Source organism: Gordionus sp. m RMFG-2023, chromosome 1 (genome assembly GCF_954871325.1).
Source record: "Gordionus sp. m RMFG-2023 chromosome 1, tfGorSpeb1-WG-v2, whole genome shotgun sequence".
NCBI lineage: Eukaryota > Metazoa > Nematomorpha > Gordioida > Chordodea > Parachordodidae > Gordionus > Gordionus sp. m RMFG-2023.
This window is the reverse complement of record NC_088775.1, coordinates 76,239,553-76,306,849: the sequence shown is the minus strand read 5'-3', so window position 1 is coordinate 76,306,849 and position 67,297 is coordinate 76,239,553. Positions and strand designations below refer to the sequence as shown.

At 27.5% G+C, this 67,297-nt stretch overlaps 3 protein-coding genes and 2 long non-coding RNA genes across 7 annotated transcripts; 3 read left to right on the top strand and 2 right to left on the bottom strand.

Annotated features, from left to right (window-relative positions):
- Positions 1–8,846: 8,846 nt before the first annotated feature.
- LOC135931987 (uncharacterized) lies at positions 8,847–9,767 on the bottom strand. Of its 2 annotated transcripts, none has more exons than XR_010573241.1 (3): positions 9,701–9,767; positions 9,093–9,657; positions 8,847–9,051 (listed from the first exon to the last, which is right to left on the bottom strand). It is a non-coding gene; the product is annotated as an uncharacterized LOC135931987 (long non-coding RNA). The 2 variants fall into 2 exon arrangements; XR_010573240.1 differs by having other exon boundaries at positions 8,847–9,499; positions 9,547–9,657.
- A 1,777-nt stretch (positions 9,768–11,544) lies between these two features.
- LOC135922454 (uncharacterized) lies at positions 11,545–11,943 on the top strand. Its single transcript, XR_010570910.1, has 3 exons — positions 11,545–11,629; positions 11,669–11,690; positions 11,792–11,943. It is a non-coding gene; the product is annotated as an uncharacterized LOC135922454 (long non-coding RNA).
- A 1,395-nt stretch (positions 11,944–13,338) lies between these two features.
- Positions 13,339–15,774, top strand: LOC135930447 (zinc finger MYM-type protein 1-like). Its single transcript, XM_065467247.1, has 6 exons — positions 13,339–13,388; positions 13,572–13,655; positions 13,696–13,877; positions 13,960–15,060; positions 15,107–15,226; positions 15,729–15,774. Exons 3-6 carry the CDS (start codon positions 13,789–13,791, stop codon positions 15,772–15,774), a joined length of 1,356 nt encoding a protein of 451 aa, XP_065323319.1. The 5' UTR covers positions 13,339–13,388; positions 13,572–13,655; positions 13,696–13,788.
- A 5,410-nt stretch (positions 15,775–21,184) lies between these two features.
- Positions 21,185–31,153, top strand: LOC135924110 (mitochondrial ornithine transporter 1-like). Its single transcript, XM_065459159.1, has 7 exons — positions 21,185–21,348; positions 21,675–21,996; positions 27,588–27,735; positions 27,835–27,905; positions 29,555–29,733; positions 30,083–30,232; positions 30,382–31,153. Exons 1-7 carry the CDS (start codon positions 21,267–21,269, stop codon positions 30,510–30,512), a joined length of 1,083 nt encoding a protein of 360 aa, XP_065315231.1. The 5' UTR covers positions 21,185–21,266; the 3' UTR covers positions 30,513–31,153.
- Positions 31,154–31,618: 465 nt separating this feature from the next.
- LOC135924119 (WW domain binding protein VOPP1-like) lies at positions 31,619–43,539 on the bottom strand. 2 transcript variants are annotated; one of them, XM_065459167.1, is made up of 6 exons: positions 43,390–43,539; positions 39,964–40,010; positions 39,000–39,077; positions 37,792–38,003; positions 32,380–32,466; positions 31,619–31,824 (listed from the first exon to the last, which is right to left on the bottom strand). In XM_065459167.1, exons 1-6 carry the CDS (start codon positions 43,432–43,434, stop codon positions 31,637–31,639), a joined length of 657 nt encoding a protein of 218 aa, XP_065315239.1. In that variant the 5' UTR covers positions 43,435–43,539; the 3' UTR covers positions 31,619–31,636. The 2 variants fall into 2 exon arrangements, with proteins under 2 accessions (XP_065315239.1, XP_065315242.1); XM_065459170.1 differs by lacking the exon at positions 43,390–43,539 and adding an exon at positions 41,620–41,707.
- Positions 43,540–67,297: the final 23,758 nt, after the last annotated feature.

Below are 67,297 nucleotides of genomic sequence, written 5' to 3'. Positions count from 1 at the left end.
GCTAAATTTCAAAATCATATGTAATTTAATACAATAAGGGAGATAAAAATGTGATTCGAATTTTAGTTAAAATTACATTTTTTGAAATAAAATTACTTATACTGGTTATTTAAACATTCCACTAGAAAAAAAGAATCGGATATAAAATAACCAAATAGGAGGTTTGGCAAACTTGGATAAGCAAATTAAATCGCCCGAAAAAAAAATAATTGAATAGCTAGAGTGTTTATTAGCATTTATTTATATGATTATTAAATTCGTGTAAAAAATATTAAATATTTGATAAAAGCGTTCACGAATGACTCCTCTCTCCCAAAACCCTTCAATCTTAATGAAAATCTATACATAAGCCTTATCCTCCCTCCCTCTATGGTAGAAGTTTTTGAATCCCATAAATTAATAAAATCAAATTTCTTGAAATGTCTGATCCGACACGTTTTTAAAATGTAAATGTGTGGCTTCGTTAAATTTTTTATCGGGTTTAGGATAATTTATCAAAATATTTAAACTCATATTTATATTATAATAACTAACTATACGGAAGTAGGTTAATCTAATAAATACGGAATATAGCATAAAATGAAGAAAAAAATAAGGATGGAAGATGTGTTTAAAGTTCTTTGAAAGGAAAATTGTCGATAAAACTTATGTAGTTAGCCTTTAGGATGGCTAGCCCCTGTTTTATGAAAATCCTTCTCGAGAATCACTAGATCTGAGATGTGAGATCCTAAATCTTTGATAAAAGATAAGCGAGCCACAGATGGAGTTATGGTAGTGGATATAATTGAAATCAAATAGACTCAAGAAAAGAACAAAATTATTAGGTAAAATAGATTTATTTAGGCAAGTAGCAAAGCGCTGTTAAAGTTAGGCATAAAATATCTACATTTTAATTTTAACATCTAAATTTTGGAATATATCATGTTGCGCAGGTTAAAGGTGCATATATACACCATCTCCTGTATATCATTTAAACATAGTAGTTTTTATTTTAAAAAATAATAAAAAAAGTTTATATATAGTTCAGACATAGTACTTCAAAAATAAAAGTAAAATATTAAAAAAATATTTTTTATCTCCCTAAGAAGCCCTCAAACATGGCGAATTAACGAGGTCTAAAACGCAAAGTCTTCTAAGTGATCTCACGAGCATATTATAAAATTATTTCGATGAAAACTAGTGTGTATATTTTTTTTATAGATATATCAATATTTATCAATCATGTTTGAACTTTTAAATAATTAAAATTTTAATAGGTAACTACATAAAGTTGACGGGTGCATATATGCATAACCATCTAGCCAAGGGATGCGAACCCGGGAAAATTTTTGCCCAGATTAGCTTCGGGTTATGTTCAGGGAAATAATTTTGAACCCGGGTTTGGTTCCGGGTTTAGCTCGGGTTTAAGAATTTTTGAATTGATAAAAAAATAATTTCTATATTTAAATCATAATTAAAAAACTAGACATAGATTTGGTATAAAAAATAAAAATTTTATTTAGACGAATTTCTTTAAATTAACAATGTCCAATTAATAATTTTTACTTTGACTTGTTAACTCTTATTTTCTTCTAATTAATAATCTTTAAGAATAGTTAAAAATTAAAAATAAATGGCTTAAATGAATTTAATTGTTTTATTAGCACTCCAATAGGAATTTTTGGGAATAAATTAAAAAAAATATTAAATGGTCATGAATTAAGTTGTTTAAAATTTATTAACACTTCACTTAATTGGAAATTTGAAAATATTATAAAATCTCAATTAAATTATTAATATTTGTATTTACAAATTATATCTTATACGATTTTAAACAATAACTAAACACGGTTGAACCCGGGTTCAAATAAAATTCCCAGGTTCGGTTTGGGGGTTTTAAAATTATAAACGGGGTTCAGGTTCGGGTTCAGATTTATTCCATAAACCCGGGTTTTCTTCTCCAGGTTCGGGTTCCGTTCGAATCCCTGCACCTAGCAAGATAAATTTTTTTAAAATTTCAAACATATCAAATTTAACATAAATGAATTATAAGTTTTTATATTATATTTAAAAAACCAGTACCGTCATTGGGGGGGGGGGAAGGTGGGGGTGGAAAATTTTTTTTAGCCGCCTGAGATTAAATCGAATAATATATTGTTCCTTTTATAATTTTTTATCTCGATCTTCAAATTATATGAAATTAATCGCAAATTCGGTTCATAAATATTCAAAAGTATTTAAAATTATTCATAAAAATTTTAAATTATTTGTAACATCTTCCTTGCTGAACCATTTTGCTTTATTTTAAAATTTATTTAATTTTTTTAATTATGCACCTGTGAAAGAGATATAGTTATAATTATACCAAACTCCTCTGCAATTAGTGATGAAGAAGATTTAGACGAAAATGACTTAACAAATGACAGAGTTTTACCTTCAGATACTGCTGGTAAATTGAAGATTCATAATTTAATAGATGACGGCATTCCAGAACCATCTTCTGAGAAGCTTTTCTGTAATTTTTCGCCATTTAAAATGAAAAAAACAGATGAGTTATATTCTACAAGCCCCTTCAATGGGGAAAATGAATATAATAAAACTTGAAGACAATTTGCATGGTAAAAGTCCATCAAATACAATTTCTTTAATTTTTTACGAAGACTTATATTCCCTAATTATAGATCAAAGTAATATTTATGCAAAATAAATGAATAGGCCTGTTATATAAATAACCACCCCAAATTTTAAGAGATTTATTGGAATTCTATTATTTACTGGATATCATTTTTTCCCACAAGAAAGGATGTATTGGTTTAATGATAGTAATATTTCTAATCCAATAATCCGGAATACAATGACCCAATTACTATTTCGAAGTTTGAAATATAATATTCATTTGGCAGACAATACTAAAATAGATATACATGATAGATTTTATAAAGTTAGGTCTTACATTATATATTGAAAAATAAATTTCAACAATTCGGAATTTTTAAATATCATTTATCAAATAAACAGATGATACCATACCGCGAAAGACATTCTAGCAGAATGTTGTTCACAAAAGGAAAACCAATTAGATTCGGATACAATTTTTGGCTATTGGCTTCTTCTGACGGTTACGTATTTTCATTTGTTATAAATCAAGGAAAAAGTGATAATAAATATGAATTTGGATTAGGTGGAAATGTAATCAAAAATTATTAAAGGCATTGCAAAAACCAAATTATCATAAAATATATTTTGATAATTTTTTTACCTTATTTAAACTTTTGTCAGACTTAAAACAAATGGATTTTACAACTGGAACTGTGAGGGATAACAGAATAGAGCATATTCCAGTTGAATATATAAAGGCAGTAGAAAAAAAAAAGAAGAGGATATTATGATGATAGGTTAGATAATTAAACAAAATATTTGTAGTTCGTTAGAATGATAATTCGATGGTGACCGTTGCATCGACATACCATCTCTTTGCTCTCCAATGTTTCAAGGTATTCCAATAGAATATCTTCTAAAATAAAAATTCCTTAACCAAATAGGATCACGTGGAGTTGATCTGTGTGATAATCTCATATCTACATATAGAATAAAAATAAGAGGGAAAAAATGGTGGTGGCCAATATTCACCAATTTTATCGATATAGATTTGGTAAATTCGTGGAAAATCTAGAAATTCGTTCTAGACCACAAGAAGAGTTTGCTTGCATTTAGGCGAGAAGTTACTAACAGAAAATTTAACGGCACGTAAGTCAGTTTGCATTACAGTGAAAACCCTACTGATTTATCTGGACATTATTTATCCAAAATTATAGATGGAAAAAGACATAGATGCAGATATTTCCCATACGCACTCAAGATAAATGTGCCAAACATGTCAAATCCACTTTATATTAAAGTTTCAAGGATTTTTATAATTAATAAAAATTTTCTCGTTTTTATTATGAATTACAAAATAGGAATAAAGATTTCTATTGTAATTTGATCTTATATTATAATACATAATTTTTATCTTTTTTAACCTCTTATTGGTTAACGGTGCAGATATGCACCAGGCTAGATTTTCTATTTGGGATTATTGTTTTTGGTTGATTTTTTTAGAATATTATATTTGAACATTAATCAATAAAATTTGAAAAAATTGAACCTTTTCATCCACTAGAAAAATTTAGACCACGATGGGTTTAAATTTTACAATTAGAATATTACTTTTAATTGTATTCTATTATTCTCGTTATAATTATGATGATAGATTATTTTTATGGGGAATGCTAACTGATGTTTTTGTCATTTTTACTAAATTTTAAAAATCCTTATTTATCTTCATTCCAACCCTGAACCCCTTTCAGGGATTTTTTATAAGCTAGGGTTCAAGGCCCTAACTCATATATTAGAATTTGGGCCATTTTTTTTAAACTAAGTAATTTTTATAAATTTATATATGTTAACGTCTTTTTTCCGGTTATTTTAACAACTTTAAAATCATTTTTTGAGCGCGCTTTTCCAAATTCAAAAAACGAATTTTAACATGTTTGAAATACCTATATTATGAATTGTATATAATTTTGCTGTTAGCCTTTGAATCATTTATAATTTATATAAAAATATATGGAAAATCGAATGTAAATTATATAACTTTAAAAGTTTATGAAAAAACATAAGGTAGGTATTCCAAACATGATGGAAATCAGATTTTAAAAAATGTGCTCAAAAAATAATTTAAAGTTGAAAAAATAACACATTGACGCTAACTTATACATTCCAATTTTTTATTTATTTTTGAACAAATAATATTTTTCAGCAGTATAAGCCACATTTGACAAATACTCAGCTTCGGTCTTATATGCCGGTTATATTCATTTAATAATTAATGAGAAAGAAAGAATTAATATTTGATAAAATTTACAAAATTTGGGTATTAATAATTGTCCATATTTTTTTAGTCACTAGCCATAATAAATTTCAGAAATTTTAATATATTCAATAATAACTTCGAGATGAATTTTAGATTTTTTAAATAAAAATATCCCTCAACCAAGCCAATTCCTGGAACAAAAAAAATATCTTTTCATGTGGTCACTTTATTAAGTGGTAACCAAATAGGTCTACTTAGCCAACTAAATTATTCATTTTAAACCGATTAAATTAATTGATTTAGTCTTTTAACAACACTAGACATTGGTTTAAGGATAAATAGTAATAAAAATCAATCTAAATATGGGTTTTGTATGAATATTGGAAAATATTGGATAGGTGAAAATTTTATTTCTACAAACTAAATTTTTTATATGAAAATATTATAGAGGAAATTTGTTTTTCACTGTTATTCAATTCATTAGAAGCGTAATTAGTGGTCAACCATAATTATGAATGGTACAAATTGATTTAGATGTGCCAGCCTATCCATAGTTATATTTTTAAACTCACCACCTCATTTATTTAAAATTTTATTTAGCATACACAATCTTTAAAAATTATTTGATTGGTTGGTTTGGTTCTTTCCGAAAGACAATTCTAATATTTTTCATAAAAGCTTTTTATTTTCTGGCGATTCTGATAAGATGCCATAATACCGAAATCCTTTTTTAAAAAAAAATACCGACACCATCTTAAGAGTAAGCAGCCCATCGCAAATTTGCCTGTTCTTGTAAATAAGCTAATAAAATTTTTTCCCCACCACACCTTCTCAAAGAATTTATATATAAGGAAGAATTTTAAAGAAAAATTAGTAAAAGTAAATAAATTTTTAAAATAACGACTATAATTCAAATTTATCAAAAAAAAATTTTTAAACTCTTTTATACTCCGGTGAAAAAATGACCTAAGTGCTCGGGTGGGGTCTAATAGACCCTAATTTTAAATATATTTTACCTTCATTTATATTCATAATATTTGGATATTTTCATTTATTATGCTAAGATTAAATTTGATGAAGATATTATAACTTGTGCCAAAATTTTTTAAAAAAAGCTTACTTTTTTAAATTTCAAATATTAAATTTAAAAAAATAATTTATCTATCATATCATTATAATTCAAAATTTTGATCTTTATTCTTCAATATAAAACAAGATTTACACTAATACATTCTAAAATAAAAAAAAATATAGGATATTAAAATATGTTAATTGACATGCAAAACATTTAAAACATAAAGCATTAATATGCTCCAATCATAAAAAAAACCATATTTGGAAAAAATATTTAGTTTTCTTATCATTATTTCTGACACATATAACACCTTCCACTTGAATGGATAATATTCCAATTTTGTTCTTTACCTAATATATTGCAATTAGATTCCTTTAAAAAAGTCACGGCTATCTGAGACTTTCTTTTCATACTTCAAATATGGCCTAATAATATTTGATAATTTTTTATGAATTTACTTATTGTAATGGATTTTTTATGTTTGATATATTATGCAAATTAACTGGCGTTATGTTAAGAAGTGTTTAAAAAATAGTTAGGAGACATCGATTTGACCTTTTCGAATTGAATAACTTTCTCCATTTGATCAACCTTATCCACCCCATCTCTAAGCATATTTAAAATGTTATAATTTCAGGTTTGCTTCAATATTTTTATTATGTTGGGAAGTTGTTAGCATTATGCTATTTTTTCCTTTCTTTAGAACATATGATAATGTTATTTTTCACATTCACCTCAAATATATAAAAAATGATATTATAGAAGACTGGGGTTAAGTAAACTCCGGAGCATGGAAAACCATTTAATCTTATTTTAAAATTAAATAGACTAGAAGGCTTAAATTCTATCCTAGTATAGCTTTTATTAGTGGGCATCTATAGATAAATCTTTTAAAATAATTATCAGAAATTTTATTTAAGAAGTAAAATTTTGAAGTCAAATTCAAAAGATTTTTACATGATAGAATTTTAATTTTTATTAAGTTATATAATCATTTATATATAAATTAAATTTTATAGTAAAGTCTAAACCCTCTTTTATAATTTGGGAAAGTTTTATAAATATTTATTTTGTCTAAATATTATTTCAATCACGATTAATCAATTGGTGTTTTCTAAACCATAGAGGTCAATTATGGCAGTTAAGATGAAAAAGATTTTTTCAAAATAGTGGAAAAGTTTCATGGCTGTATATAATTACTATTTGGAATTTATACTGAGGAATCACAATATCTCCTAAAGATTCCTATTTTTATATGTTCAATATGTCTATTAAATTAACCAAAATTAAGTTTCAATTTTTATATATAATTAGCTTCAATTTAAAAGTATTATATTTTGAACAATAAAATGATTATATAATCATTAATAAATATAAATGCATTTCGATTCTTTATAGCCTAAAAAACTAACGGTTTAGGAAGTCCCTTGCAGTAGTTTGCCTAACCCCGCTATTAGGGCTTGAATCAACTTTTACAAAAAATAAAATTTCAAAAATATGATTATATAAGGCACCTATATAGAGTATAGGGTATTGATTCATATATTGTTCTTATTAATCTAAGAAACAGTTATAGCCGATTTTTCAAAAATCGGTTCGACTAGCCCCAGTCTTCCCAACATTTTATTATATCTACTATCCGAATCTACAAAAATCATAGAAAATGATATAAATAATTTTAAAAATGAGTTAGCTCGCAATGAAATAAAAAAACTCCACCAGAAAAAATAGAGCTCAATCAGTCACAAATGCTCATATTTTAAAAACTACTCAACCAAACTAAATGAAATTTAAAATATATTCTAAGATATATTTAATGAAGCTACTGAAAATTCCAGATGGTTAACCCCAAACTAAATGAAATTTAAAATATAGATTCTAAGATATATTTAATGAAGCTACTGAAAATTCCAGATGGTTAACCGTTTTTATGTATTAAATTCTAACATGGGGACCTATAGACACCACCAGAGTATTGAAGAGTTAATCTTAAGGGTGTACCAATACCACTTTTTGGAGTCCGATTAGATATTAAATTCAGATATATTATCTGATTTTGTAAACGTTTTAATTTTTAATGCAGACATGTACATATGGTTGCAAAAACGTTTCATTTGAGTCGATTTTTAAAAAGGGTTAACTCACTATTTTATTCGGAAAAATATTAGGCACCTAAAGATTTTGCTCATAGATGGAAAGGCTTGGTCATCTATTAAAGAAATCTTGAGGTTTAGGCAAAATTTATTTTAGCTAAAATATTGAAATTTATTTTAACTAAAATATTGAGATAGCCGTTTTTAAAAATCAGCTTAAATGGAGAGATTTTGTATCACTAGATACATCTACTCATCTCATATCTAACAATCTAATTTATACCATAATATAAGTCATTAAAATATATTATAATGATCAGTTATAGTTTATATTCATGAATTTAAAAGTATAGAAAATATTTTTATAGAAAAATCAATTATTTATACAATAACATTAATCCATTTACAAAATACAAATATATTATCAAACTTAAAATAAATTTTTTTTAAAATTAAAATGCCATTTTATTGGATAGGAAAATTTTACAATATTAGCCAAAAACTAATATTTTAAAAATGTTGAAATATCGGCCCAATCCAATAAAAAATACCAGTACATCTCTAGTTAATTTTTATGCCTGGCCCATATTTTAAAATTATATCCTTTATTGACCTGTACCAAGCTGTGTAAGTCTCTAGACTGTACTGTATTAATTACTTTTTTTTAAAAAATTAAAAAGTAAAACTAAGAATAAAGAAATATATAATATAGTTGTTTAAAATATATTGAAAATTGAGTGAATAGCTATATTAAAATGAAATATATAATATAGTTGTTTAAAATATATAGAAAATTGAGTGAATAGCTATATTAAAATGAAATATAATTCATCATTGAGTAAATTTTTTTTTAAATAATATTATTTGGGAATAAATTATGAACATTATTATTTCAAATAAATATACAAAAAAAAGTTATTATTTATACAATAAATAATATTATTAATATCAAAATTATTTTTTAAAAGGCCAATCATAATTTAAAATAGGTTCTAACTCTTCTTTACTCAATATAGATTTTTTCTTTGATCTAGAATATTTCTCGCCAACTATTTTGCAATTATTATAAGTAAAAATATTATTTTCATACATAATTTTGGCCTTTTCAGATTCTCTAATAATATTCAGAACATATTCACTTGGGTCAAAATTTTCAGCATGTTTGGTAACTTTATTTACTTTGTTGTTTGCATTGTCATCTCTTGTCTTTTTTTGTTTCTCAAAAAGATTCATATAATAAACTCTATTTTTCCTAAGTCTCTTGACTCGTTTATGTTTATTCATTTTACTCCTTCGAATTTTCAAAGCACCCCATGGTCTTCGACCCCTAGCAAATATTTCATTGAAAATGGGAGTATGACGTTCATAAATTTTTTTACTCCTTATATCTTCTATAGATATGTAATTTGGAAGTATGGCTGGACATACTATATTTTTTGTTATATTTTCCAAAATATAATTAGATTTAGAAATGGTAAAAAAAATTTCCAATATATTCTGATTTTGAATATGTTTAAATAAAAAATTTGATTTGTAAATGTTACCACATATATGTTTATTATCTAAATAATTAAATTCTGGTAAATATTTGTATGATTGATGTCCTGGATTTGGAAATTTTAAAGATGTATTTTTAGTTAATGTAGCAAGATTTTCTAATATAAAAATTAGGATGTAACTCAAAAAATTTCATTAAACTTGCATCAACCAACAATCTCGAATAAAACTTGAGCATTTGAAAATGAGTGTATGTATGGGAAATAATATCATTAGTTTGTGCTTAAGACTAAATAGGAAGATGCTAATTGTTAATAAATCAAATATTTTGTTTGATAATGTATTGCACCCCATTTTTTTTGAATCACAAAGACCTTTTTTGCTATATAATCTATCTATCACTCCATAGAGTATTTTGTTTCTCTGGAAAAAGAAAAAAAAACCTTTGTTGTGTGGTGTTCGTTGCTGGATAGTCATAAACCGATTACAGACTAGTTTTTGCCTATTCACTGGAATCTTCACCTATTTAAACAATTTGCGGTAAACCCATTTAGCTTTTCCTTATTTTCATGAATAAATTTTAATCTCAATTGATATGATCACATTCTCAATTATTGTTAGTAACTATCAAGGCTTACATTAGATGTTAAACTTAAAATTAGCCACCACCCACCCTTAAAGTAATTAAATTATTTTGGCAGTTCATGGGTATAGGCTTATGTTTTACCATTTCTTTTTGTTTATTAGTGTTATAAATGAGATTTATATTATATATTATCAATGTTATAAATGTCATATATATATATTATCAATGATATAAATGTCATAGATACAAATCAATCATATTAATATATTTCATGAAGTGATTGCCATTCAAATAAACTTAATTAGTATATTGGCGACGTTGTCGATGATTTATTATGAATAAAGAAGACAAAAATAAAGTAATTATGAATAAAGAAGAAAAAAATGATAACATTATGATCAAATTCGATAATTTCGATAATCAAAACAACTTTGCTGATTACATTGAATATATTGATGATATGTTGGAGATAAGAGGTATATTAATAAATAATGAAACCAAAAAAAAAATATTATTTGCGTATATGGGTATTAGTAATTTAGCTGAGATGAGGTCCTTTGTTTATCAAAAAATATTGAAAGATCTTAATTATGAAGAGATTATTGAAGTTGGTAAGAAAGTTTTTAAGCCTATTTCAACATTATTTAGCTCGAGAATTAAATTTATTCGGATAGAAAGAGGGGTTGGTGAATCAGTTGCGGAGTTTGCAGCTCGACTTAAAAAATTGGCTCAAGAATGTAAATTTGAATCTGACCTAGATGGGAGATTGAGGGATCAGATGGTGGCTGGAATCAAAATGAGTGCATTGGAGAAAGATATTCGCACTAGATTTCCAGATGGAATAAATGACTTAGGAGAAATGGTGAGTTTTCAACAGGTTTTAAATATGGCTTTGGCAATGGAAAGGGCTGAGGATGAAGTGACAAATATGATGGTAAAAAAAGTCAATAAACCTAAGGAGCAGATAGAGAATAATCAAGAAAATTTTTCAAATCAAAAGTACTCATATAATAATAATAACAAAGAAAAGGGTAATTTTAGTTATTACAATAATAATAATTTTAAGTTTAGAGATAACAATAAATTTAACAATAATGATATGTATAAGTTTAATAAATGCTCAAAATGTGGAAGAACTCATCCCCCTTTTCAATGTTTTGCATCAAGGGTGAAATGTTATAATCAGCGTCTACATGGCCGGGGGGGGGGGGGGTAGGAGACAAATGCCTCCAAAATATATTAGCATTTTTGGGGGTAGGTATCGATTTTAAGGGGTTGATATTAATTTTTTGGGGGTAGGCATTATTTTTTTGGGGGTAGGTATTGATTTTTGGTGGGTAATTTTTGATTTGAATTATAATCTTTTTTTAATCCATTAATTGATACGATTATGATGGTTATCGTTTGATTTTCTGAAAAATGTCAATTAAAGTAAAGATATTTGTCAATTAATAAATAATATAAATTTTCTTTGTCAACGATTTTCATTTAGCATTTTATCAAGTTAATATTTACACATTTCCTATTTGGTACTTTTCTTAGAGGTTAATATATTTATATTATGTTTTTTAATAAATTTATAGATTTTAGCAGGATAAATTTTAGGTAATTTTTTGAGTCATGCATAAAAACATATATCAGCAAGCAAAGAATAATAAAAAACATAATATGTAAAAAATTATATTATAATAATTATTTCTTTCTAGATGCCAAGTAACAAAACCATATTTAAAGTTAAGTGCAATATTAAAAATTGCAAAACTTCTAAAATAAGAAGTGACAAGATACATGAACATTATAAACATAAACATCCTCATGTCAAGCCAGCTGATATGAAATTTACAAAGGTAGCCATCAAAAGAGATAATAATAATTGGGTATCTTTAAATGTGATATTCCATATAATATCACAAATGGAGTTGAAACCCAGTTGCAAAAAAAGACAATAACATCTTACTTCCAAAAAGTAATATTTTTATTTATTATTGTAACTATAAATTTGTGAATTAATAGAAACTGATTTAAAATTTTACCAGAATAATATTAATATTAAAGTAGTCCGGGTATAGAGAAAATAAATTATATATATTATTATTTAATGTTTTTTAACTGTTTATCACACTATTTTTATATCTATATATACTTTATAAAGTTCAATTTAACAATATGTTTAATAAGTTAATAATAATAATTTAAAACCAAAGTATTAAAAAAACTTATTAAGTTAATATAATGTAGTAAAATAAGGTAATGTTAATTTCTAGGAATTTTTAAATTTAAATCTTTTCATCTTTAATTGAATTAAGACTTCAAATTCTTTTACTTTTTTTAAATATAAATCTTATAAAATATGATTTGGAATCAACTATTTTCAAAATGTTATCTGTGTGAGTTTCATCCCCTTTATTTACATTATGTGTTATATTAGGTATGTTTATTATTTGTTTTATTTAGCTATTAGAATTTCTTTAGATAATATACTTTCATCATGAATTTCACAATTTTATTTATACTTAATATTGTTTTTATTTTTATAGTCATTATAATCTTGTTTTATGATTTCTTCATGTGATCGCAGTTTTATATTAATCTGCATCTATCAGGCCTATGAATCTTTCAAGTATATTTTAAAAATGTTTTTACATGATCTAACAAAGTCATATTGATGTTTATGATTAATGCGTTCAAAATATGTGAATTCCCTTTGTATTCTACATTCACTTGTGCTTTACCTATTACTTGTATCATCTTTCCATTGTAACTTGATAACTTTGTGTTGGACTTCATAATATTTTTAATACCTGTTTTCTCAATCATGTATTCATGTAGAATTAAAACATTTATTAAAAACTTAATTATAATGTAGTTAAAAAAAATTATCATTTGCCTAAAAATTTATTAAAAATATAGTTATCATAAGGAAAGAAATTAAACTCCTCTTTATTTATAGAAAATCTCAGTTATTGAAGATTCACAAATTGTATTATCTCCTCATCCAATCCCCAGTTCCAGTGAGGTGTTTACTTTGTATGATGAGGTATTTAATTTAAATACGAATTATATGATAACTTTTGAAAGAAATAAATTATGATTATGAGGTTAATTAAATATTTCCAACCTTTATTAAAAACTTAATTATAATGTAGTTAAGAATAAAATGACCATTTGACTAAAATTTTATTAAAAATATAGTTTTTCATAAGTAAACAAATTATACTCTTTATAGCAAATCTCCAATATTGAATTGTATTATCTTCTCATCCAATCCCCAGTTCCAGTGAGGCGCTTACTTTGCATAATGAGGTATTTAATTTAAATACGAATTATAAGATAACTTTTGAAGAAAATAAATTAGGACATTTAAATATTTCCAACATTTATTGATTAACTTAATTATAATGTAGCTAAGAATAAAATGACCATTTGGCTGAAATTATATTAAAAATAGATTTTCATAAGTAAACAAATTATACTCTTTATTTATAGCAAATCTCCAATATTGAAGATTCACAAATTGTATTATCTCCTCATCCAATCCCCGGTTCTAGTGAGGCACTTACTTTGCATGAGGCATTATATTTAAATAAAATTTATATAATGACTTTTGAAGGGAATAAATTATGAGGATATTCAAAGTCCAAGTCTTATTCAGCTATACAAAAAAAAGGAACCAAATGACCCTTTTCACTTAATATTATTTAGGATGACAAATATTTTGATAAATTTCATAATTGCTGTAGGCCCTTGTCAGCCATGTACAAATAAATTTCAATATCCTGTTACTAACAAGAGGTTTTAAATAATATTTATTTTTATTAATTTTTACCCATCCATTATTTCTATACCAATATATTTTTTTTTACTTTTTAAACAGGAGCATGAATATAACCTATTATAGAAAGGTTAATATAGATGGTTCCCTCAACCCCAGAAATTGGCTATCTTATAGCACTACTTTAGACAAAGTCTTTTGTCTATATTGTATTATGTTTGGTGGCCCTAAGTCCAATACTTTTTGGACTCAACATGGGGTAAATAATTGGAAAAACATAAAGCGTGACTTAGAGAGACACGAAGCATCTTCTCTTCATAAAGATTGTGAATATGCAAACATGACTTGGCTTGCAAATAAACGCATTCAAGATCATTTGCTATCAAATAAGCTTGATATAATCATGGAAAATCGTAATATAGTTCATAATATTATCAATGCCATTATGTACCTTATAAAATGTAATATAGCCTTTTGGGGTTCTAATTCGAATGAAGGTAATTTTATGTGTCTCATAAAATTAATGGCAAAAACGGTTCCAACTTTACGTGCATACATGGATAACAACGAAAAATTGCGGAGAAAAAAATCAGATAAAATTTCGAGACCTTATATAAATTTACTGTCATATGGCCACGTGAAAAAAATAACTGAAATTATTAAGATAAAAATAACAAAAAGCATTATTCAAACAATTAAAGAGAATCGTGCCTATAGCATCATATTAGATGGAACATATGATGTGTCTAAAAAAGAATGCATAGCTTTGCTTGTACGGTATATAGAAGATGATCTGCATCCACATCCTGTAGAAAGGATCATACATGTTTTTACAACATCAGAAACTACTGGGGAAAATATAAAGAAACATGTTTTTTCTAAGTTTAATGATCTTGGTCTTCCTCTTGATTATTTGGTTGGACAAAGTATGGATGGTGCAGGGAATATGAGAGGAGTATACAAAGGAATGCAGGCTTTAATATTGAAAGAGGCTCCAAAAGCCATCTATATTTGGTGCCATGCACATCGGCTAAATTTAGTAGTTGCTCATGTTTGTGGATGCAAAATTGAAATGAAAAAGGCAATGGGAATATTAGATGAGTTATATAATTTTATGAATGGAGTTAGACGTCAAGGTGTGTTTGTTAAATATCAAATGAGAAAGTCCAAGAAATCTCTTAAAAGAATTAAAAACACAACAAGGTAAATAAAATATTTTTAATGAAACTTGAAACTTATATATTTTCAGAAATTGGTCATCATCCTACAAATCTGTAGAAATCTTCTTAGATGTTTATGAACATATTTTAGCATCATTAGTTGAATTAAAAGATTCTAATGACCCAAGCACCTCTTCCATTGCCGATGGGTTATTATCAAGAATTAAAGATGAAAATTTTATATTAAGTCTTTTTATTTTGAAAGAAATATTGAAATGTACACATGAGGTTTGTATTGAAATGCAGGCAGTTGGTAATGATTTGGCTTTGGTAACCAAATTAATACAACATACAAAAAATAAATTACAAAAACTAAAAGGTTAATATTAGTTATTATTTCTATAAATAATTTTAAAATATAGCTAATGGAGACAATATATTTTTAAAATTACATTCCTTATCTAATAGTTTTTTTGAAAAAGAATAATGTAATAACTGATTTGTATAATATGAAATCAATATTCAAATTGGATCAAACAGAATTCAATAATTATGTTGAACAAAAAAAAACAAGTTGAATAAATTAAAAAAATTTAAATTATTATTTTTTATTATAAATATAGAACGGAAATATTTTTCCCTATTCTAAATGCAATAATTAATCACCTAAATGATCGATTTAATTATGATTGTTTAAATTTTTTATCACAGATATCCATTTTTACTCCCGCTGGAATTATGGATAATGAAAAAATAGAAGGATGGCAAATATCCGAAATTTGTAATACTTATCAATTGGATGTCCAAAACATTGTTGATTATTATAATGATTTTCGCTCTTTATATTTGGAGTCTCAATCAATCATTTTTTGCGAAGATCTTTTAAAAGTTAAAAAGAATGACGCGTTATATATTGATGAAAGTAATTTATTGATATTTTATTTGTAATTGTATATAATTAAAGGTATTGCAAACGATCAAATTACCAAAGAAAATATCAACAGCGAAATCATGACCAAAATAAAAAAATGGATAAAATTTTCTATTATATTACCATACCGACTTTTAAATCAATTAAATTCTTATTCAAATTTAAATTTATTATATAAATATTTATTAACCCTTCCTACAACTTCCTGTTCAGCCGAAAGAGCCATGAGTAAAGTAAAAATTAACAAAACTCGAATGCGGAATAAAATTTCGGACCCATTTTTGGAAAATTTACTGTTAATATCCAGCGAAATTGATGTTTTTGAAAAATTTACAATTGATGATATTATAACACAATTTGCTTTAACATCAATAAGGTTATCCAAATTATTAATAAAATAATTAATGTATCTTTTTCACAGCGAATATATAGGCTTTTAAATAATGTATATTTAATTTAACATTTTATAATTTCAATGCAAAATATACTATAATTCATTTTATTCTAATATTTTATATAATAGCTCTATTTACAATACATGTTTTTAATTATGTGGAATCAAGCTAAATATACCTCTTTAAATTTATTCGTCTTATATTTTTTACAATATTTTAGATCTTTTTCATAGAAATATTAATATGTTATCTCATTTAATTCACTTATATATATTTTATGAAAATAAAGTGAATACCAAATTATGAAAAGATTGCATTATTTAAATAAAAGTTCATTATCACTTACAAATTTTTAAATTTTTTTTCCCTAAATAGGCTTGAAAGATTGTAAATAGAATTATGTTGTAAGGTTATAAATGGTGGCAGATAAGATTTTTTAAATAAAATCACTATACCATCGTAGGTCTGTAAATTTCGCGGCCGAAGGCCGCAGGATTTTTTTTAGGTGGGTATGGGTAGATTTTGGAGGGGTTTGCCTCCATCAAATTTTCTGCCATGTAGACGCTGGTTATAATTGCCAAAAGGTAGGGCATTATGCTAAATATTGCAAGGAACAGAAGTTACATGCTATGCATATAGATGACAATGATTCATCAGATTCAATTAATAATATATCCCAAATTGGTAGAAATAGTGCAAAGATATTTGTTTGGATTAATGGAGTACCTATAGAATTTGACTATGATACGGGGGCACAGGTATCGGTGATTGGGAAACAATATAGGGATGAAATTGGCCGACCCAAACTTGGACCAACCAAACCTTTATCAGTATATGGTAACCAACCGCTAGATGTGCTGGGTGAAACTATGGTGAGGGTTCGTCTTGGAAAGATACGCAGATCACTACCGATTGTGGTGACCGGTTCAAATGACATTCCATTATTTGGACTACCATGGATACTGGCATTTAATATGTTTATTCCACGACAAGTGACTATACGTAGTATCACAAATAAAGAGGTTATGACAACCAATAAACAAATTGCTGGCATGACAACAGAATTTATTAGTGTTTTTGATGACAAGGCTGGACGGGTGAATGATATAGAAGTTAGCATACATTTGAGTGAGGCAGCAAGGCCGAAATCATGGCCAGCTCGTAGAGTATCCATTACGAAAACCAATTGAAATGGAACTCGATAGATTGGTTAAATCAGGAATATTGAAGGCGATTGATCCAACACAAAAACGATTGACATGTGCCACTCCAACGGTAAACGTACGAAAAACAAATGGAGAAATCAGGATTTGTGCGGATTTTAAGGTGACATTAAACCCATATATTTTGTACGATTATCATATTATACCAACGGTGGATGATCTTTTAACCAAATTAAAAGATGGATTGAAATTTACGGTAATAGATTTGAAAGATGCATATTTACAATTACCAATAAAAGAAATCAAAAGAATACTTAACCATATCGACCCACATTGGTTATTTCCAATATCAATGTATGCCTTTCGGTCTTTCTAGTGCGCCGACCATATTTCAAAGATATATGGACAATTTATTACAAGACTGCCAAATGACTGGAGTATATCTTGACGATATTATCATAACGGGGAAAAATGATGTAGAACATTTGAATAACGTAAAAAAAGTACTAATGAAACTAAAACAGGTGGGTATGAAGGCAAAATGGGCCAAAATACGTTTTTTAAATGAATCAGTTTCTTTTTTGGGTTTCGTAATAGACAAATATGGAATATATTCAGCGAAAGAAAAAATAGATGCTATTCGAAGGATACCAACTCCTAATAATATACACCAATTACGATCTTTTTTAGGACTTGTGAATTATCACGAGAGATTTTTGCCACATCTACATGGAATTGCCGCTCCTCTGCATAAATTAACAAGCATTAAATCTTGCTGGGGTTGGTCGGACAAGGAACAAGAGGTATTTGATAAAATAAAACAGCTTTTGTCAACAAATAAAACGCTAATTCCATATTCGCCAAACTTGCCAATTATATTGGAATGTGACGCTTCCAAGTTTTGGAGCTGTGTTATGTCATTTAGTGAAAAAAGATATTAGCAGACCAATCGCATTTGCCTCGAGAACACTTCTAGAGTCAGAGAAAAATTATGCACCAATAGAAAAAGAGGCACGAGCACTTTTGTTTGGTATGGAAAAATTTCATTCATTTTTGGTCGAAAATTTTTATTACGAACAGATCACAAACCTTTGGAAAAATTATTTGGTGATAAACGGGAACTACCAAAAATATCCAATAGTCGATTAACGCGCTGGGCTTGGAAAATGTCCGCATATGATTTTGATATTGAATATGTTCCTGGAAAAGATAATAAAGTAGCTGATACATTATCTAGACTGCCAATAGATGGCATAAAATCAAATAATGATCAAAAAAACGCGTTAAAAATTAGAGCTATAAATTTGCACGATATAAATATTAGTCAAGTTGAACACCAAAAGGAAACAAGGAATGATAGCTTGTTTAAAAAAGTAGTTGAAAACATTGAGCATGGATGGGTGGATTTTGATGCGGAAAAAAATACAGAGTTAGTTTGTTTTTATAATCGTAGAGAGGAATTGTCAGTAGATCATGATGTTACTGAATGGAATGGGAGGTTGGTAATTCCAACTATTTTGAGGAAATCAATTTTAACGATTATACACAGAGGGCATCCAGGAATAAATGCTATGAAATCAATTTTTAGAATGTATTGCTGGTGGCCGAATTGCGATAAAGATATTGAACAATATGTTCGTCAATGTATTCCTTGTCAAAGTAATCGGTCGAATATTATGGAGGTTCCTTTATATTCGTGGAACATATCTAATATACCATGGGAACGAATTCATTTGGATTTCGCGGGGCCTATTGATTCGTATTCATGGTTAGTTGGAGTTGATGCACATACTAAATGGGCTGAGGTTGAGTTAATGAGAGAGACCACGTCCACGACAATGATCAGGGTTTTAAGGAAATGGTTCGCACGGTTTGGAACACCTAGACAAATCGTATCAGATAATGGACCTCAATTTATTTCTGGAGAATTTCGAAAATTTTGTTCCGAGAAAAATATTAAATTGATACATACAACACCGTACCATCCAAAAACGAACGGTTTAGCGGAAAGAACGATACGAACCCTCAAGAGTCGATATTTTGCAACTAGGAAAGACATCAGGGAGCCCGGGGAAGCCATGGGAGAAGTTTTGCTAGCATATAGAATGGGTGAGCATCAATCAACTGGACGTTCACCGGCTAAGTTATTATTGGGGCGAAATTTAAAAACGGGATTGAATTGGTTACGTCCTAATGTTAGTTATGAAATGGAACGATCGAATATAAGACAAAAAGTAGCGCATGATGAACATAGTCATATGAGAGAATTTGAGATTGCACAACCAGTATGGGTGCATAATGAAATAAATTCAGGTTGGAGAGAAGGAATTATAAAATCCAGAACTGGCAGATATTCTTATTTGGTAGAAAGCAAGGATAGAATGGTACGAAAGCATACGGATCAACTTCGAAAAAGGGAGGTAGCTAAAGAAATGGAGGCCAGGGAAAGATAATGGAGAAAATATGGAGTCAGAGAGAGAAGAGGAAAATATAAAAAATAAAGAGTCGGATATAGTTGAGATTTTAGAAAATGTGGAAGATAACGGAAAACTAGAAACGCGGAAATCACAAAGAGCCAGGAAACCTACAAATCGGCTTATTGAGGAATTGTAAGATCATATGTGTGGGGATATGCTATAAATGAGATTTATATTATATATTATCAATGTTATAAATGTCATATATATATATTATCAATGATATAAATGTCATAGATATAAATGTCATAGATACAAATCAATCATATTAATATATTTCATGAAGTGATTGCCAGTCAAATAAACTTAATTAGTATAATTAGCTTATAGACGTTTAAGCAACAGTTCTCGGACTGTTGCGCGTACAAGTACGTTAGGCTTGCCCACAAACTTGTGAAGGGCTCCTCATTTTTTCTCCCCTTAATTAACTATCCAGTTTGATGGATTTTTGAGGAAAACCTAGCGTAGCTCTGTTGTATCCACAACCAGAGGGCGAAAACGCTTTTATCACGTATCACGTAAATATTTTGTTTTATCAAAAATATATTTTCGTTTTTAATCACTTATTCAAAAAATAAATATTCTAACTTTTATATTTTTCTTTAGAATAAGTTGTCATAAGAATTCAAAACTTTTTTTTTCTTTTCTTAAACTCTTAGTTTTAAAGTATTAAATATATTTTATATACAAAATAATTGTTAAAAGTATTTATGTTTTATTCTTCAAAAGGTCATTCTAAATTGAAATTATTTTATTTTATGATCAAAATCAATCTAAGATATTAATGTTATTATTTATTTTATATATAAGAAGCGTTTTTTTATGTTAGATTATTATTTTAATCATTAAAATTTATACCAATAAACTTATTGTATTCAAGAATAATCTTCATTGTGTGTCTTCGTAAATTTTATGGTTATTATATAATACTTCATCATTCAAAACATCATTGTGAATCTACAACCGAAAAACATTAGCTATATTGAAGATTACAATTAGCTGGCTATCACAATTTAATAATAGTTTTTGGTTTTCTAATGTTTACATATTATATTCTTAACCCTGATAATTTTTGAAAGGTGATTGATAAGTAATCAACTATCATCATTCAGAGATAAATTTCTATCTAACCCAATTTTTAAAATTAATGCAATTTTTTAAAAAAAATATCTTTGCATAATTTTCATTTAAGATATTTAGATACAATATTTAATTTAAGTGTCATCCTATATTAAATTCTGAATCTCTAAATTTAATTATAGGTTATTTTATCAACTAGTAGAATGTCTAATTCTGATCTTAAGCCAATACATCAATTGCCTCATTTACTTGATGCAACGATTGACTTTGTATCTGGATCTTTAGGTTAAATTTTTTTTAATTCTTAGATTTATTTGAAATATATTCTTAAGATTTTAATGTATGAAAACTTTTTTAAACAGAGTATGGAACCTGGAACCCTCTTTTTAACTTTATATAAGTAATAGAACCTATGTTAAAATTTCCAGGAACTAGTTCTAACAAAAATGTAAATCTTTTGATTATTTAAACAAAATTTAGAACTGTAACTCTCGAAACAGTGCCAAAATTAATAACCTCATTTAAAAGATTTAGGAGCCAAAACACATTTTACTCTAGGTTCCAAAATCTGTTCAAATTAATATCTTAAATACAATTAACTATATTTTTAGGAGCTGTTGCTAGTGTTTATGTTGGACAGCCACTTGACACTGTTAAGGTCAAAATGCAAACATTTTCAGACATTTATAAAACTGGCAGTTTAGATTGTTTCAGAAAAACTTTAAAAAATCAAGGAATTAAAGGGCTATATGCTGGAACTGCACCTGCCCTGTTAGCAAATGTTGCTGAGAATTCTGTTCTCTTTTCAGCATATGGATTGTGTCAAAAAGTAGTCTATAACATATACAATCATCCTTCCCTACATTTACACTCAACAAAACCTTATTTTGTGATGCCAAGAATAGATAAAGAGAAGGAAATATTTTTAAAAAGGTTAATATTTTTATAAATAAATATCACTATCACTATTTTAATTTGCTTATTAAAATAAAGGTAATATATATCTTTTTTTTAAAAAATATAAATTGCTTTAATGGGATCTAGCAGTAATTATTTTTTTGTTGAATGCCTGCCATCGATTTTACCAAGGGAGCACATGGCATTTAATATTAAATCTTTTAGAAATAAATTGACCAGAAAATGGGGATGATAGAAACATTGAATTTTGAATATTATACCAGTATTTTTAATAATATTTGTTATTGGAGATCTAATATATAACATACCAAATATTTAATTATTGATTTTTTTAAGAAATATGGCATCTACATTCTTAGTCCATTTACTTTAATATTTGTTTTTTTGGTATATTTTGTTTATTTTATTTGTAATTCCTATATAACCTTTTCCCATATTGCTATTATTAAAAAATGGAATGGCTGGTATTGGCTAAGTCAGATCAAATAGGCCTCTAAAAGTTATATTTATTTCCATAGCACCTCTAGATTCTTATGAAACAGAGGGTAATAATCTTATTAAAAACCATGAGCTGATTCTTTAAAAATGGTTATAAAAATTTAACAAAAAATATATTCCCCAAATCTTAAGATTTTGTCAAAAGATTACGGAGGTTTCGTTTTTTTTGAGGAAATCTCTAAATTTAGGTAATAATTGGTTTGAATAAAATCTAGAATTAGCCCTTTAATTGTCTGAATCAAAGTTTCTAATAACACTATAAAAAGGGAATAACCTCTGTCTTAAAATGCAACACCATAAACTGCGGCTCAGAAAAACAGAAACAAAATTCTTTTTATAAATTGCAGATCTTTTATAAAAGATTTTAAACAGGTTGCATTTAAATAAAATTAAGACCAAGCAAGGGGGAAAATATTTTTAAAGTAGATTAATAAGTTTTTTTAAATTTCATAAAGAATGGTTATAGAAAATCAAAAATAAAGCAATGCTTTATTTGGGGTGGGGAGGGGGGGGGTTAAAATGTTTTAAGCTTGTTTTATCCCTAGTTCTGCACAATATTATTTTGCGGTTCACGGAATTGGGTATGATTATCCTACAATAAGAGATGACATGGAGACCTAGAGAAATCCATGTATATATATTGACACTTTCAGCGAGCTGAAAGTTAAATTCAAATTGACATCAATTTCAATTGTTTATTCCTCCCTGTGAACTATCTCAAAAATTTAAATTATCAAAAACAGTAGCAAACAAACATAAGATATTTCGACGATTTTAATAATAATTAGAGATCTGCAAAGCCCTACCAATAAAGATTCTTGAACAAGTTGCCCAGCTCGTTGTGATCTTTTTGAAATTCAATCCCAATGTCGATTAAGGCTCTTATAGCTCTCCTCTATTGTGGAACTATTTCTATAATAATGGTTTTATAAATAAATTGCTTGATGTTTGCCTTATGTTATAATTGAATACTTATAATAAATCACTTGTTTAATTTTTTTGTGGATTTATTATGTTTTTTATAGATTTAATATTTTCGTCAGACAGCTCTTAAAATCAAGGAAATTAGCTTACTGTTATTTATCTTCAAATGGTATTAAATCAGAGATTTGCGAGGTCCTGCTTGGTTTTTTCAAAATAAATTGTCTGGCCTGGACCGAATTTTTTTTATATAAGACCCCGGCCCATTTTATTTTTAAAAAATTGATCCGGCCCGCGGACTGTGATTTTCGATGGGCCCGGCTTTGCAGATCTCGAAATAAAATATTCTTACGACATCACATAAAAATATAAAAAATAAAAGAGACATCTTTTTTTAAAAAAATATTTAATTTTTTATTAAAATTATATACAGATATGATAAAATATTATTATTCAAAAAATAACATTATAATATAAAGAATATAATAAAATATGTCATATGTAAGTTTAAGTTATAAAAAAAGATTCATACAAATGTATATTTTTATAAAAAGAAAAACATTTAAAAAAAAAATATCAAGTGGCGAGGTCGGGCCATGAAATTTAAATATTTGATAATTAGATCTAATTATAGATACGGCGATTTTCTGCTTGAGTTTATAAAATGGAGAAAGGTATGATTTTTTATTGATTTGGATATTATTTTAAAGAGATCCAATGCCGCTTGTCCAAAAGAGCAAGTTGACTTAGCTGCTATGGGAACAAAGTGGTTGTCACATATTAGGTGTGAGTATTTTATATTTTTTAGAGATTCGGCTCTGTTAAAGAGATCATGAGAATTATTAGATGGGGCCATGGTATCAATGCAGTAAACTCCCACATTAAAGGCTTTCCCATTAAAAAAGGTGCAATTGTTTTGCTGTCAGGGCGTTTTTTATCTAAATAAGATATCGGTTCTAAAATACAGGGAAGATTGGCTTTATTTAAAAAAGAAGCTGTTATTGTATTTATTTTATCATGTCGGCTGATTTTTGATATAAATTTGCAGTGGAGAGCGTGTCCCCCATACGCGTCTGCCGATTGATTGCATTTAATGCAAATATAATGGTTTAGGAAAGGTACGCCCAAGCATAAATTGATTGCATAACGAAAAGCGTCGTTATCTATTAGCTGGTTATTTAAAATGCTGGTATATGAATCTAACCATTCATGGCCAGAGTTGTTGAAATTAAGTGATCTTAGGAGGGATTTATATTGGTGATCATCGCTGAAGTTGAGGTAAGCTAAGGAAAGAATATGATCAACAAATCAAATCGAAATTACCCAAATTCTATACTAAGTATGCAGTGTTCTAATGCCAATCCAAAACTTTGTTAATATTGATATGGATTTTAAAAAATCCTAAAATTTTAACCTAATTTGCATATGAGGTATGCTAAAATATAAAAAAATAATAAATATTAATTTAAAATATAAAGTAAGATGAAAACAAAATTAATGCAAGAATCCACTAGAAAAATGTTAATTTTGATTCTTTTAAACAAAAAATATTTTAAAAAAGTATATCTTAGATACAAATATGAGTATTTAATTAAAAATGTCAAAAAGGATGTAGAGTACCAGATGCAAAAGAATCTTGTATCTTAGTTGTAGGTATTCGCAGTACTAACTGATTATTACTTATTACCTCCAATAACCCGTCCCTTAATACCATCAAATCAATCCCCTGTTTCATGAATCATGAATTATATTTCCGAATCATTTTTTTTTCTCAAAATATACAAATCAAAATGATTAAATTTTGTAATTAATTTATTGACTTTGTTTTGATTTATTTTTTAAAATACTCAAATTCTTTAGGTTTTAGTTAAAGCCTTACTTAGGGTTGTTAAATTAGCCCGATTTTGGCAAATTTTTTACAATGACCCGATTAGGTTTTGGCCAAAATAATATTATTTAAGCCTCGAGATTTGGCAAATAGAGGTCCAAGTCTTACTGCCTATGAGCAAAATCTCCAGGCTTACATGATATTATTTTTGCGAAAATCTTAATCTGGTCGTTAATTGACCTGATTCGAACTTTTTAACAACCCTACTTAATCTATATGTTTATTTAATTGTAAATCTCTCATGCCGAAAAGATATAAGATAAACGCATTTTTATAAGATATTATATTTCGAGTTATTAAATTCTAATTTGGTAAAAAAAAAAAAAAAATTTTTTTTCTCTAAGATTTTGAAACAAAATTTAAAATATTTTATATATTACAAGCAGGGATCCAAATCGAACCTTTAAACCGGTATCAAGCCTGAAAACTTAAACTGAACTGTTAGATGATTTTATAACCTTACCTGAACTAACCGTTAAAATGCTTCTGAACCAGTACGAGCCCCATGATTTTGTGCTTATAAAACAATGTGAACGTTATTACTAGTTTACTTCTAAATTTCTAATTTTTATCCGAATTGTTTTAACAATTATTATAAATCAATTGTGATTGATATCGCCAATTTAAAATTAATATTTTAAAAATCTTAAGTCTTGTGTATAGTGTTGATAAACGGTTCGTTTTGAGCCTATTTTTAAAAATGGCTAACCACAGTTTTTATAAACTTTTGTTTATTGCTATTTGACAAAATTATCTAACTTATAATGCCTAGAAATAAATCGAATCCAATAGATAAATTATTTACATATAGTATTATGAATGACAAACCAAATAAAATATTTTTGTATACAAATGTTTTCAAACCGGATTTTATAGACTCGAACCGAACTTGAACCGTTATTTTATCCAAATCGATATTCGTTTCGGACAAATAATTTATTTGATTAATGTTGAGTCGAATTTAATTAATCAACCGATAGAGCTGTCAGGGAAATGGTATCACTCTATAAATCTATATTTACATAACCTAGTAAAACCACATTTTTAATTTAAAAATGGTTTGGAAAACCGATTCTCGCTAAAAAAAACTATTGGTGTTATCAAGCTTAGCCGACTCGGACCGATGTGATTGCTGAAAATTTTTATACTGACCTGAAACAAATAAAATATGCTTTAAAAAATATGTTATTTTTAGCTTAGATATTTACTTAGCTATTATTTTGTAATTCACCTGTTGCTTATCTTCGTTTTATAAAGTAGTTGTCAACTACGCTATTATACAGGACATATTTGTAAATTCTTATAAGTGCAGAATTTTATTTAAAATATTAGCTAGTGTTTTTTTAAACTAAACTTTATTGGTGAATAGTGATGCGAATTTTGTTTTTATTTCTCCTTACTTATAATTATAAATATTGGTTAATTAATATAATATGTTATACAGAAAAAATAAATTTATAAATAATTATGTGGGTTAAAATGTATGTTATTATAAGCAAAAATTAAAGCTTATAAAAAATTTTTAAGAAATATTTTGTGATTTGAAAGAGAGAATAGAATTATTTGATTTCAAACAAAAAAACTAATTAAATAAATTGATCATTTTCTAAAGTCATTTATTATATTTCTAAATTATTTTTTTGTCATTTTATAATGACCGTGATCAAACTAGATAAATAAATAATTATATAATTTCAATAATTGAATGTATTTATTTATTACATAATTTAACTATGTTTTCCCAAACAAGATTATTAAGGATAAAAATAATGGGAATGAATTAGATAAAAATGTTTTACCTAATAATAAAAATGGTGCAGCACATAATGGCGATAGTGAATCTTTAAAATGCTTTATCCTTTCAAAATTATATTTATATCTTAATGGTACGGAAATCTTATAGCAAGTTTTCTTTTGATATTAAAATTATAATTGATAAAAGATTTTTTAAATATTTATGCTGTTAACTAAGCTTATATATTTTTTTTCACATATTTTTAAAAAGTATTATTGCAATTTAAATAACATTAAGCATTTTCCAGATTTCGCCTGACAATAGCTTAAAAATTACATATATCCACAACTATTGCGAAATATCGTTTCCTAATGGTGGTAATTTCGTTAAGTTTGACCAAGTCAGACATCTACGTTATTATATATTTTTTGAATCTATTCGTTTACTTGAGATATAAAATACTATTATTTGATTACGATTTTTCAACCCTTTCTAGTTAATTTAAATCATCTTTTAGAACAGAAAATTAAAGCGCATTAATAAATTTTATTGTAATCTTTCAAGCCCCCCAGTTACCCTTACGCCACTTGGGAACGCCAGTGCAGGGGCGATGGCGGCCATTTTTTCTACTTTTGTGCTCTGTCCTACGGAACTCATCAAATGCCGGATCCAAGCTTACCAAGAAAATAATCCCACTGCCCTTTCAAACGATGTATTTTCTTTTCAAATATTAATTGTGAAAAAAAATTTAAGAAATGGAAAAAAAATTATTATTAAAATTTATATATTTTACCTTTAAAAAAATATACAGGCGTTAACCAAACATAAATCAATCAACATATCTCCCAATGCTCTTAATACCATTCGTAAGACCGAACTCAAGTTTTTTTCGAAGATTAATATTTTAAAATAAATCCAAAATATAAAATGATTATTGTTTAAATTTTCGAAGAAAGTCATCATTAAAATATTGATCATTTTTATAAAGTTTGACACCCTCCTACAACTAGAAGCTCAGATATTTTAATTAAATTTATAAAGCTAATTACAAGTTTAAAGAAAACAGCTCCCGACCGTAGGAATAAATGATATGGGTACGAGGTCTTTTTCAAAACGACATTAAGCACACTTATATTATAAAAAAATTTAAATATTCGTTCCTTCATTTATTTTATTTTTTTAGAGTTTTTATAAATTCTCATAATTCCATTAACATACCATATCATGAACAATATTCAAAATGGGAAGGCTATTTTTTTTCTAAGTTGAAAATGTTTTACACCTAGGCATGACAAACTTATTTTTTTATTTTCCACTTTCCAAGATATTACAATGTTGAAATTTATTTTTCCTTGATGTATAAAAATACTTGCAGTCCCTTTTATAAGTTCTTTAGAATTTTTCCTCTTCCCTTTCATATCTCTATTGTAATATCTTTTTCAGAGGCCTACATAGTCTGGACCCCCCCCCCTTCCTCAGCCCGGGTCGTGAAAGTATAATTTTAAACATTTGGACTAGGTTTAAAAAAATTACAAACACATGCCGGGTTCGATAATATATTTTTACAAAACCCTTGCTGAATTTTTTTAAAATAAGCTTAAATTATATCAACTAACTAGTTAATAAATTATGAATTGCAGGGACGTTGCTAGCTAAGCGCTTTGGGTATTGAAGCATTTTTTAAAATTAGCACCAATTTTAAAAATTAGATTATCGCTAAAAAAATTTTTAAATTAGCACCCATTTTAACAAGTACATTAATATTTTATTTTGAATACTTTTCCTACAAAAGTTTTAGAGTTATTTTAAATAAATACTGGCATTAAACCAGTGTTATTATAATTTCATTCCTTTTCTCTTAAACCAAATCATCAAAATAAAACAAAACCTAATACACAGATAGTTGTTTAAATTTATTATATACATTCATTTTTCAGTATAAAAAAATTTTGGGCTTATTTTTTAATTAGTTTATATTTATTTTAAATGAATCTCATTTTAATTCTAATAAAAATGCAAAATCTAAAAAAATAATTTAAGATTGAGGTACCTTAAGATTTATTATTAGTTATGAGGGTAAACAAAGCATGAGTTAGATTCTAAATTTGTGTTAGATAATATTAATTAGCGAATTCATGTATAATATATCTTTTACTATAGTAGAAGATATAAATCAATTGGTCTAAACCCAGGTTTAAAGCCGTCCAAAAGGGGGTTTCAGCCGAAATCCTGGTAAAAGGTGTTAGAGTAAAAAGATCTACACTTTTAAAAAAATAAATTAGCATCCCCTTTTGAAAAAAGCTAGCGATGCCCCATAATGCTCTAGACCTCTGCAAGTCTATAAATTTTTTTGAAATAAACCTACATACCTCATTCTATTCGATCAATTGTTTTGGTAATTTAAAAGTTTTCGTTTGTACTAGTTTGGCATGTCTTAACCCAATCTTTTAAAAAATTTCTGAAACTTGGCGAAATTTTTGTCGGGTTCCGATCACTCCAAGTCTCTTATTTTCTACTTCATATATTGCCAGAGTAGGTCCTTGGTACATTACGAAACAAATATACTTAAACGAAGGAGGTTTGCCAGCTTTTTTCAAAGGACTAGGACCCACGTTTGGGAGGGAGGTTCCAGGTTATTTTTGCTTTTTTGGAGGCTACGAATTGACTCGTAGTTTATTGATTCCACCAGGAAAAACTAAAAATGACATAGGTAATTAATACTTAATTGATTTATGATGAATATTTTCTATTTATATCATTAAAAATAATATTTTTCAAAAAAAAATCTTGTACTTTTGATAATTAAGTTTTTTTTTAAAAAATTTGAATAGCGTTTTAAATTCCAAACAGCTTATGCTTTTCTTTTAAAAAATTTTTTTTTGGAGTTATTTCAATTCCAAGTTTTAACTAACTACTACTAGTTGCTAGTTTAAATATCAGAATTTTGGCAACTTAATTTAATGTGATAAATTGAATAATTTTTTTATGTTTAATCAAAATCGCTTATAAATTTTTTTCCCACTTATATTATTACATATTTAAACTATAAATTACTCAAGGAGTACTGGGAACTATATTTAGTGGAGGGATAGGCGGTGTCTGCTTATGGCTGGCGGTCTTTCCTTTCGACGTGATAAAAAGTAGGATGCAAGTCCTTAAAGATAATAACAAATTTTTACCAGTGCTCAAGGTGATAATCAAACAACAAGGTATAATCATGTTAATAAATATTATTCGATGTTTCGTTATTTAGTATTCAATTTGTAATATTTAAAATGTTAATTTCACATAAAATTATAATTACAGTATTATTTTTTGATAATCCCGAAATATTTATATTATTCCCATGCCACACTAGGCTTCAGAGGTCTATACAAAGGCTTAGGGCCTACCTTGCTCAGAACATTTCCTGCTAGCGGAGCCCTTTTTCTAACTTACCAATTGAGTCAAGAAAAACTTCAAACAACTTCTTATAAATTCTTATTCTAGTTTATTTTTTAAACAATAATCTTTCTTTTATAGCGAATTAACATTGTAATTCGAGATGCCAGTAAGAATATATTAAATACTAAGTATTGCTCCTCAGATCATTGTTAAATTTTTCACTACCCGATATTTACATTTTCGGATATTCACTCAAATCCCTTAAGCGGTATTGGTAAGCGATAGATTTAGCACGAATATCCTCGGCACAGCTCTAAAATTTAACTTTGAAATACGTTTTTATTATATTTTTATATGTACTAAATTTTGATATTGTTTATAATTACCCAAAAATAGGAAATATTTCCTTTTTTTACAATTTTAAAATAATTTCAAATCCCCCGCCCCTCCCAAAAAAGATGCTTACAACAAACTACGAATTTATATTAATCTCGTGTCTGAGAAAATTATAATAAATATTTATTTATTTTTTCCCCTCATTTTAATGTAAAATAATAGCATCATTATTACATTCTCCGGTAAATGTAAGACTGTGCATCCTACTTACCCGTTATTATTTGTTATAAATAAGTAAATCACAGACTAAAGAGAATACATTATATTAAAAATTTTAAGTCATTAAATATTATTTTTTTAGTGATAAATCGCGAATTTATATACAAATTTTTATTCCAAATAAATTTGAAAAAAGGGACAAATAAAAGTGAAGGGAGAGTATTGTTATCTATATATTATAATATATAAAATAGTGTTTTATATTAAATCAACTTCTTTAGACAAATAAAATTAATTTTAAAAAAACCATTTTATGTTCCCCATTCAATTATTTTTTTAAATAAAGCATTTTTTAATGGCTACTTAAAGTCAATATGCGATTAAAGTATAAAACAACGAACAAAACTATTTTAAAAAGGTGATAAATAGAATTATTATTTTTAGTTGTTTGCTAATTGCTTATAAAATAAAAAACTTCGAAATATTTCGATAGATAAAGTTGATATTATGATTTGCAAAAGGAATAAATATAGGATGTTTATGCCCCCACTTTTGAACCAAAAATATCTCAAAAAACAGATGACTTTCATTGTTATTTTGATTATTTTATTTTCTTAATTTAAGTGTCTTTTAAGGAGAAATTGTTCGATTTTGTAAAAAAAAAGTTAATTTTTTTATTTGTTTATGTTAGCGTTTGCATTGGTAGTTGTGTTAGAAGGAGGAGGCATTGGTATGGCCACGCTAGGGTTTGGAAAAGATGGAAAAGCATTAGGATTGGGTGCGTTACGCATTTGGTCCTCCTGTTGGTTCCTATATAACTCTTGATAACTAGGAGGTGGGGCACACGTGTTAGGGTTTTGGTCTATTTTGCATATTTTTGGTATATAATTATAAAATTTATTCTGGTTATAAATTCGTTTATATGTTGAAACTAATAGAACCAATATAAAATTCATAAAATATTTTCATTAATAATTGTTCGAAATTTAGATTTGAAGATAAATTATAAAAGTCCTATTAATCATCAGCGTTTCAAGTGAGAAAACATTTTGAAGGCAACACGCAGGAATTTACATCCCAAAATAATTTTTGCTTCCTAGTTACTTAATTAAGCTCAATTTAGAGGTGCGTACTAAAGAAAAATCTGCTAATCCTTGAACGAGTATTTTTCCCAAGTGGTGAGGTTAATTACTTAAAATTTCAGGATCTGTTGTATAAGATCAAATGCTTTAAATTTAGGAATATAAACCTTAATATTTAATTATATTATTAAAGAGGGATGGATTTAGTTAGGTTGAAAGATTAATTCCTAGAAATGGTGTAAGGTTCCTGCTCAAAAGATAATGTGTCTCTGAATTTCAAATTGTTCTGGTTTAAAATCCAATAAATTCACAAAAATATATAAAATATATTTTACTGTAATAAAATCCTTGATCGGGGTAAAAGTATTGAGGAGGTTTAGGTCCGCCGAAAGGGGCTTGATAATACATGTTTCCTCTATAACCTATAGTCCCAAAATATTTTTTTTTGGAATAAAAATTAAAAAAGGCACAATTATATAAATATATTGAATTAGACTTTTTCAATTTTATATTCTCTCATCTGAAAAATTGATATAGTCAATGACAGGGTGCCATTCCACCCCTGTTCTTAGTTTAAAACAGGGACGAGATTCCTCCTTCTAAAAAATGGGTTCGGGTTCAGTGATAAATCTTTGAACCCGGTTCGGGTTCAGGGTTCGGAGACCAGAAAAATATAGACTTATTAAAATTAGTTAAAATAATAGAAACATCATTTTTTAAAAAATTTATTTTAATTAGTATCGCCATAAAAATAATTATCATCATAATTATAATTTGGGTGGCCTAATGGGCTAGATGTATGCTTGGAAACAGAAGTACGAACAAGGACTCAGGTTCAATCCTGGTAAGGAGCATAAAAACTTTCAAGTTTTTCTTCGATAACTGATGTGTAAAGACGTAAGGTATGATGAATATCGGAGCTTAGAGATGACACCCCGTCACCGACAGGCCTGGACAGCCGGGTGCTAAGGATACCTGTCTAATAAACAAAAATGAAGGAAACAAATGGAAATATGAATATGAAAGCTAGGGCGTTCCCTCCAAGCGACGTGCAGGGTGTAGACCTCCATCCTGTGAAAAGTAAAGTAAAGAAGACAAGATTAGCAAGTTTGAATATTGGGACGCTTAAAGGTAAGACGAGAGAATTGGCATCAATGCTGAACAAGAGAAAAGTTGATATAGCGTGCTTACAAGAGACGAAATGGAAGGGACAAAAAACTTTGATGATTAGAGATGGGTATAAATTGTTAGCAATAGGAACGGTGTGGGCATCATCCTCAGTCAAGATCTAACCTCCTCAGTAGTAGAAGTCAACAGGATCTCTGATAGACTAATGAAGATAAAACTCTGCATTGAACAATCAATACTACACATCCTTTCAGTATATGCTCCTCAAACGGGTTGCAAGGAAGAAGAGAAAGATGACCTTAGAGCTATCCTTGATGAAGCTGTAATGGAAATCCCTAAGGATGATCCAGTCATAATTGGTGGTGACTTAAATGCGCATGTGGGGAAAGCAAGAGATAGCTACAAAAGGCATAATGGTGGTTTTGGATATGGAGAAAGAAATGATGAAGGAGAGCATGTACCGAAATTTGCGCAAGCCTTCGATCTTGCCTTAACCAACACCTACTATAGGAAAAAAGACAGTCATCTAATAACATATGAAAGTGGTACAAGGAAAAAACAGAGATTACATGCTAATCGCTCGCAGAAGATTAAAAGATGTAATAGACTGCAAAGTCATCCCAGGAGAAGATATCGCCGTGCAACACAAGCTACTAATCATGGATTTACACATCTCAAATAAATCCACTCAAAACAAGATAAAACTGGAACCATGCATCAAATGGGGCAAATTAAAAACAATGACAGATGCCTTTGCAATCAATGCAAACATTGAAACAATAGATTCCTCACAAGTCAGTGAAAAAATGTGGACAGACCTTTCATCCAGATTAATATACACTGCCCAATCGACACAAGGCTTGACAAGGGGAAGCAACAAATCATACAAAGAACTATGGTGGTAGAATGAAGAGGTACAAACCACTATAGAGGAGAAAAAAGCACTATATAAAATATGGTACAAAGCAAACCCAGATAACAAGACAAATTACAAAAAATCCAAGAGAATAGCTACAAAGGCGGTGGCTAGGGCCAAATCTATGGCATACGATGACATGTACGAAAATCTCATACCAAAGAAGGGCAAAATAAAATATACAGATTAGCCAAACAGCGAAAAAAGAACTCTAGGGATATAAACGGAGCTCCGAAAGTAATCAAAAATAAAGATGGGAAATTGATAATAAAGGGAAAAGAAATAATCAATAGATGGAAGGAATATTTTCAGGAGCTTCTCAACTTTATTCCCCACATACTACATCTAAATAAACATCCCCCCCCCTTGTCAAAACCTTGTACAACCTATAACAGAACAAGAAATAATCACATGCCTCAAGCATATGAAAAACAAAAAAGCTATGGGTCCAGACGATATTCCAATAGAAAGCCTTAAAGCACTAGGAGATGATGGAATACATCTCCTCATAAATCTGTACAATAAAATACTTGGAAATGAAGAGGTTCCCCAAAAATGGAGGCAGAGCTATTTAGTTCCTATCTTCAAAAATAAAGGGGATCCATACAATTGTCAAAATTACAGGGGCATAAAACTAATGTTACACTGTCTAAAACTATATGAAAAAATAATAGAAAAAAGATTAAGAGATATCGAAATAGGAGAGACTCAATTTGGCTTTATGCCTGGAAGATCAACAACCGATGCTATCCACGCAATTAGGCAAATGAGTGAAAAATACAGGGAAAAGAACAAAAAGCTACCATGGTCTTTCTCGATCTAGAAAAGGCCTTCGATAGAATCCCAGGAAAACTTTTCTGGTGGGCGCTAAGCCACAAAAAGGTTCCCGAAAAATATATAAGAATAATACAGGATATGTATATGGGCCATACAACAATGGTCCGTAGCACAACAGGTATTTTAGCAGGCTTCACAATAGCCGAAGGAGTTCATCAAGGGTCGACTCTCAGCCCATTTCTCTTCATTACAGTAATAGATGTATTAGCACAGTCTATACCTCAAACAGTCCCGTGGAATATGATATTTGCAGATGATATTGCGATACTTGCCGAATCCAAGGATGAAATGAAAGAAAGATTAGTGAGTTGGATAAATATCCTAGAAAAGCACGGATTAAAAGTAAATAGATAAAAGACGGATTATATGGTGATAGGAGGAGATGAAACAGAGATAATTGATATAAATGAATGGCAGATATCGACAATTGAAAGCTGCAAATATTTGGGCTCCACTATACAAACAAACGGCACAATAGAAAAAGAGATAAAGAGTAAGATTAATCAAGGGTGGTTAAAGTGGAGATCTTTATCTGGAGTGCTATTTGACAAAAGAATCCCACACAAATTAAAGGGAAAAATTTACAGTTCCATAGTACAACCAACTATTTTATATAGTTCGGAATCATGGCCAACCAAAGAATCAGACGAGAGAAGTCTACAAACTATGGAGATGGAATGCTGAGGATGATTGCTGGGGTAACAAGAAAGGGTAAAGTGCGCAGTACAGGAATACTCAGTAGTTTAAAGGTAGTGCCCATTAAGACTAAGTTAATGGTAAACAGACTTAGGTGGTATGGGCACACAATGAGAAGGCCTATGAACTACATAGGAAATAAAGTTGAGTTTAGAAGTGATGGGCAAACGTAAAAGAGGAAGGCCAAAACTTCAATGGGGCCATAAAGTTAGAGCCAATATAAAGAAGTATTAGATAAGAGATTGTATGAATAACATAAAGTGGAGAGAGATGTTGAAGGAGCTTACCACCAGAAAAGGTGAAAGCTACAGAGAAAAAAAAATATATAATATCGTCGGTCTAGAATTGGAGTGCTCCACTCGACATTTTCAAAATTTTTGAGTTAGAAGTGGATAATAACTTATTTATTCCCAATATATATAAAAATAAAAACTAGATTAAAAAAATATTAATTTCTGCCAAAGTTATTGTCAAAATTGATAAATAAATTTTTCCTATATTTGATTTTATACTTTAATGATGATTTTCTCATTTTAAACATTCAAAATTTTTGAATTAGAAGTGTATTTATTCCCAATATTTATAAAAATAAAAACTAGATTAAAAAATATTAATTTTCGCCAAAGTTATTGTCAAAATTGATCAATAAGTTTTTCCTATATTTAATTTTAAACTTTAATGATGATTTTCTCATTTTAAACATTTGCGTAAGTGGAGCGCCCCAATTCTAGACCGAAGATATAATAAAATGCAATTTAAAAAATTATTAAATATAACAAAAATAATTACATGAAAAAAATGACCCAAAAATGTTTTTTTTAAATTAATATTTTTTTTGAATAAAAAAACAATTGTTTTGAAAACAACTCTTTTTGAATAGGAAATCTTTTATAAATAAAAATCGTAAATTACATGTTTTTTATATTATATTATTTTTAAATATAATTTAAAATAAATAAAATGAAGGTTTAAAATAAAAAAAATATATTTTATAAAATTTTTAAAAAAACTTGATCCCTGAACCCTAAATTTTAAAAAAGTGTTTGGGTTCGGCGAAATATTGAGGGTTCAGGTTCTCGTCCCTGAATTTGCCTTAGTTCAGTCATGTGGGTATGGTATTTTATTAGTGCTATATTAACTAGACTTATCCAATTTGTGTTTTTAATGATAAAAAAAAATCCAAATTTAGCAGTATATTTGGATATAAATAAAATTGACTTGCTCTACTTATTTCACCTAAATTTAGACAATTTAAAATTTTCGGTATATGACTGTTTACCGACTATATAGCAAGTAGCACTAGACTAAAATTAGAGGCAAATTCCTATTTCGTATAAAAATCAGATTAAAATTCAGGAATCAATCATCGCCAGGTCTGATGAACTGAACTAATACCATTCGACTAACAAAATATTTTAAAATAGTAACTTAAAATCAAAAAACAAATAGCAATTAAAAAACCTTGATGAATGAATAACGTGGTTTAATTATGAAACTTGAAAAAAAAAACAATTTCAAGATTAAAATATAAAGTCAATGGTCTGGATCTGGATTCAGACCGTATACACAAATCGAAAAAATTAAATTTCATTTAGAATCTAAACTCGATCTGAATACAGCCAACCATTTATATCAGGTTTTTTTGCCAATTAGACCAAAAAACTTAAATTATCTACAAAAAATGTTACAGAGTGAATACGGAATTTAAACTAAACGGTAATTGAAAGGCATTGAAATAAATTCCTTCAAAATATTTTTCAATATAAAATATTTATAATTAGGTCGGTAAGACGGAATTTTCTATTTTTTTTTTACAAAAATAATAAATATATAAAAGGTGTGATTTTTTTGTTAATAACCTTTTTTACTTTCTTCATAATTTCAATTTAGAAAAAATTATTCATTCATTTTAAGTATAACGGATAAAAAAAAATTATTCGTAAGAGTTCAAAAATGTGACCCATTTGTGAGATTTCTTTTTTTAAATATATATAAGTGTAAATGAAAAAAAATATAAATGTAATTGTTTTTTGTTATATAAAATTTTATATAAAAAAATGATTTGATTTTTATCGTAAAAAATTTGTTAATTCGATAATACAATATTTTAAAAAAGAAATTTCTTTTATAACTTTCAGTAAATTAAGAATATAAGTGTATAATAAATAACCTTGAAATCCGCCAGCAGTATTGGCGTAAAAGGGTCTAGGGTGAGAACTAGCACCGAAAAGGCTGGAAGCTCCCAAAAATCCCCTTCTGCTTGGAAAGCCTGACCCGAATAAACCGTTGGGAGCGGATGAGGTAATGAAGCCATTGCTGTAACGTCTCTTGTACCAGTAACCTCCTCCGGAACAGAGGCACAAGAGGAGGAGAATGAATATCCTATATATCAGTACAATATTTATATTTATACACATGAAATTTAGTAAAAGTCTTCTTTTTTTTAAAATTGTTTTATCATAAAATTTTAAAAGGTGGAATTTTATTTCGTTGGGTGATGGAATTTCTCTATGTCTAATATAAGTCAGTGTTGTTAAACAACTATTTAACCGATTTAAAATTATAATTTTAGCCAGTAAAGTATTACGTAAGCCTCGAAATTTCGTTAATAGATGTCGAAACCTTCCTGCCATCTTTAAGCAATCTCTCTAAGTTTGCGTAGGCTATAATATTAGGTTGGCCGTTTTTAAAAATCAAAACTGTTTACCAATACTAAATTTAATAAAATCTATTGTAATTTAAAGATTAAGATTAGGACGAATTTCACCGTAATATTATAAATTATGTATAATTCGGTGACATATATTACCCGGGACTGTATATTCATTCATTTAAATGTGTATTTAGAGTTGCCGAAAATCTAAATTTAGGCGGTTTTTTTAAAAACGGGTAAATCAAGAATTTAGTCAAAAAAAAATTATCTAAGCCTTGGGATTTGATCAAAACAAGGGCCGTGTAAATAAGTTGATGCGTCTCCAGCTGATTTGGGTTCAACGAACTTCAAAGTTCATATAAATGAATTATCAATTTAGGGAGGTATTAATGTCATGCATATTAATTAGTCGTCAATATTTAATGTTTAAAAAAATTAGTTCAAGTTTACGATTGTCTCAAATTTTAAAAACAAAACAAATAATCATATATTTAAATTAAATCCAGTCTAGGGTTCAAAAATTTTTAACTCTTTTGTTAGACATTTTACATATATAGCCTAAATGGGAACCGATTTTAACCCAAACTAATCTCGATGTATTTCGGACACATTTTGGAAAAGTGGTCACTATTGAATTTGTGCTAGCAAAATTCCCAGCAAAAGAGTTAAAAATTCCTAAACCAAAATCGAATTCAGATTGCTTACAATAAAAAAATTTTTTTTACCAAAAATACCAAAGATTGATAAATGAAAACGGAGCTGTGCAGCACATATCTCTGCAACAGGTTTGATAATGCGAGCATCTATAAAAATATCACAAATAGCTAATTTTAAATTTGATTATAAACATTAGTATAATCATAAAAATTCGCTTCAAAAATGAGAAATATAACTTTCAGGTCAATAAAATTTGATGTTTTTTGAATTAATGAATTTATATCGTCATTTTATTCATAAAGGTTAGTTAGAATCTAATTACATTAAAATCTTAATTAATCCTACGTTCAGCTGATTAATATTTTTGTGTGCGATAATGCGTCCCAAGAATTTTTTTATTGTATAGTTGTTTCATATTAATATGATTATAGTCCAACTCAAGGAAATTGCCGTTACAATAGGTGATTTAATTTCAATTAGTTTAATTATATCCCATGACCGGTATAAATTTATCAAAACACCATTTTTAATATCTTAACCCTAGCCAATTATTCACCCTAATCTATATCTCTTTAAACTGTAATCCTATTCCTTACTTTAGATATTTGTTAAATTTTATATATATTTCATCCAATATAAAAAGTTTCCTTCAGCTGAACATTCCTTGAGTTGAGCTATTATCCTTAAAATATTATAGCTTTTACGAAAATAAATCAGCTTTGGGGTACCCCACATATAATAATACCTTGATTGAAGATTCATTCATTTAAATTTGTATCAATACAAATCAGCGGGTGGCATGCCATTTTAATTTCCCGTATAAACAATTTACATTAAAATTTTACAGATACTTTTAAAACAAAAATGGTTCTCACCAACTGTTTGCTTCAAAGGGCATTTTAATGAATGGAACGTCAGTCTATATAATTATTATGTCATTGGGGTAGCCTGGATTAAAATTTTGGACAACGAATCACAGATATTGTTAAATGAAAATAAATAAAAACAAACAGTGCCAAAAAGCTCACTCACTGAAAGATGTCTCCGGTGTAAAAGTTACGGCAAAATTTCGACTTTACCTGATAAAATAAATATAATAAATCATTTTTTAAAAAAAAAATTAATTTGATAAATCGAGAGAAAAAATCTTACGACTTTTCAAAAAAAAAGTAGCCTTGTAAATAAAAAAATTAAAATATCATAAATAATTATTTATAAATTTAGATATATTTCAACTGATTATATTAATTAATTTTTTAAAACGATTACATTTAAAAAATATATATAAATATCATTTTTTTGAATAATATTGTTTATTTAAAAAATGGGTGTGAAACAAATCAAAAATTTGATAATAAGAAAAATTGTTTTGTTAAAAAGCCCGATTAGGGTGGATTTTTAAAAAAGACCCGAATAAGATTTTAGCCAAAATAATATTATGTAAGCCAGGAGATTTTTCTCATAGATGATAGAAAAGTTTGGACGTCTATTAATCTAAAAATAATGATTACTGAAAAGGGATAACGATGAATATATAATGAATAAATAGCGAAAAAGGAAAGCTTAGCAAAAAAAATTTCATAAACATTAGAAATTTTTTTTAGCCAAATATTTTGAGCAAAATTTTTTTAATATTATATATATCACAAAAGATTCATTCATAATATTTTTCTTTTTCACAAATATTTCGAATTTTGAGAAAAATTTGATCAAGACCAATTACCACAAAAAATTAATTTTAAAAATAATTGAAGAGTTTGTGAACTTTGAAAAAAAGGTGACCATAGGATTAAAAATAGATGAGGGCAGATGAAAATCATTTTAATTCACAGTTCAAGTGCCTCATCCATATTTTTTTAATTTATTTTTGCATATAATTATTATTTTTAAAAATTATTTTCTTTTATGATATTGACACGCACACGAAATGAACAAAAAAACATGAGTTATATAAGGGGGCTTGTTTGTTAAATATGGAGTTTTTTTCAAAAACAAACCTATTAAGAAATTTAATAAAAATGGCTGATGTATCGCTCAATCATTTATTTTAAGCATCAGAAAGAGGTTGATCTGATATATCAAACGGTGAACAAATTTTTTTTAAAATTATTGATATATTTGTGGTGGTTGCTAATAAGCCCGATTAGGCAAATTATTATGTAAGCCAAGATTTGGCAGAGGTCCAAACCTTTCAGCAATCTATTAGCCATGGCTAAAATCGTTCAGGCCGTTTTAAAAAATCCAACCGAATCGGGTAGTGTTGTTAAAAACCTCGATTTAGTACCGATTTTTTAAAAAACCGCTAAATCAAGATTTTGGGCAAAAACATATTACATGAACCTCTAGATTTTATCAAAAAACTTTGCCATCTTTTGATAAAATCCTAGATTTCATCGTTTTTTAAATAAAAAATATAGGTATAGAGGTTTCTAACAAAACTAATTTCTGGTTTAATACTTATCCTCCTCGTCAACATTTTCTACATAGTTTTAAAAATATTATTCCAGCAATGAAATGCGGATGACTTAAAAAAACAAATTAAATTTTAATTGCATTTAGTAGTAAGTTTGCCAGGATTTTGGCAACTCGATTCAATAACATTTTAAAGAAGTGGCGTATTATAAAATCATGAAAAGTATAGATAAGAACATAAATAAATGGAAACAAAATCACAAATAATAGACTTACCGGTCTCAATCCCATCAAAATATAAGAGAGAATTTGAATAGAGGAATTTGATTTTGAGTTTAGAAATGTTTGTATAAAAATATATAAGCTAGTTAAATAAGGCGGAAAAAGAAAATAATAAAAGAATTTATATAAAAATTATCGATCACCAAATAGGCCTCTCATATCGACAAAAAAACTAAAATATTATGATTATGAAAAAAAAATTTTTGTTTGATAATAACAAGACAACTGTCCTGAATTTGATATGAATTGTAATACCATTATAACAGGGTCTAACAAAAATTAAATAAATAAAGTATATCTATTTTATAACATTTTTTAAAAAATATTATTTTATTTGTGATTTGTGAGAAATCTGTACATAAAATGAATGTCACGGTAGTAAGATTTTTAAAGTATAATTAATCTTTAAAAAAAATATTTTATATTTAAAAAAATAGTGTTTAAGTTTGGTATTCTTTGGAGAACTTTTCTGAAGAAAAATATATGGAAATATGTAATATTAAACATTTGTGACCCAACTATAGAACATTATTGTCATGCCTATATTTTGCTATTCAATATTTGTAGTATTCATATATAAGTTCATGAATACCATGATAACTATCAGAGATAACCATTTTTTTTTTGTTATGACAAACATTTATCATAATTGAAGCTTAAAAATTTAGATTCCAAAAGTTTTTAAAATATTAAGTGATTAATAATAATACAATATAAATATGGCATTAAAAATTTATAAGAAAATATTAATGAAGGTTAAAAATAAATTGTTATAAAACCAATATTAGTATCAACAAATCAATAAAATTGTATGTTATTTTGATATTTAAAAATATTGACTTTGTTTTGTTTGGCTATTAAAAAGAAGCATTTATAAATTTTGAAAAAATTAAATGAAAATAAAAAAAATATGTATTTTATGAAAATGTGTTCAAGATATTTTTTCAAGATTATCTAAGTTTCAAAATTTAACAAGTTTTGGACACGACTTTCACTAGAGGTAGAGGTAGGATAAAGAATCAGGAATTATTAAATATTTTGGCTTGATTAAAAACTTTTCTTATTTTTTTTACTAGTTATTAGATTTTATTTAAAAAAAATATTTTAGTAAAAATTAATAGGAATTTTCTTATTTTTGCTGGGTATTTTTATAGTGTAGTTCTTTTGACAAAATGTAATGATATCATATTTAAAAATTTATGCCCAACCTAGCCCAGCCTAAAACTTTTTAAAAAATATAAGACCTGGCCCAGCCTGAAACCCATTAAGGCCATGTAAAGGCTGAGCCAATGATTTGCAGATCTCTACTTAAGAGTGCATTTCTGTTTTTTTCTAAAATACTTCTCTAAGTTATTTTGGATTTGATTGTTTTCTTTCCTTCCCACCTCTTGCCTTACTACAAATCCACAATATTATTAGGTGTCCTGATATTAATTTCCAAAAAATCATTATATAAACATTTTGACTATGCTTAGAGTTAAAATAAGTTTATTCATACTTAAACAAAAATCCTGAATAAAATATTTTTTAATTATTAATAAAAGTTATTGATTAATAGGGTTTTAACATTGTCTAATCTAAATATTATTTAATCCCTATCTTATTATATATAAACTATGATAGTATTAGTAATGCTACATTAACTATTACGAAACTTAATCTATATTAGATAAAATACGCCACTTTTGAAAATGCAATATTATATTCACGGATAATAAGGATATATTTATCAAAATCATATAATAAAGATTTATGATGGCTTACTTGAGTTACACAAAAGACTATAAATATTATCAGTTGACACAACATTATTTTATCCCTTATCTAAATATACGATCATGTATATTACATTTAATTGAGTCTGTTATATAATAGATTATGAATGTAATTTGTTAAAGCTTCCAATCGATTTATTTTGTTGATTATTATCGATTTGAGTGATAGACGATTGCCAAACTATGACAAATGTTTATATCAATGTTTGAATTTTAAAAAAGGTAACAATAGTATTATAGCTTTAGTAACATCTTAACTTTAGAAAATATATATTACTTTTTATATAATTAAAACTAGGCTTTATTTATTAATCAATATAAGAAATAAATATAAATAAAGCACACCCTAAATATGATGACTATATGAGATAGAATAAAATATGTAGAGAAAATTATTATATATCATGGATGGTAGCTATGTGTACTAAATTTATAAGGGAAAATTCCACCCCTTCAAAAATATGTCACTTTATTATGAATATTTTTTTTAAGCTAATAAAAAATATCCTCCTTAGACTTTTCCTTACATGTCCCCCAAAAATGTATGCATATATCTTAAACAATAGTTTGAAAGAAAGAATGTAAAAGTTAATTAAATATCCATCTGGAATTAACACTAGTTATTCTGAAATAATTAATGAGGTATAAAACTCATTCGATGTAAGATTATAAATTTTAACTAAGTTTTTGTATTAATATATGTATGTGAATTTTATTATATTTTTACAAACAAATTAGGATATATTTCCTATTTGTCAGACATAGCTTATTTTTTGATACAATATCTTGGTAACCAATTTCGTACATTTTAAATAATAATAATAAGTTGTTTTTTATTTTAAAATTGACCTCCCATCCTATAAAAATATTTTCTATCTATATATATGCTAAGAAAACCCTGACCGGGGAAAATCCGGCCGTTGGCCATCTAAAGAGGAAGTTTGGGGGTTAAGCTACACAAAAATTTATGAATTACCCCCTCCCCCATACTCTTAAAATCCTGGCTATGCATATGCTAGTATAAATATATTTTTAAAGGAAAGGAAAAAAACTTTCTTTTTTCTTTATCTCTTTTCCTTTCCTTACCTTATCATATTACAAAATTTTAAAATGAAGGCCCAGTTTTATAGCAGGAGATAAAATTATATTCTGCACCTTTAACATAGTTCCATAAGTCCTAGTCGCATATATATTTTTAGATAAGACTGTAATAAAAGCTAGGCGTGTACGCAGGAATTTGTCAGGGGGGGGGGGAGTGGGGTGGATAATAAATTTTTTTAAGAAATTATTGTTTTTTAAAAATATTAATCATAAATTTATTAGGACTAATAACTATTTCTAATACAAATTTTAAATTAATGTGAATTAAAAAAAAATTATATGTAAAGAATCATTTAAATGACCCAAAATAGAAATTTGAATTTTTTGAGCCTTTAAAATTTATATATAAAGTATAAAAAATTTAAATGTTAGAAATATAAATTAATACACAATTTCTTAGGAATAATTGTATTTTGTATGTTATATATTTACAATGCATTGGCGTACGCAGCGGAGGGGGGGGCAGGGGGACAAATCCCCCCCCCCCCCCAAAGCCAAAAAATGCAGATGACGGTTTATATTTTTCAAAAATATTATTGTTAATATTAATTTATATTTGTTAATATTTATTCCATATTTAATTACATTTATTTATCACATTCATCTATAAAATACAAATATTTGTTAGATTTTTATCATGAAGATGTTAAAATATCTTATGATGCCTTATTAGCTGAATAACTATGATTAAAAGATTAACTATGGTTGATATAGTCCCAAAAAATGTTATGGATGCTTTTTATTTCAAACACATTTTAGATTATACTCCCAATGTATTAAAATGGTTATATATATATATTAGCAGCTCTTTAGTAAAGGGAACATTCTCTTTTTTAAGAAGAATAACAGAGCCTTGCAGTAAACTAATGAGAGAACATTCTCTTTTTTAAGAAGAATAACAGAGCCTTGCAGAGGTACCATTTGCAGGACACGGCCCAGATTTTTTTTAAAAATTTTTTCCAGCCCAGGTTTTTTTTTAAAAAATTTTCAAGCCCGGCCCGGCTTTTTTGAAAATAAAATTTTCAGGCCCGACCGGAATTTTTTTTAAATAATTGATTTTTATAGCTAATAATGGCGATTTCAAATATTTGGTTTTAAAATATACAGCGGGATATTTTTTCTAAAAAAAATTTCAGGCCCAGCCCGGGTGTTTTTTTTAAAAAAAAAATTACGGGCCAGGCCCGGGTATATTTAAAAAAATTAAAATACGGTCCGGCTCGGGGGCCGGGCCTGCAAGTCTATGAAAAACATACCTATGAAATACAACATCTGAAAGTAGATTGAATGATTTGGATCTTTTGAATATTCATAGGCATTTAACGCCAATCAAGGATAGATAATTGAAAAATTAGCTCAAAACATACAAAATACAATTATTCCTAAGAAACTTTTTGTGTATTAATTTATATTTTCAACATTTAAATTTTTTATACTTTATGTATTTTAAAAGCTCTGTTAATATGACCGATTAATACTAACCTTTAAATTGCTTTTTTTATGTTGATATAAATTGATTTTTTTATAAATTGATAGATTGATTTTTTTTAAATTTTGATATATTAATATGAAAATTGTTATATAAAGCAGATTTTTTTTAGTTTAAAAAAGATGTAAAATTTTAAATTATATTGTATAAAATTAAATTATTTATTTAAATAAACGATTTTTATATTTAGAAAACTCGTATCATCACTTCAAAGAATGTAATTTATACAATTTAGACATAAACAATATGGATACCGATAATAATTACACAGCTAACGATGCTTATAAGGTCACGGTATATTTGAACGACATGCCTATTTTGATGCAGATTGATACCGGCTCGAGGTATAGTATTCTACCGATTCATATCGCGAAAAAGATTGGAGTAAAAATCTTAAATAAATCAGATATTAAATTAACTGGATATGATAGAAACACAATAAATGTATTAGGAACTACCAAAGTCAAGGCAAAATTCGAGGACAAAAGTCAAATCTTAACTACTTATGTAGTCCAGAGTGATAAGATTGCATTGTTAGGAAGTACTAGATAAATTTGTGAATATTGTCGAGGATGATTATGATAATACCATATAAGAATTAATCAAGCAATGCAATTTTAAACTTAACAAAAAACCAATGCTACGCAGCTATGTCAAATTACGTTTAAAACACGATGCCACACCGAAAATCATACCGCCAAAGCATATACCATATTCTAGAGTTGATTTGATAACAAAAGAACTTCAAAAGTCGATAAACGATAAAATTATTGAACCCGTTGAAGATGTTAGATGGGCTAGTCCTCTCACTCCCGTTTATAAGAGCGATGGCTCACTTAGGCTCTGCGCCGACTTCAAACATACTATCAACCCTGCTTTACAAGATTTCAAGTACCCTATACCACGTTTAAAGGATTTAATCGAATTATCTAAAGGTAAAAAATTTACCAAGATAGATTTTAAAAACGCGTTTCTCCAAATACCCATACACAAGGAATCAAGAGATTTTCTTACGATATCGACACATAAAGGTTATTATAGGTTTACGAGACTACCGTTTGGTTTAAAAACTTCGTCGGCAATATTCCAACAAACTATGGATAACATTTTCGGAGATTTAAAAGATGTTATATTTTACATTGACGACTTGTTAATCACAGGTGATAACGATGAGAAACATTTGGATAACATTAAAAAAGTATTTGAAAAGATCGTCAAGTATGGATTAACCCCAAATTTCGACAAAAGTTTATTCCTGCAAGATAAAATACGTTTCTTGGGACATGATATAGATAAACATGATATACATCCCAACGATGATAAGATAAAAGCTATTTCTAACATGCCGGAACCGAAGACAAAAGATGAACTGACAACTTTTTTGGGGATGGCGAGCTATTATCGAAAATTTTTATGTAATTTTGCGGACATAGCTGATCCTTTAAATGGTTAATAAAGACAAATGGTTATGGGATAATACACATCAAGAAAGCTTCGACGACCTAAAAAATCTGATAAGTACTCCGCCTACGTTAAATTTTTATAATCTGGATCTACCAATAGGCATTGCAACTGATGCTTCAAAGAAAGGTCTAGGCGCAGTCTTATTTCATATTGAAGGTGATGGTAAAGAGAAACCCATTGCTTTCGCGTCAAGAGCTTTATTGAAATCAGAGTTTAATTACACTAATATAGAGAGGGAAGCTTTATCTGTTATATACGCGGTAAAAAAGTTTCAAGAATATTTAATTGGTACGAGATTTACAATAATCACAGATCACAAGCCACTCGTTTACATATTTACGAAGGGACTTAAGGATAACTCGTCCATATCAATGAGACTTCAAAAATGGAGTTTGGCTATGGGAGCTTATTACTTTACGATAATTCATAGACCCGGGAAACGAAATATAGTACCGGATTGTTTGTCAAGATTACCCCAAATGAACACAGAAGAAATGATACATGAGATAGATGATAAAAAAATTGATGACAAATTTTGGGATTTACCAATAAATTTTAAAAGAATAGTTAAAGAAACTAGTATTGATATCGAATTAAGGAGGTAATCAACAATATAAAGAATCATGAACAGATAAAGAATAAAGAATAAAATATATAAAAATATGGAAATGGAACTGAGCTTAATTAAAGATTGTCTTTTTAAAGAGAATAGGATCATTATACCAAAAAATATGAGAAAGGAGATATTACAGGAATTACACAAAGGGCATCTTGGTGCTGGGAAAACGAAATTGTTGGCGAGAGATTACGTGTGGTGGCCAGGTCTAAACGCTGAAATAGATCAGGAGATGAGAAACTGTGACACGTATAATAAATATGCGGACAATCCTCACAATGTACAAAATCCATGGGAAACAGCTGTTAAAGTGTTTGAACGCGTGCACATCGACTTTGCATTTGAAGGTAGCAATTTCTTGGTATGTGTTGACGCATTTAGCGAATTCCCTGATATTAGAAGAATGAGAGATATAACTACTGAGTCTACAATTAAAGAATTATTAAAAATAATCAGTTTGTTTGGTATACCCGATATGATAGTCAGCGATAATGGTACGAATTTTACAAGTAGCTTGTTCAAAAAATTTTATAGTGATCATGGAATTGATCACATTTTCACCGCGCCTCACCACCAGTCCAATGGTCAGTGTGAGCGAATGATAAGATCAATGAAAATATGCATGAAAAGGAATATGGAAAGTAATAAGAAAATAGACTTAGATGTAGCTTTAGAAAAGTTTTTATTTAACTATCGCAACACACCAAACGCAACAACCAACAAGATACCAAGCGAAGTGATGTTCAACAGAACCATAAGAACCACATGGGATTTGATAAAACCGCAAGAAGATAAAGCGAACGAATTTAATCGCAATTTATCGTCAAATAGAAACATCATGAATGGTGACAAAATATGGTATAAAACCTTCAAGGGTAATATGTGGGACAAAGGCACGATAAAACGTAAAAATGGAAATTTAACATTTGAAGTTGAAACAGGAGACAAAATTATTAGAAGACATTTAGACCAAAATTAAAAAAAGGTCTACGAGTAGCGCACCTCTGGATGAAACGACACATGTGAGAACAAATGCAATACATATTACTGTAAATTTTAGAAGAAATGATGATCCAAATGTAGAAGTGCAAGAACAGTGTCTTGTTAGTCAAAGACCTAGCAGGAATATAATGTTGCCCAAAAAATTCGATAATTTTATAATGAAATAAAGACTAAAAATATATATATAATAAAATATTTTTCTTTTTTAAAAAAAAATAATAAAAACTTTCAATAGCAACAGTTAATGAAATATACTAATGACAAACTATCAAGAAACGTTGACTGCACGATAAGATTCACATGCAAGAAAAACCTGAGTGGAGATCATTTTTTAAAGGGTGGAATGTTAATATGACCGATTAATACTAACCTTTAAATTGTTTTTTTTATGTTGATATAAATTGATTTTTTTATAAATTGATAGATTGATTTTTTTTATATAAATTTTGATATATTAATATGAAAATTGTTATATAAAGCAGATTTTTTTAAGTTTAAAAAAGATGTAAAATTTTAAAATATATTGTATAAAATTAAATTATTTATTTAAATAAACGATTTTTATATTTAGAAAACTCGTATCTTCACTTCATTTATTTTAAAATACTTTAAGCTCAAAATATTCAAATTTCAATTTTGGGTCATTTAAGTGATTCATATCGTGGGTTATATTCACTTTATATTTTATAATTCACATTTATTTTATAGTTTTTCAAGGCCGGTTTATATATAATTTTTTTAATTCACATTAGTTTAAAATTGTGTATTAGAAAAGTTTTTAATCCTAATAAATTTATGCTTAGTATTTTTAATTAACAATAATATTTCCTAAAAAATTTTATTACCCCCCCCCCCCCCCAGACCAAATTCCTGCGTATGCGCCTGTTACAATGTAAAATCCAATCTTCGTTGGGATTGAGCTAATTTTTCAATTATCTCATAAGGATGAGTACTTCTTGGTATGTTTTTCAGAGACCTGCAGGCCCGGCCCCGGTGCCGGACCGGTTGTTAATTGTAAATATGTTAAATTAAAATTTCAGTGAAGATGTACCCTAGATAAGTGACAATTGTCATAATCGTTATTACTAAAGTTTTTTGGATTTTTACGACGCAAATAGGTAATAGATTTTAAATATGTTAAATTAAAATTTCAGTGATAGATAAGTGACAATTGTCAAAATCGTTATTTCTACCGTTTTTTGAAATTTTTTTGACGCACTTAGGTAAAAATATAGATTGTAAATACGTTTAATTAAAAATCGATGAAGATGTATCATAGATAAGTGACAATTGTCATAATCGTTATTTCTAAAGTTTTTTCAAATTTTTTGACGCATATAGGTAAAATTTTAGATTGTAAATACGTTTAATTAAAAATTCGATGAAGATGTATCATAGATAAATGACAATTGTCATAATCGTTATTTCTAAAGTTTTTTGAAATTTTTTGACGTAGATATGTGACAATTGTCATAATCGTTATTTTTTAACTTTTTTGAATTTTTTTAAAGTAAATAGGTAAAAATATATATTGTATAGATGTTAAAATAAATTTAGTGAAGATGTACCATAGAAGAGTGACAATAAGTGATCTGCATCGGGATCGGGCCTAATTTTTCAAGCCCGACCCGAAATTTTTTTAAGAAAAGTTTTGCCGGCCCGGCCCGAATCCGAAATTTTTTTAAAAAGTTTTGCCGGCCCGGCCCGAACCCGAAATTTTTTTAAAAAAATTTATCGACCCAGCTCGGCCCTAATTTATTTAAATATAGAAAATAAAAGACATATGTTATAGGTAGTTTAGTTTCAATAAATAAAATCAAATATTTTTATTTGACATAAAAAATTCAATATATAATTGATAAATTTAGATATATTTAAAAAAATATCCAAGGTCCGACCCGACCCGGCCCGAATTTTTTTTTAAAATATTAGGCCAGGGCCGAACCCGATTATTTTAAATAGAATTAGGCCCGAGCCCTGCCCGAAGCCAGTTCGGGCCAAGCCGGGCCTAACTTTGCAGATCTCTAGTGACAATTGTCATAAACGTTATTTTTTAACTTTTTTGAATTTTTTTGAAGCAATTGGGTAAAAATATATATTGTAAACATGTTAAATTAAAATTTTTGTCATCGTTATTTTTGAACTTTTTTGAATTTTTTTAAAGTAAATCGGTAAAAATATATATTGTAAAGATGTTAAAATAAAATTTCAGTGAAGATGTACCATAGAAAGGTGACAATTGTCATAATCGTTATTTTTGAACTTTTTTTTTTTCAAAGAAAATAAGTAAAAATATATATTATAAACATGTTATATTAAAATTTCAGTGAAGATGACCAAGAAAAAGTGTCAATTGTCATAATCATTATTTGTGAACCTTTTTGAAAATTTTTAAAGCAAACTTGTAAATATATATATTGTAAACATGTTAAATTAAAATTTCAGTTAATCGTTATTTAAAATATTTTTGAATTTTTTTGCCCAAATGATCTGGGTTTTAGCCCACGCCCTTCTATCAAATTGGGCTGGCTAGCTAAATAATTTAAAAAGTGCTAACGGACCTTTGAAAAATTTTAACAATGGGCAGCCTAATAAACAACTTTTATTTGTTATTTAAAATTTTTTAGGTAAACATTAAAAAATATATTCTTCATAACTTTTTTTTAAATACCAGATTATCGGTAACTGTTGTGGATGTTATCGTCGGAAAAATTAATGAGATAAAAAAAACTTGTTGGATTTGATTCGAAACTATAGGGTCGAAGTATTTCGTCCTATAATTGATCAAATTATAACATCAGAACGGTTTTCTGCAATAAGAGAGTTTATTTTGAATGTGCAATATTATCCTAGGCATTTTGATAAAAATAATAGTAAAGGTATTTCTGAAAAAGCCTTGGAAAAAGTGACACAACAAATATATTGAATGTTAAATAACGTAACGAATTGTGTTCATTTGCCTGTGAATTCAAAGATTTAATAGCAGAATTAAATGAAACGGACGATGATATCGTATAAGCAGGTGAGGAGTCTAATGAAAAAGTAGAATAAGATAATAACTCAGAATGTGATAATAAATGTAACAATTGTTTAATATGCCTGTATGAAATTCTTAAAAGATACAATACGCACACAAGTGCATACACGAATTTATTTTTCACATATGAATACATTTCTTTATCATTTACTCAAGTTAATTGCGAGAGAACATTTAGTAAATTATAAAAAATAGGCTGAGAAATAATATAGACGAAGAAAAATTAAGATCGTTTTTAATGTTAGTTGTATGAGCAGTGGTGTAGAACCCCCCTCCCCCCCCCTCCCCATGAAAAATGAAAAAAAATTATTTTTTTTTTAAATTTTTTAATTTTAATTTAATAAATTCTTAATAAACGCTTGATTTTTATGTTAAAAATTTATTATAAATAATAATAGATATACACATTTGATTATTTTTATATTTATGTTTGGTTTGCAGCTATTTCACACCACCCTAAAAAAGGGAGTTATTTATTCAAACGTATCATGATATTGACTCAAAAAATCAAAAAAAAAACTAAAAGATTTTGTCCGACGAGATTCATCGAAAGACAAGAGTCGGTGAAACTCTTTATTGAAATATATGATGTTGTCTTTGCAGCACTAGAATTTTATATATCAAGCAAGGAAAAAGATTCAGCAGATGCCGAAAATCTTTCGCAGGCTATTATTAAGCCACAGTTTTTAATTTTAATTCAATGTATTTATTTTTTATTTAATTATACATATGATTTTAGCAAAATGCTACAAAAAATTGATTTGGATTTAAGGGAGATTATGAATAGAGCAAAGGATATTGTTGAAATATTAACAAATATCAGAGAGAATGTGGATGAAAAATTTCATGAAATATATGAAAAAGTAAAGGAGATTTCTAATATGTTTGGAATTGAAATTTTTAAACCTAGAGTAATCTCTAGACAATCCAATCGATCAAATATTGATGCATCTACGATTGAGGATTTTTATAAAATGAACATTTTATTCCCCTTATTGATACATTTTTATTTCAATTAAAAGAAAGATTTATTAGTCATAATTATATTTTAAAAAGCTTTTATTTTCTTTTGCCGGTTGAGTCTAAACTGTTGATTACACTTGAAACACGAGAGGATATTAAAAAAATCTCAAAGTTTTATGCTGATGATTTAGTAGGTTCATATGATAAGTTACTTTGTGATGTCGAATTTTGGTATAAAAATTTTAATAGAATAGGGTATTCTTTGAGACCAAAAAATGCTCTGCAGGCCCTTTCCATGTGTAATTGCATTTTAGATTCCCTGCCTAATATCAAAACATTATTAATTATTTTAGCTACCTTGCCAATTAGTACCTGCACTAATGAAAGGTCTTTTTCAACTTTAAAAAGGTTAAAAACCTATTTAAGAAACACAACCGGTGAAAAACGTTTAAATGGATTAGCCCTATTGAATATTTATAAGGAGATTATTTTAGATAAAAATTTGATTCTAGATGAATTAGCAAAATCTCAGAGAAAAGTAGATTTATCTTTTTAAATTCAAATCAAAAAATATCAATAAAATTTTATTATTTTTTATATATAATCATTTTTTTTTGTAAAAAAAGTATTATTTATAAGATATTATCATATTTTTTTAAATACCATTATTTGCATAAGAATTATTTTATATAATTGTAAAAAATTACTTTTTTTAAAATAGAGTCTTTATACATTATAATTTTTAATAATAAAATCTGTATTATATAAAATATCAACATTTTTAAAATATTTTAATTAATAAAAATATATACATGATTAAATAATGTAAAATATATAATAAAATAACTAAAATTTTGTTATATGAAAATATGAAACAATTTTAACAAATCCAAAAATATAAGCAATTAAGTGTTCAAAAAAATGGAAGGTTTGAGGGGCGAAGCCCCCACCCCCATTTTAAACCCCCCCCCCCCATGTTAAAATCCTGGCTACGCCACTGTGTATGAGAACTTTTAGTGGAGATTGAACTAATATATATTCTTATTTATTTGCGCAAAGGTTCAAAATGAGATTTATCAACTTAAAATTATATATTATCTTAATTCTTTTATTTAAAAATCATGTAATACATATAAAAAAAACATTTAAAAAATAAATAATTGTTATTTTAAATTTTTTTAAATGGCATTTTAAAAAAAATACGCTTTTGAACACAAAAAATTTGGATTCATTTTGCATGATAATAACAAATAATATGAGTAAATAATAAAAAAAAAAATTTATATTATCATAAATATTTTGATCATAATTTCAATCGAATATTTTTTTATTTACTAAATTATGAAATTTTTAGTAAGGGTGTAGCGTTGAGACTGAACCATTTATTAAAATAAGAATTTTTTTTTTAAAAAAAATTTAAAAAAAACTTACTGGTGCCATCGAGGCGCTATAGTCATTGAAATTTAAGAATAAATATATAAATAATACATTTTAAATTGAAATAATTTAAAGAACCAAAAAATCTTGCTATTGTTACAAATTTTAAATAACAATGGGAAAGAGAGATGGGGGAGGGATTGGTCATTTATTTTCTATTTTAATCTTTATTTTTCGGATCTTTTCTCAATTTTTTTCTTCTCAATTTTCATTTAATTTTTTAGTATAACCTAGCAATAATTAATTTTGATAAATAAATTTATAAGTGAGAGCTCATGGCATATTATATTAATATGCCAAAAAAATTCCTGCAATTATATATCAGTACCCCCCCCCCCCCAAAAAACACAAAATCTTACGAAATAATATTATCTAAATGTCAAGAAAGGGATTTATTCCCTGATCCATTATATATACATGGATTTCGAAAAATTTGTTATGAGCGAGGTTAAAACTGTCATTGGTATGATCATTAATATGTTAAATTATTTATATTTGTTTTTTCAATTAGGGGATCTTATTATAAACAGAGGATGATTTACCATTTGTGTCAAAGTACCCATAGAAAACTACAAAAGCTAGGTCTGGAAAGCCAATACAGAACCGATGAAGCCCTAAGCTTCTTTTGTGGTATGAGGGACGGCTTAGCATTTGTTCCTTTATGTGATATGGGCAATGCAATAGCATTCCTGAGATCAGTTACTTCGACCAATGGTAAAGATATTCTTGAATATTTCGATAAAAATTACATCAATGGAGTCAAGGGAGGTCACAAGAAGCAATTCTCAATCCCAGACACGTCGAATTGGGTCTCGATTTTCTACAGAAACTTGGAACGTGAATGAGAGCACCGTATCTGATGAAGAACCCACAAATAATCAATGCGAAGGTTGGGATCATCATTTTTCATATCTGGTTGGGAATAAACGCCCATCAATTTGGGTATTGATTAATAAAATGAAATGCGAGGTTGCTGCCGATGAAACCAAACTTGAACGATGGCGTGTAGGTAGTTGGACACCAAAACAAAATCGCAGAGTTACCCAGATTCGGTTAAAGATACTTTGCGAGGAATACCGTGATAGGGTGCAAAGCCTTCCAGATTAGATTTTATGAGGGCGATTTTCACCTTTATTTGATGTCAACCGATATAATTATTATTCTAAATTATTAAATTTGTATATACATAATGATTTTTCAATTAAATAAACAGATCTTATTGCAAATTTTGTCAAATTTAGTCTACTTAATATAGTAAATAAGGATGGATATTGTATTTATTACTATAACAAATAATTTTTACTAAAATTAGTAATACATGGGTTATTTTACTGGGGTATTTTTTTGTCCCAGTACCAATTTGAACATCAGCATTTTTTATGGAGGGTATATGAGTAATCTTTAAGTAATGAATTAGGGCCTAAAAAATTTATTATTAAATTATATTTCTATAATAATTTTTTCTAAAACACTAATTTGCCTATACTTTATTAAATCCAAATAAAAATATACCGATATTATTAGGTCCTAACAGGAGGTTTTTATTCCGAGGTTTTTTCGGGGGTTTTTTTCCGGGATTCGATATTTTATTATATGAAATTAAAAATAATATTGACATTATAGGGGAAATGTACCATGACTATGTTTTGGCCTTTTTGAAAAAAATTATTAAAAGAGGAAAAGATTTGTTTTGACTTTTAAAGAAAACATGGTACGTCTGATCAATTGCGAGAAAAATTTTTTTGAGGAAGAATTATGAAAATCGATTTTGCGAAAAAAGGTTTAGTTAATCCCCCCCCCCCCACACACACATTTATTCTTTATATAAATAATAACAAATTCAGTATCGTTTTGTATAAAGAAAATACATGTTCGCATTTTTTAGGCGTGGCGATTAAATGTGTGAACCCCGGGTCTTTTCCAGAGGCTCGTGATCGGAGCTGGTTTAGTCAATTTTTAGACCCAAACCACGGGTCTGGGGGTTACACAACTAACCAATTAACAAAACTTAATCATTTTTTTTATTTAAATAGTTTTGAAATCAAGAAATTTATTTATACGTGTAGATTTACAAATCAATCTCCTTACTTTCAAATTTAAATGGTTATGTAATTAAAAAGTGTGCACTCCTCCTTGCCTAATAAAATAAACGAGCGTAGGCTAAAAGTCACCTCGTTTTAAAAAAGTTCAAAAATAACGATTATGACAATTGTCACTTGGTATATCTTCACTGAAATTTTAATTTAAAATTTTTACAATATATATTTTTACCGATTTACTTTAAAAAAGTTCAAAAATAACGATAAAGTTCAAAAATAACGATTATGACAATTGTCACTTTTCTATAGTATATCTTCACCGAACTTTTAATTTAACTATTTTACAATATATATTTTTACCGATTTACTTTAAAAAAATTCAAAAAAGTTCAAAAATAACGATTATGACATTTGTCACTTTTCTATGGTATATCTTCACTGAAATTTTAATTTAACATTTTTGCAATATATATTTTTACCGATTTACTTTAAAAAATATTCAAAAAAGTTCTAAAATAACGATTATGACAATTGTCACTTTCTATGGTACATCTTCACTGAAATTTTAATTTAACTTGTTTACAATATATATTTTTAGCTATTTACTTTAAAAAAATTCAAAAAAGTTCAAAAATAATGATTATGACAATTGTCACTTTTCTATGGTATATCTTCACTGAAATTTTAATTTACATTTTTAGAATATACATTTTTACCCATTTGCTTTAAAAAAATTAAAAATTTATTATAAATATTTATAAATTATTTAAACTATAGTTCTTTTAATATACTAAAAAAAATAGATAATTTTACAAAAATGATAAAAATAAACCCATAAAAGATTTCAACTTAAAGATTAATAATTCACAAAAAAATTAATTAAAAAAGAAGATTTTAAATTCTTATCAATTCAATTTGCTTAAAATTTTTGCATGAAAACCACAAATTAATTGTAACAAAAATAATATTATATACCTATTCGAAATATTCGTCCTCTAGTCGACTTAAGTTCACGACTCAAGTGGAAAACTCATGTTCTCGACTCAAGTCGACTTGAGTTCATGACTCGAGTTGACTGGAGTTCACGATTCGAGTCGACTTGGGTTCTCGACTCGAGTCGACTTGGGTTCTCGACTCGAGTTCACGACTTCAGTGAGTCGTCTAATTCGACTAACGACTCAGACTCTCTGAGTCAAAGTCGGGTGAACTCGACTTTTTAACAACACTAATCCATAGCATTTTTGGGATTATATCAACCATAGTTAATCTTATAAACATAGTTATTCATCTAATAAGGCATCATAAGATACTATAACATTTTCATAATAAAAATCCAACAAATATTTTTTTTTCTATCACCATTTTAAAAATGTTGGGAAGGCTTTTATGGATATAATATTTGCAGATTGGTAAGTGCTGCATGATGAATTAAAAACCATTAATTTATTTGGGTTATAAATGTATCTGTATCTAAGATATACTCTTCTACTGATCCTATATTAATATTTTTTAACTATGTGCCTTGCTGCAAGTCGAGGGAGACAAATATTAAATACGTATAGCTCTGCTTTTGACTTAACAATAACATATAAAATATGAAATTCTTCATCAACATTAGCCATAATTTCCTTTAATTTTAATAAAATGCTCTCCGCTATTCTCATCTCAAGTCAATGTCATATTTTTGAAAAGTAATACATAAAATAGTTGTATAATTAAATAATACATTCTAATGAGAAAATAAAATTTGGAATAAGCATTGAATCCAATAATTTCCTTGCTTCTGAGGAAATATTTCATTATTCTAACTCCATAAAAGCTGTTACTGCTTGATGGCGGAGACTCTATCTCGTTGGACAAGGTTGCAATTTCTTTCTCCCTGTTGGACAATTTCAGAATAATTATTATTTGACTAGAAATTTGAAAATGGTAGATAAATATTACGCCACTAAAAATTTGAAAATAATAAGTAAATATTACTCCGGAAAACTTGAAATTCGAAATTAATTGATAAAATAACTTAGTTGATGAATGTGATAATAAATGTAATTAATAATATGAGATAGGAATAAATATTAACAAATATTAATTAATATTAACAAATATAAATTAATCTAAACAATAATATTTTTGAAAAATATATCCGACATCTGCATTTTTTGGCTTAGAGAGGGGGGGGGGGATTTGTTCCCCTCTCCCCGCTGCGTACGCGCCTGATGGAAGCTTATATATATATATTTAATTTGAATTTGAATTAATGTTTTATTTAGAATTAAAAAATAATAACAAAAATTTTATTATATACCGATCTGAATTTAAAATTGTAAATCATATTTTTGTCAATTTATTTGAATCTAAATTTTTTTGAAATATTTATTACCTTGCCGCTCCCCCCTCCAATATTTTTATGTATAGTTCGAGCAGGGCCGTAACTACAGGGGGGGGCGTCCTTCCCCAAAAAATTTTTGGCCTATAATCCTGGCCCCCAAGAAAAATCTTTGGTCCCCAAAAATGGCCCCCATAAATCGGCCCCCCAAATTAAAAAAAAAGTTTGTAATATTTTATTTTTATATTTTTAAAAAAAAAGTTTGTAATATTTTATTTTTATATTTTTAAAAAAAAAATTTAAATATTTATTCTAAAATCATGTCTAGTTTGTAAATTTCTTTCTATTGTTTTATTTTTATCCAATAATAAATCATTATTCATTCATATTTTATCATTTTCATATATGTTTGTGTATGACATTATATAGGCGCTTAATCACGTTTAAATTGTACTTATTTCTATGATAATTATTTTATTTATTATGGTTCAATCCAATGACATATAATAAACCTAGACAGATGATTCATTCATTAAAAGTGTACATCAATGCAAATCAGCTGGAGACGTCATCTTGGTTACAGTAATCATTATTAAAATTTTAAACGAGAGCCTAATTTATTCCTATATATGATGCAAACTTTATTAAAGAATTGTCTGATCAACGAGATAATTAAAGAAGCAAGTTACCAATTTAATATAGTTTTTAACATGAGAATAATTATCATAAGGGTTACCAAAATGGCGGGTCCAGTTGATTTGCTTTTAACGACGCTTAAAAATGCATTTTAATGAATGAATCGTCAGTCTAGGTATTATATATGTCATTGGTTCAATCACAATATTATTATTACTAGTAGAAAGCCCGTCAAAAATGACGGGGAATGAGATTTTTATTCATTTTTTTACGATAGATGTCATGCCAGATCCAAGCTCACAATATTAGGAAGCATATAATTATTAAAAAGTTTATCCAGTCCAGCTCAACCCTTAATAATTTGTTAAAGATATTCCCATGTCAGGTGCAAGCTAATATAAATTTTGAGGTTCCAAGCTCAATCGTATCCAATATAATTTTGAAAATTTTTTCTTACCTCGGAGATAGTTAAAATTTTAATTGATTTATCATCGCATGAAGGGGAATTATCTGATTTACCAATTAGTTTAAGATGTAAAAAAAAACATGTGAATTCCTTATTAAGGGAAAATGAAAAGGCCTGGGCAAGCCACTTATTAGAGAATCATGACAAATATAAAAATAACCGACTCTTATACTTTTTGGTAATATGATCAATTATAATTATATATAAAAAATAAATTGTTGTTTATTATATAGGGTTGTAGCTTTTCGGATAAATTTAATGTATGTCTTGCATTTCCCAAATTATTTGTCTATATTTTATGTTAAGTAAAAAAAAAAATACTATCTATTTAAATAACAAAAATGCCATTAAACACTAATGAAACTTATATGAAATTATATATATATATATATATTTTAATAAAATGTTTTTTATTGACATATAAATTTAGGCTAATTTTTTTAAAAAATAATGAGGAATAATTATTATGTTGTGTATTTGATAAAATTAAGAACAAATCCTTGTTGACATTTTTATTTTTGATGGAAAAAGCGACAAAATAAATCTGGAAGGTTGTCTGGAAAGGAAATAATTAATGTACAATTTCATATCATTTAGGGTTGTAGATGAAAGTAATGACGGATTACCAAAGCAGTGTACAAAACACAATACGTCCTGATAAAGATGAGTCATATGCCTATCCCTTGGGATACTGGTAAAAGAGCCAACAAATTAACCTTAATCTTTACTTTCTTAAATCAATATTTATTTGATGCTATTTCTTAGCATACAGGAGCTACCTTTTCGTGGGATTGGTTTAACAAAAATTAGGGTTGCTACAACTGATGAAAACATAATTTAATCTTCTAGACTATTTATAGCATTATTTTCATGCACCATTCAAAAAGATCCTGAATTAACTAAATTATGAAATTTATACCCAAAAATGCCAAATATACATCACCCCAGATTCAAAACGAAGTGATATCTATTATGGCACATATGGTGCTTGAATATATTTCAGTTAAATATAACAAGAGATGCCTTTTATTAGTCTTAAGGCTGATGAGACAAAAGATGCACAAGGTTGTGAAAACCTGAACATAATTATTCGTTATATTTTTTCTGGAGAAGTCCAAGAAAATTTAATAGGAATTATTAATTTACAGTGTCCTTCTGCTGAAAGCATTACTAATTGCATTTTATAGCAAATTAATTAGTTAAATATTAATTCAGCGAATATAAAAAGCCAGCCATATGATGGGTAAACGTTATGTCTGGCCGAAATAGAATGCAAACCCTACTTCAAAAATAAACTAATAAAAAAGTTCCTTTTATACATTGCTACAACCACATGTTGCATATTGTGGTTCAAAATTGATTTAATTATATTGTCATCATTTCTATTTTTTTTTTATACAATACGTTGTATAATACTTTAGGCGATTTAACGTATCCTGTAAATATGCAGGCCATACTCTTAAAAGACTTTTAGCCCAGTTAAACTAGCCGTTTGAAATCATCTCGCATTTATGAAAATTTTGAGGCTATTGGTGAAGTATTTTTTTACTTTTCTAATAGAACTCTTAATTCGGAGGTTTCCTCTCATGATTCAGTGGAAGCCTCTGGCCTTTTATCTCAATGCGTTAATATAAATTACGCTATATTAGCCATTATTTATGAGATATAATAACAATAGATCCACTAGATAAGTATATACAGTCAGTAGAACTAATCTAGTGGATGCTAAAAATTGTATTGATTCCGCTATCAATATATTAAAAAATAAAAGAAACGATAATTCTTTTGATTTGATTAGAATTAAGACTAAAAAACTTTTAGTAAAATTTAATCTCACTCCCCAGAAATTATCAAGGGTACGTAAGATGCCTATAAATTTTCAAGATTTTTTAGTCAAGACCAAATTACTATTTGATTGTGAAAAAGACTTCCAATTAGAGATCTTTAAAAAGAATTTATTGTGAAATTATTGATTACTTTGTGTTAATCGTTTTTTTAGATAGATTTACACAAGATGACTATAATCAGTGGCGTAGACCCCCCCCCTCCCATAACCTCCGAAAAAAAAAATTTTAGATAATTTTTTAGAAAATTTTTTTAATTTTTTTTCGAAAATTTGTTTCTTATTGCGAATAATTTTATTTAGGTTTCAATTTATAAATAAATTTATATACGATATCAAAATGAAATATATTTAAAAAAAACAAATAAGAATTTTCAATTTTAAATGATTACATGGTTTAAAAATATATATTAAAAATTATATGAACTAAAATATTTACCATCTCAATTCTTGTGAGATATCGGATGCTTTAAAAGACATCTCTATGAATCAAAAGATATCAATATCTAATGTATTGAATAAAAAAAAATTTGATATTGTTACAACCAACAGAGCAAGAATAATTATAATAATTGATGCAATCATTTGGTTAGGGAGGCAGGGTTTAGCATTAAGAGCTCATAGAATATCTGCTGGCCCCTTCACACTTACATACTCATCTCATAATGAAGGGGATTTCAAGGAATTATTGAAACTTTTATGTAATAATAATGATAACTATATAAAGCTTTTTGAAAGCTCTGCTAAAAATGCCACCTACCCTACCTTAGTCCAAGTATTTCGGATGTTGGTAACATAGAGCAATTATCCATAGCAGTAAGATTTATTTAATGGAATCAGGTGATTTCAAAATGAAGGAACACTTTGTTCAATTTATTGACTTACATGACACTAAATCAAAGACGTTAGCCAAAATTTTTTGGCATCCACTAGATTTAAATTTAAATCTAATTAGAGGCCAAGTGATAGAGCTCCCTCGATGAGTGGTCACGTTAAAGGGGTGCGGTCAAGAATTAGAAAGCTTTATAGCACAGCATGCCTAAATTTGATGATATATGAGGCATGCGAAATTCGAGACATCCGGAACAGTTTACGTAAAAAATATTTTAATTTGAATTTATTGGATTTTATTAAGTATTATAGATATCTTTTTATAATTCTAATAAATTTTAATATAGAAACAATATCGTCGGTTTGTGACTTTTTTACACCACCCAAGAAGAGGCAACCTTTTAACCGAACGTTTATGATATTGATTCAAATAATCAAAAAAAACTCAAAAGATTTTGCCCAACTATTTATTGAAAGACAACAATCAGTGAGACTTTTCATCTAATTATATGAAGTTATTAGCGCTCGAATCCTACATATCAAGCAAAGTAAAAGATTCCGCAGATGCTGAAAATCTTTTGCAGGCTATTGCGAAGCCACATTTTTAATATCAATTCAATGTGTATATATTTTATTAAATTATACATATGATTTTATCAAAATGCTACATAAAAAGGATTTGGATTAAGGGAAGTTATGAAGAAGTAATAGGGCAAAGGATAATGTTGAAATATTAACAAATATCAGAGATAATGTGGATGAAAACTTCATGAAATATACGAGAAAGTAAAGGAGATCGCTAATATGTTTGGGATTGAAATTTTTAAACCTAGAGTAGTTTTTAGACAGCTCAATCGCTTAAATATTGATGCATCTACGATTGAGGATTTTTATAAAATAAATATTTTATTCCCCTTATTGATACATTTTTATTTCAATTAAATGAAAGATTTATTAGTCACAATTTTATTTTAAAAAGCTTTTATTTTCAACTGCCAGTTGAGTCTTAATTGTTGATTACACTTGAAACGCGAGTGGATATTAAGAAAATCCCATTTTATTCTGATGATTTATCAGGATCGCATGATAAGTTACTTTGTGATGTCGTATTTTGATATAAAAATCTTGATAAAATAGAATACTCTTTGAGACCAAAAAGGCTTTGCAGGCCCTTTCCATGTGTAATTGCACTTTAGATTCTCTGCCTATTTTTGATAAAAGTATTGCATTTGCATTTGCAATATGAATTATTTATATTTTGATTTATTTGTATTAATTAAAATTGTTAAATTATATATTTTTTTAAATACCGTATAAGAATTACTTATATTTTATTGAATTATATTTTTTTTAAATATAGTTATATACAATAAATTTTTAATATAATAATCTGTATAAAATTTCTACATTTTGAAATTTATATTGTATTTTATCATTAAAATAAATAAGGGATGTTATTTATACTATATAGTATTTTAACAATAAATAAAATATACAGAAATTCTCTAAAATTTAAATAAAATAATTATTTTTAACACTCAATAAGATATACTGAGTGATCATAAAAATGGAAGGTTTGGGGGGCAAATTTTTTCTGGATGGATTAATTTACAATTTATTAAATATTGATAAAATTTTTAGAATAATGTTTCCAGCCGCTTATTAATCATAAATTTGGCCAAAATTCTGTTATAATATTTTTTCATTTATGCTGACTATTATAGTGTGTAGTGTTGTTAAACGGCTCGTTTTGAGCCGATTTTTAAAAACGGCTAACTCAATATTATAGCCAGAAAAATATTGCCTAAGCCTTGAGATTTTGCTAATAGATGTTCAAACCTTTGTTCCTTCTACAAACAAAATCTTCAGGGCTTGCTTAATATTATTCAGGATGAAATATTGAGTTATTCGTTTTTAAAAATCGGCTCAAAAAGAGCCGTTTAACAACACAAATAGTGATTTGACACTAATAAAGCACATAATATTAGCAAAATTTAAAAATAGGGTTTAGGGGCCAAGCCCCCCAAATAAATTTTAAACCCCCCCCCTCCCATGGATAAATTCTGGCTACGCCACTGACTATAATCTTCTATCATGTTTTAATACATTGTCCCCCTTTGACCCTGATTATTTTATATCGGATAAAATTGCATGATTATAATCATTATTAAATTTAAATATGGAAACCTTACATCATGAAATGAAAATAGTTAAAGGATTATTAGCTGCAGAAGTTAAAGAAACATATAATTTTGAAAATATCCTAAATATTATGTATAAAAATAATAACATCAAAAGAAGTTACTCAGCAGCCATAATCATTAGGGTACCACGGCTTCTTGTTTGTCTTCTTTCTCTAGAATAAGAGAGTTCTATCGAGCACTAGAGAGTCGATGAAAGATCAAAGTAAGCAAAATTTAGTATTGATGGCTTATGAAAAAAAAATAAAACAAAATTTATCCTTTATTTATGTTAAATTTTAAAAATAAAAATCGTCGTATTATATTATAGTATTATTTTGTATATTAATATTATAGTATTATTTTGTAGTATTAATATTAATAAAAATAGCAAAAAATTTCTATGAATGCTTAATTATTTGTTTTATGTCCATTGATGTTTATTTGAAAATGCATGTCATAAGGTTGAGGAGGGGCAATGTCTAAATGAACGGTGAGAGCAAGCACAGTTTATAACCAATATTTTTAAGAGGGATAGAGGGCAGGCATTTAAGAGGGGTAAACTGGGAGTAGGATAAGGGCTATCAATTAAATTTTTAGATGAAATAGGGCAAGATGCATTGCTGTAAAGATTAATACTTTTATTATAGACCTAGTACAATAAAATTGTTAAACATCGACCAAATCTATATACATTCAAAACCGCTTAATAGCATATCGCTTAAGTGCAAATCTTAAATGCGAAAAAAATGCCCCATTTTGTAAAAATCTACAATGGCATAATGTTAAAATATTTTTATAAGTGCTAATCGGTTAATTGCGAAAATTCAGTTGAATGCGAAAAATTTTAAGTCCCATTTATATGTCAACAATGTAATTTTTATCGGATAAGTGCGAATTGATGATTTTTGAATTGGAGATTAGTAATAAATATTTAAAAAATTATTCTTGAATTATAATTGGAATTAGGTAATTAATTATTATTTTATGCTTAAATTGTTATATTTTTAGAATAAATTCAAAACATTGAAACTTAAACAAAAGGCTGAAGTTATTGATAAATTAGATACATCTATGAAAGAGCACTTACCAAACATTTATAATTGCCACATCTCTACAATCTACAGAATTGAATCAAACAAAATAATCATATTTTCGCAATGCCTTATAAATAAACCAGCAGCAACTAAGAGATTCAGAAATAATATAATTTCCCGTAAACAGAGGCAGCATTATTAATTTGGTTTGCACAGATAATAAGCAAAAAATTTTCCCTGAATGGCCCTATCATACTGGAAAAGGCTAGAATATACAGCAAACCATTTTGTGAAGGTAGTTCCAAATTTTTAAAAATATCTGCAATTTTTTACATTCTAAGGATACCTATTGCCACAAAAATTAAGGAAAAGGTATAATATTAATTTTCACATAATTTACAATGAAAAAGAAAGTTTAGATCTTACTAGTGTTAATGATTGGAGCAAGAAGAGACTCCCTCTTTAGTTGATGGTTATTCTCGATGCAAAATATATATTTGTGATGAAAGATGAAACTGGACTTTGCTACCGTGCGTTACCAAAGGGAACCATGGAATTTAGTGAAACCGAACCATTAGGGTTTAAGCAAGATAAAGAAAAGGTAACAGTTCTCTTTATCATAAATGGAGATGGTTCAGATCTTTATGTAATTGAAATCCAAGATGTTTTAAAAATAAAAAGTTACCTATTAAATATTATTCTAATAAAATAGTTGGATGCATTAATAATTTAAATTATTTTTTGTAAAATTTGTGAAGGGACTACTATTATAATTAATAATGCAGAAATTTTTTTAGGGGGAGGGGGGGGGGTTATTGCTTTTGAGTGGGGTTTGCATCCATTGAATATCCTGTCATGGAGATGCTGAGAAAGGATAATATGGGCATCCACGTCCTATCTAATTTGATTCTAGAAGAGATACTGGCAAAGTTGGACACTACCGCGAATACTTATATATTCTATTCAATGTTGTATCTTGTACCCTATTATAACTTGTACACAGTATCTTTTTGAAATTTTTAATATGGTACTTGTGTCTAACATATTATTCTTTCAAATAAATCTTGTATCATTTTAATTTTTCTTCATAAAGATGCGGAATATTCTATTTTTTGTATTTTTATTTAAAAAATTAAATACAAGATTATTTTTTGGGTGGATCAATTTCATTATTCTTTCATATCTGTCATCATATTTTAAAAATATCGGTATAATTTACAATATAACATAAATCATCTTGAAAATCTACTACTAACATCAAGATATATATATATAATAACACCAAAACAAAATAGGTGAACACACATTTTATATTTTACTAGCTGATAACCCGTCAAGAATGACGGGGAATAGAAATTTCTTCTTTTTAATAGATGAATGAATAATAAATTATAACTTTATTGAAGGACGAATCAGAAATTTTTATATTTTAT

Excerpts from the sequence above, each read along its gene's own strand:
- LOC135930447 (XM_065467247.1), top strand. The coding sequence starts at position 13,789 with ATGACAAATATTTTGATAAATTTCATAATTGCTGTAGGCCCTTGTCAG. Across the intron at positions 13,878-13,959 it reads TATCCTGTTACTAACAAGAG|GAGCATGAATATAACCTATT; the intron begins GTTTTAAATAAT and ends CTTTTTAAACAG. Across the intron at positions 15,227-15,728 it reads ACCTCTTCCATTGCCGATGG|ATATCCATTTTTACTCCCGC; the intron begins GTTATTATCAAG and ends TTTTTATCACAG.
- LOC135924110 (XM_065459159.1), top strand. The coding sequence starts at position 21,267 with ATGTCTAATTCTGATCTTAAGCCAATACATCAATTGCCTCATTTACTT. Across the intron at positions 21,997-27,587 it reads AAGGAAATATTTTTAAAAAG|CCCCCCAGTTACCCTTACGC; the intron begins GTTAATATTTTT and ends TAATCTTTCAAG. Across the intron at positions 29,734-30,082 it reads AAAAACTAAAAATGACATAG|GAGTACTGGGAACTATATTT; the intron begins GTAATTAATACT and ends AAATTACTCAAG.
- LOC135924119 (XM_065459167.1), bottom strand. The coding sequence starts at position 43,434 with ATGTTGTGTCAACTGATAATATTTATAGTCTTTTGTGTAACTCAA. Across the intron at positions 39,078-39,963 it reads TACACCGGAGACATCTTTCA|ATGCTCGCATTATCAAACCT; the intron begins GTGAGTGAGCTT and ends ATATTTTTATAG. Across the intron at positions 31,825-32,379 it reads CGATCAAGGATTTTATTACA|ACCAAAACCCTAACACGTGT; the intron begins GTAAAATATATT and ends TATGCAAAATAG.